The following is a 72,089-nucleotide window of genomic DNA, read 5'->3' on the forward strand; positions in this document are numbered from 1 at the left end:
CTTGATATTGATCTACTCTAAGCCCCACAGCACTTACCTACACATTTGAAATTTATTTTCATGTCTGTATCCCCCTCTAAATTATAAACTCCTGTTGTATCCTCCCAAGTTCTTAGTACAGTGCAGTAAATGCCCAATAAATGCCATTGATTGATTGACTGAATAACTATAAGAATAACAACAATAATTGTGATTTTTAAAAAATGTTTACTATGGGCCAAGTACTGGACAAAGTAGTATAATTAGTTGTCTGTTTAAAATAATATTGATGTGTTGCCATTTCTTCAGAACTCCTCCTGTTCTGTGATGAGGCTTAATTCAGTCCCAATTTTAATTTTTGTAATTTTAAATAACACTTATTCGCCTAAACGTACATATTTCTTTTTTATAATAGGTTTTGTATAAGCGCTTTGATTTGAATACTATTTTTTTTATAAAACATTAGTCTCATTGCATTCCCAATTCTCAAACATGACTCAAAAATCACTTCTCCCTGGTCTGTTATTCCCTTTCTCCTCCTCCTCCTTCTTTCTTTCCTCTCCCGACCAGATTCTTATCTCTTCACCTCATTAGGATATTTGAAAACAATTCACAGGTCTTTAGAGAAAATCTGCAGGTTTTCTAACACTGCCTAGAATGATAATGAACATGTCAAAAACAAAAGTACCCTAAAAGAAGCTCAGTGTTAGATACTTCCCCGGGGGATTTCCCCCCTGAGCAAAAACTAAATGCTATTGCTGGATTCGGCTTTTTAAATACGTAGATAGGCAAAGAGCAGCGTGGCCTAATGAGAAGCAGTGTGGCTTAATGGATAGAGCCCGGGCCTGGATGTCAAAGGGCCTGGGTTCTAATTCTGGATGCATCTCGTCATTTGTGTGACCATTGGCAAGTTACTTCACTTCTCTGAGCTTCAGTCACCTCCCCCTCATTCATTCATTCATTCAATAGTATTTATTGAGCGCTTCCTGTGTGCAGAGCACTGTACTAAGCGCTTGGGAAGTACAAGTTGGCACCATATACAGATGGTCCCTACCCAACAACAGGCTCACAGTCTAGAAGGGGGAGACAGACAACAAAACAAAATATGTGGACCGGTGTCACGTCATCAGTAGAATAATAATAATGATGGCATTTATTAAGCATTTACTATGTGCAAAGCACTGTTCTAAGCACTGGGGAGGTTACAAGGGGATCAGGTTGTCCCACGTGGGACTCACAGTCTTAATCCCCATTTTACAGATGAGGTAACTGAGGCACAGAGAAGTTAAGTGACTTGCCCAAAGTCACACAGCTGACAAGTGGCAGAGCTGGGATTTGAACCCATGACCTCTGACTCCCAAGCCCGTGCTCTTTCCACTGAGCCACGCTGCTTCTCTACTGGGGATGGGGATTAAGACCGTGAGCCCCATGTGGGATATGGACTGTGTCCAACTTGATTATCTTGTATCTACCCCAGCGCTTAGTACACTGCCCAGCCTGCACACTTCGCTACTCTAATGCCAACTTTCTCACTGTACCTCGATCTTGTCTCCCTCGCTGATGACCTCTAGCCCATGTCTTGCCTCTGGCCTGGAATGTCCTCCCCCTTCATATCTGACAGATAATTACTTTCCCCACCTTCAAAGGCTTACTGAAGGCACATCTCCAAGAGGCCTTCCCTAGCTAAGCCCTCCTTTCCTCTTCTCCCACTCCCTCCTGCATCACCTTGACTTGCTCCCTTTATTCATCCCTCCCCCCAGCCCACAGTACTTCTGTACTTATCTTTAATTTTATTTATTTATATTCATATCTATCTCCCCCTCTTGACTGTAAGCTCAGCGTGGGCAGGGAATGTGCCTGTTATATTCTTATATTGTACTCTCCCAAGCGCTTAGTACAGTGTTCTGCACTCAGTAATTGCTCAATAAATATGACTGACTGACTGACTGACTGCCTGGCACCTAGTGAGCAGAAAAACAGAAAAAACAAAAACCCAAACAAAAATGAATGAATGAACGAAGAAAGCCAGCAGGGCCTTAACTGAGCTTTGCCTTTTTTTTGATGGCATTTATTAAGCGCTTACTATGTGCAAAGCACTGTTCTAAGCACTGGGGAGGTTACAAAGTGATCAGGGTGTCCCATGAGGGGCTCACAGTCTTAATCCCCATTTTACAGATGAGGTAACTTAGGCCCAGAGAAGTTAAGTGACTTGCCTAAAGTCACACAGCTGACAATTGGCAGAGCCGAGATTTGAACCCATGACCTCTGACTTCAAAGCCCTTGCTCTTTCCATTGAGCCACGCTGCTTCTCTTAGTCGGGGAAGGCTTCGCTTTTGCGTCCTGCCCACTGTGTCTGTCGCCTAACTCCTCTTCCCCTTAGATTGTGAGACCATGAAGGGCCAGGGACCTTGTCTAATAATCAACCTGTGCATTTTTTTGGCCATCCTTTTCTATAGTGTTTTGCACAGTGCTTTGAACACAGTAGGAGCTTAATAAATACTATTAATACTACTCACCACCAACTTTTTGCCCACATTCTCTTTTTGGCTTGGAACTCCCTCCCCCTTCATATATGACAGAAATCACTCTCCCTACCTTCAAAGCCTTATTAAAACCACATCTCTTCCAAGAGGCCTTCCCCATCTAAGCCCTTATTTCCTCTTCTCTTGCTCCCTTCTGCATAACTCTTGCACTTAGATTTGCATCCTTTATTTCCCCCACCCTCAGCCCCACAGTACTTATGTACATACTCATCATTTATTATAATGTCTGTTTCCCTCTCTAGTGTGAGCCTTAAGTGTACCAACTGAAAATTTCCAGAGAGCAGTTAGGGTGTTCAATTTGAAAGTGAGACATAGAACTACTTTAGATGCCACATCTGATTTCTGGAATAATATCAGCAGCAGCACTTACGTTCTAAATTTAATAACAAATATCAAGATTGGATCGTCAAGAAAGTTCTGGAGTCAGGGTCAATGCCAGAGGACTGGGGTCTGGTCTAGCAGGTTAGAGCCAGGAGAGTGAGGAGGAAGGAGGATTGAAGTCAGCATTGAAGTGATGCTCAAGGCAATGCAATTTTGGTGGGTAATAATAATTATAATAATAGTAATAATGGTATTTGTTAAGCACTTACTATGTGCCAGGCACTGTACTAAGTGCTGGGGTGGTTAAGAACAAATTGGGTTAGATGCAGTTTCTGTCCCGCATAGGGCTCACAGTCTTAATCCCCATGTTACAGATGAGGTAACTGAGGCACAGAGAAGTTAAGGCCTGGGCACATACCAGGCAGTAATTAAAGTATGACCAAATTTAGATTTTTTTTTAATTCAACAGACTCAGCAGAAATGTTCTTTTGACACATGGAACTGAAAAGGATTTCTTTATACAAATCAGCTCTCCCTTCTATCTATCTTTACTCTTCTCCCACTAGTGAAGCAGACTGGCCTGGTGGATAGGGTATGAGGCTGGGAGTCAAAAGGACCTAGGTTCTAATCCCTGCTCCGCCACTTGTCCGCTGCATGACCTTGGGCAAGTCACTTAACTTCTCTGGGCCTCGGTTCCTTCATCTGTAGAATGGGGATTAAGACTGAGCCCCATATGGGCATGGGCTGTGTCCAATATGATTAGCTTGTAGCTACCCCAGCACTTAGTACAGTGCCTGGCACATAGTGAGCACTTAACAAATGCCATTTTTTATAAGAAAATCACACCCTAGACTCTACCACCAATCTGTTTCAATCTCGTCTCTCTTGCCAGTTGACCCCTTACTCCCACCCTCCCTTCTACCAGAAATTTCCATCTCCTGCATACCACCACTCTTCCCATCTTCAAAGCCCTTCTAAAAGCACATCTCTTCCAGGAAGCCTTCCCTGACTTGTCTCACATCTCCCCACCCTATTATCCTCCATTGTGCCCCATGTGGGATATGGATTGTGTCCAACGTGGTTAGCAGTATGGCACAGTGGATAAAGCACAGGCCTGGGAGTCAGAAGGTCTAGAGTTCTAATCCTGACTCTGCCACTTGTCTGCTGTGTGACCTTAGGCAAGTCACTTCACTTATCTCTGCCTCAGTTGCCTCATCTGTAAAATGGGGAATAAGACTGTGAGCCCTATGTGGGACAGGGACTGTATCTAAACCAATTTGCTTATATCTACCCCAGTGCTTAGTACAGTGTCTGGCACATAGTAAGTGCTTAGCAAATACCATAATAATTATTATTATTGTTATTATTATTATCATTATTAGCTTGTACCTACTGCAGCACTTAGTAAGTGCCTGGTACATAGCAAGCACTTAACAAATACCATTAAAAAAATATTCTCACATGCTCACCAGACTAAATAAACTGAATTTCCACCATCCTGGCCAAGTCTCTACCACTAAAACCCGATAGTGAATTGAGATACAGAAATGGGTAATTAATCACCCAACAACACCTTTGTGCATATCTACATCCTTGATTGCTTCCTCAACCTATATCCCCCTCTATAATGTAACCTCCTTGAAGGCAGGGATCAGATCTTCAACCTCAAGCGCACTTGCCCAAGAACTTAACAAAGTGCTCCGTACACAGTAAGTGCTCAATAATTACCAATGGCGGATTGCTATTTCATAAAGAAAACTCTGCGTTATTAAAAATTGGATTTCTTTTGGTGTCAATTATTTGGGCCAGGTGGAATTTACCTCAATTTCACCCAACTGCCTTTCCTCTGTGGAGACTAGGCCTAGAGGTAGTGAAGGCTCAGGAATTTGGGAGAAAGTCCTTTGCCCCAGGGCAGGGGCTATAAGGAGATAGCCTCCATGGAGTGACCTTGGTCTCCCTAGAGGTGAATTTGGTCTTCCTAGAGGAGCATGGCATAGTGGATAGAGCTTGGGCCTGGAAGTCAGAAGGTCATGGGTTCTAATCCCGACTCTGCCATATGCCATATGTCTGCTGTGTGGTCCTGGGGAAGTATCTTGAGAAGCAGTGTGGCTCAGAGGAAAGAGCATGGGCTTTGGAGTCAGAGGTCATGGGTTCAAATCCCAGCTCTGCCACTTGTCAGCTGTGTGACTTTGGGCAAGTCACTTAACTTCTCTGTGCCTCAGTTACCTCATCTGTAAAATGGGGATTAAGACTGTGACTCCCACGTGGGACAACCTGATCCCCTTGTAACCTCCCCAGTGCTTAGAACAGTGCTTTGCACATAGTAAGCACTTAATAAATGCCATTATTATTATTATTATTTCTCTGGGCCTCATTTGCCTCATCTGTAAAATGGGGATTAAGAATGTGAGCCCCACATAGGACAGGGACTGTGTCCAACCTGATTAACTTGTATCTACCCCAATGCTTAGAACAGTGCTTGGCACACAGTAAGCGCTTAACAAGTACCATTATTATTTTTTTTAATTAAAATTTGACCTCTCTAGAGGTCTTCTTAGAAGCCTTCCCTGACTGAGCCCTTCCCTCCTCTTCTCCCACTCCCTTTTGCACCACTCTTATTTGCTCCTTTATTCATCATCTTAATAAAGCGCTTAATAAATGCCATTTTTATGATTATTATTATCCTCTCCCTTTCCCACGGCACATCCATCTATATCTGTAATTTATTTATATATTTATTTTAATGTAATGTCTCCCCCTCTAGACTGTGAGCTCATTGTGGGCAGGGAATGTGTTTGATGTTATAGTGTACTCTCCCAAGTGCTTAGGGATTGTCTTTGTCCAGAAACGCTCTGGGCATGTTACTCCTCTCCCCAAAAATCTCCTGTGGCTACCAATCAATCTGCGCATAGGCAGAAACTCCTCACCCTGGGCTTCAAGGCTCTCCATCACCTCACCTCCCTTCTCTCCTTCTACAGCCCAGCCTGCACCCTCCGCTCCTCGGCCACTAATCTTCTCACTGTGCCTCGTTCTCGCCTGTCCCGCCGTCGACCCCCGGCTCACGTCATCCCCCTGGCCTGGAATGCCCTCCCTCCGCACATCCGCCAAGCTAGTTCTCTTCCTCCCTTCAAGGCCCTACTGAGAGCTCATCTCCTCCAGGAGGCCTTCCCAGACTGAGCCCCCTCCTTCCTCTCCCCCTCGTCCCCCTCTCCATCCCCCCGTCTTACCTCGTTCCCTTCCCCACAGCACCTGTATATATGTATATGTTTGTACATATTTATTACTCTATTTATTTTACGTGTACATATCTATTCTATTTATTTTATTTTGTTAATATGTTTGGTTTTGTTCTCTGTCTCCCCCTTCTAGACTGTGAGCCCACTGTTGGGTAGGGACTGTCTCTACGTGTTGCCAACTTGTACTTCCCAAGTGCTTAGTACAGTGCTCTGCACACAGTAAGCACTCAATAAATATGATTGATTGACAGTGCTTTGTACACAGTAAGTGCCCAATAAAAACGATTAATGAAGCAGCGTGGCTTAGTGGAAAAAGCCCGGGCTTGGGAGTCAGAGGTTGTGTGTTGTAATCGGGACTCTGCCACTTGTCAGGTGTGTGACTTTGGGCAAGTCACTTCACTTCTCGGGGCCTCAGTTTCCTCATCTGTAAAATGGGGATTAAGATTGAGCCCCACGTGGGACAACCTGCCTTGTGTAATAATAATAATAATGGCATTTGTTAAGCGCTTACTATGTGCAAAGCACTGTTCTAAGCGCTGGGGAGGTTACAAGGTGATCAGGTTGTCCCACGTGGGGCTCACAGTCTTCACCCCCCTTTTACAGATGAGGTAACTGAGACACAGAGGGCGTGAAATGACTTGCCCAAGGTCACACAGCTGACAAGCGGCGGAATCGGGATTAGAACCCAGGACCTCTAACTCCAAAGCCCGGGCTCTTTTCACTGAGCCACGCTGCTTCTCTGCTAGGTATCTATCCCAGAGTTTAGAACAGTGCTCAGCACATAATAAGCGCTTAATAAATACCATCATTATTAATAATAGTGATAATAATAATGCTCTCCCTTCCCCTAAGGCGGCGCGCGAGCCACAGCCCTCAAAGGCCACCCCTGACTCACCCCCTCCAACCTCCCCATTCTGGCCTTTTTTGGTGCCCGTTGGGTGGAGTACGCGTGCGCAGTCAAGGCCACGCCCCTCCCCCATAACCACGCCCGTTTCCTCTTCTCCCCGCCCCCTTCCCATCTTCCCCGCCCTTCCAGCGCTGGTCGGCCGCAGTGGGCGCCGGAGTGGGTGTCGGAGCTGTCTCCCCGCCGGACGAACGGACAATCGACCGACCACAGGTCTGCGCCGCCATGGAGCTGGGGTGGGAGGGGCTGATTTACAGCTTCTCTCGCGTCCCCATGTTCCCCTTTTTCGACATGGCCCATTATCTGATGTGTGTGATGTCGCTGAAGAAACAGCCCGGTGAGTCTCGCCCCGGATCCCCTCCCTAGAGCGTACCCCGACTTCTCGGGCCCGGGCCGGACGGGGACCTCCGTAGTTCGCGCCTCCCCCACTCCTGCCCAAGTTTCCCTTTTCCCTTGCTTTGGCCGACTGGAAAGATCCGTGCCTGGGGGCTTAGCAATCAGAGTTATTTTTACCTCTTATAATAATAGCGATGATGGTATTTGTTAAGCGTTTCTTATGGGCCAAGCACCGTTAATAATACTATACTATGTGCCAAACACTGTTCCAAGCGCTGGCGTAGGTACGAGGTTGTCCCACGGGGCCTCACAGTCTGAATCCCCGTTTTATAGATGAGGGAATTGAGGCCCAGAGAAGTGAAATGGCCTGGCCAAGGTCATATAACAGATAAGTGGCGGAGGCGGGATTAGAACCCACGTCCTCTGACTCGCAAGCCACTGCTCTTGCCAATAAGCCACGCTGCTTCTCTTCTATTCCCCCAAAGCAGACTCCAACTTTTCTCCTGCATTTTCTGGTCCTCAGAACTGCACCATTTAGGAGTTGGTGGTTGTGAAGTAGAGATGGATCTGAAAGCTGGCTCTGTTGCAGTATAAAGAGAACAGTCGATCAGTAGTGTTTATTGAACGCCTTCTGTGGGCCTACTAACCACTTGGGAGGGTGTAGGTCCAGACCCCTCAGGGAGTTTGCAATCTGACAGGTATAGGGCTTAAATATTTTTGTGCCCATTTATCTGTAACTAATAATAATTATGGTATTTGTTGAGCATTTACTATATGCCAAGAGAGGGAATAAGTAAGAAGTGGCCTCTGGTTGGATTTTTTTTCAAGGAAACTCCAATGCAGTTAATCGTTCAAACCGGTTATTAAGGTAAACCTACTGTATGTCTCAAGTTACTTTTAATGCTTAATCATATACAGGAAATTATTTTAACTGACCCCACAGAGTGGTTGCCTGCATTTAGTGTATTCTCTGCTACTGTCTGCTTCAAGTTCCAAGTAAATAGCAAACAATCTTTCTGAGTCAGTGATTTCTTTACATTTGATACCTTTGCCCAAGCATGCACTTGATTCCCTTGCCACATTATAAATCGACTAAAGGAGACTCTTGCTTGCACTCATGACACTAAACTTTTAGTCAATCGTATTTTCTGAGTGCAGAGCACTTTGGAGAGTACAACATAACAGGCACATTCCCTGCCCCCCTATGAATTTACAATCTAGAGGGAAATAGCGATTTACCAGCTTGAACAATGCTTAAGCTGGTAAATTTGGAATATACCGTAAAAGTCAGTAATCATAGCCTTATCTTAGTTTTGGGTTCCTAGCAAAATTTTTATCTATGGCCCAACCTGTTTTTATTAGACATGTTTGCAGACACTTGGCTAGCACCCCTACCTTTGGGGCTTTTTTTTTTTTAAAGGGTATTTGTTAAGTGCTCACTATGCATCAAACACTGTTCTAAGCGCTGGGGCAGGTACAAGTTAATTAGGTCGGATACAGTCCCAGTCCCGCATGGGGCTCACAGTCTAAGTAGGAGGGAGAACAGGTGTCCTCATTTTATACTTACGGCAACTGAGGCACAGGGAAGTTAAATGAGTTGTCCAAGGTCACACAGCATGCATTTGGCAGAAGTGGGATTAGAACCCAGGCCCTTCTGACTCCCAGGCCTGTGCTCTCTCCATTAGGTCATGCTGCTTCTCTCAGCCTCATTGGGTGCTGCCTGTGGATGCTGAGGTTCCTCCTCCCCTCCCCTCTGCTGCTATTGCTATGAATGCCACTTTTGGGTACTAATTCTGGAGAACGTTTGTCAATCAGCAGTATTTGTTGAGCACTTACCGTGTGCAGAAAACTACCAAGTGCTTGGGAGAGCACGGTAGTGGAGCAAATGTAGACAGTTGTGCATATTATGGCCCAGATCTGCATCAGTTAGTAGTCTGTGTGCAAGTCGTGTTTATATTTTTAGAGTCAAGCACGTACTTATAGATCCTGTCTTTTCCTTGGGCTCCTTATCTTATGGAATGTATCTGGATGTTCTCATTCCTGAGGGCCGATATCCCTCTGCCACTGGAGTCCTCTCTCTTGAGTGAGTCAGCAGTTTTGAACAGGTTGGCAGAGGGCCCGAGAAAATAAGGCCATCAATTCCTTCACAGCTCTCTCCCTACCCATCTCCACTACATAAGCAGGGAATGTGTCTGCTAATTCTGATGCAGTGTACCTTCCCAAGTGCTTAGTCCAGTGCTCTGCACACAGCAAGGGCTCAATAAATACTGTTGATTGATAGACAGGTCGTCTGACTACTGGCGCTCCAGGTTGTCGTTGCATGCAATCCTCCCGGTTCTTGAAGTTACTTCCCTGATATTTTGGGGCACTTCAGAACCAATCCATGGTATTTACTGAACGCTTACTGTGTGCAGAGAACTGTACCAAGTGCTTGGGAGAGTACAATCCAACAGAGTTGGTAGACACCTTCCTTGCCCATGGCGAGCCTACAGTCTAGAGGATGAGCTAGAAGGGGTATTGACTCTTTTGGACCTCTGGAAGAGGTGGAAGCAGTGTATACACCATTATAATCAAACGTATTTATTGAGCGCTTACTTTTTAGACTGTGAGCCCACTGTTGGGTAGGGACTATCTCTATATGTTGCCAACTTGTACTTCCCAAGCGCTTAGTACAGTGCTCTGCACACAGTAAGCACTCAATAAATATGATTGCTTATGTGCAAAGCACTGTATTAAGCATTTGGGAGAGTACAGTACCACAGTGTAATGATACATTAAGCCGTCAGTCCTCTGATGGTTTGGGGAAGTTGGTGCTCCTCCCAAAGTGCCTGATTTATTATTAGTGGTGAAACATTGGTCCCAGGAAGATTAGAGCTTATCAAATATTTGAATAGCACAGGGCAAATGGCTCTGAATTGAACAGCTACCTGGATCTGGTAAGGCCCCCAAAGAAAAATACCAGTCATTTTAGAAAATTCCCTAGACTCTTGGCTAATCAATTTGCCTCTCATTTCTTCCATGATGCATGTTTTCTCAACAAGTTTTAGCTAGAGCATGATTTGAGAATCAGGGAACGCTCGTCCAGTAACATGAAGTATCCGAAGAAGTGGTTTGTGCATGTATAAGTGGCATTGGAATCAGTCAGAGAAGCAGCATGGTGTAGTGGAAAGAGAACGGGCCTGGGAGTCAGAAGGTCATGGGTTCTAATCCAGCCTTTGCCACCTGTCTGCTGTATGCCCTTGGGCAAGTCACTTCACTTCTCTGGTCCTCAGTTTCCTTATCTGTAAAATGGGGAGCGAGACTGTGAGCCCCACGTGGGACAGAGACTGTGTCCAACCCAATTTGCTTGTATTCACCCCAGTGCTTAGTACATACAGTACAGTGCCTAGCACATAAGCACTTTACAAATACCATAATTATTATTATTCAATCAATTATATTTATTGAGCACTTGCCGTGCGCAGAGCATTGTACTAAGTACTTGGGAGAGTACCGGATAACAGTTGGTAGGCATGTTTACTGTCCACAATGAGCTTACTGTCTAGAAGGGGAGACAGACATTAAAAATAAATTACAGATGGACTTAAGTGCTGTGGGGCAGAGGGTGATGCAGAAGGGAGGAGTAAGGGAAATGAGGGTTTAGTTAGGGAAGACCTCTTGGTAGAGATGGAATTTTAATAAAGCTTTGAAGGTGGGGAGAGTGGTCATCTGTCACATAAGAAGGGGAAGGGAGTTCCTGGCCAGAGGCAGGCTGTTTGCCAGGGGTCGGTAGCGAGATAGACAAGATCAAGGTACACTGAGTAGGTTGGCGTTAGGGGAGTGAAGTGAGCAGGCTGGGTTGTTGTAGGAAGTCAGTTAGGTAAGATAGGAAGGAGGGGGCGAGGTGACTCGAGCACTTTAAAGCCGAAGGCAAGAAGTTTCTTTTTGATGTGGTGGTGGATGGGCAACCTCTGGAGGTTCTCCAGGAGTGGGGAAACATTGACCAAACTGTTTTTTGAAATCATGATCTGGGTAGTAGAGTGAAGTATGGACTGGGGTGGAGAGAGACAGGACGCAGGAAAGACATCAAGGACGCTGATGCAGTAGTCAAGGCGGGATAGAATGAGTGCTTGGATCAGTGTAGTAGCAGTTTGGATGAAGAGGAAAGGCAGATGTTGTGAAGGCAGAACTGACAGGATTTGGTGACAGATTGTGGGTTGAATGAGAGAGGTGAGTCGTGGATAATGCCTCGAATCAGGTGAAATAATGACTCGATTCAAGCGAGTGCAACAGTGTGAGTTTTCCTAATGCGAGGTTTTGAAAGAAAGCAATCCCTGCAGTATGGGCTGTAAAAAGGCAGTCCTCAAAGGAAAAACAGATAACAAAAGATCCTTCAAATATATAAGAAGCTGGCTAGGGAATTGGTGAGGTTAATTGACAGTTGTGGGGCAAAAGATGGACTTGGGGCTTAAAAGGAAACAGCTGAGAGGTTTCAGGAATCAATCATTTGTATTTATTGAGCTCTTACTGTGTGCAGAGCACTGTACTGCACTGTACTATGTGCTTGGGAGAGTGCAGTATAACAGAGTTGGTAGACACATTCCCTGCCCGCAATGAGATTTCAGTCTTCAGGGGGAAGCAGGCATTAATATAAATAAATTACTGATGCGTACGTAATTGCTGTAGGGCTGAGGGAGGGGGGAATAAAGGGTGCAAATCCAAGTGTAAAGGTGATGGCAGAAGGGAGTGGGAGAAGAGGAAATGAGGGCCTCATCTGGGAAGACTTCTTGGAGGAGTTGTGCCTTCACTAAAACTTTGAATTTTAAAATTTGGTCTTTCCTGAAGGAGGTATTTGTGAAATCTCTATATCCCAAGTGTTTTTTTGTGGCAGGCAGGCCAGAGGACTTGGATCAAATTGTGGTGACCACAGAGGATGTTTTAGAGCCAACTGATATTAATCACTGGAATCCACCTGAGAGTTTGGAAGGAACTTGAAGGGGAAGATGTGGAATCCCATCGTTATGAAATGCTTTGTTTTGTGTGTTTTTATTTGTTTTTATGGTGTGTGTGTGTGAAGCACTTAGTATGTCGCCAGGCACTGTTCTGAGCGGTGGGGTAGATACAAGCTAATCAGGTTGGACACAGTCCCGGTCCCACATGGTCACAGAGCAGACAAGTAGCAGATCCAGGATTAGAACTCCCAGGCCTGCACTGGTGCTCCTATTTCAGAGTCTACCTGCAGAGCCTTGAGCTTTGAGAGGAAAACATCAGGAAAAGAAAAGAAAAATGTCACTGGTAGAGTAGATCTGGTCCGGGGGCACAAGGGTTTTATGGGGCATCACTGCGAAGGGAGGGGGGAGGAGCACACTGAACACCCCCCAATATGGCCTCCCCATCTATGCAACCTGCCACCTCCACTGCAACTCCCACCCTTTTGTAGACTTCGATCATGTCTCCTCTCAGCTTGCATCTTGACTGTAAGCTCGCGGTGGGCAGGGACTGTCTGTTTATTGGTATTTTGTGCTCTCCCAGCGTCATCCGTTTCCCAGTGTATCCAGCTTCTGATTTGGTCCCCATTCCCAATACTGAAGTAATGGTGCATTCCTTGAGCCATCAGTTTGCAGCTGAATTCCTGGCCCTGCTCGTAAGAGATCAAGTTCATATAACCTGGAGATAACCACCCATTTGATCCTCATGTTTCGACTTTCCCAACACGCCTTCCTCCCTCTCGACTCCAGTTTTTCCTCTGTCCTAGATGTGGGGGGATGATGTTGCCCATCCTTGCCACAGAAGTGCTACATCCACAACTACAACTCTGAGTCTCAGCCTGAACCTGAAATGAAGCAGCTTAGCCTAGTGGATAGAGCATGGGCCTGGGAGGCAGAGGCCCTGGGTTGTAATTCCAGCTCTGTCACTTGTCTGCTGTGTGACCTTGGGCAAGTCATCTAACTTCTCTGTGCCTCAGTGACCTGATCTGTAAAATGGAGATTAAATCCTTCTCTCTCCCCCCCACCTTTTTTAAGTAGTAGTATTTGTTAAGTGTGTACTCCAGTTTCCACAGACTCTTAAGTGCCCATACCTTCAGTCAGACTGAGGAAATGTAATGGTTTGACAGTGGTATCTTGATGGAAGATTATGTTTTCCTTCCCTTGAGGGCCTGGGGAGACAGAAAGGAAGCTTTACCTGTCATCCATTCATTCATTTATTCAGTTGTATTTATTGAGCGCTTACTGTGTGCAGAACACTGTACTAAGCTCTTGGAAAGTACAATTCGGCAACAGATAGAGACGATCCCTACCCAACAACGGGATCCATCTTTGCTGAGTTTCACTTGGGGTTAATATGGATCCACCACCAACCTCCCTTTTCCCCACATCCAGTAGTGCCAGTTTTGAATTTCATTTTCCAAATGATCCAAAGGATCAAGGATCTTATTTCCATGGCAGTCACCCAATTTTGGATTTCCTGATGACAGATTTCATCAACCATCCCAGAGAATAATCCACATTGGTCTAATTCCATGAGGTTCTGCTGCCCCCAGTTAATAATAATAATGATGGTGGCATTTATTAAGCACTTACTATGTGCAAAGCACTGTTCTAACTGCTGGGAGTTACAAGGTGATCAGGTTGTCCCACGGGGGCTCACAGTCTTTATCCCCATTTTACAGATGAGGTAACTGAGGCACAGAGAAGTTAAGTGACTTGCTCAAAGTCACACAGCTGACAATTGGCAGAGTCGGGATTGAACCCTTGACCTCTGACTCCAAAGCCTGTGCTCTTTCCACTGAGCCACGCTGCTTCTCTAGATTCCCAAATAGCTTCCTCATCTGTAAATTGGGCATTAAATACCTGTTTTCCTTCCCACTTAGACTGAGAGCCCCATGTGGGACACGGATTGTCCAGTCTGCATATGCTGAATCTACCCCAGGTAGCCTGATTTGCTTAGTACGGGAAACAGCATGGTGTAGTGGATAGAGCCCAGGCCTGGGAGTCAGAAGGCCATGGGCTCTTATCCCTGCTCTGCCACTTGTCTGCTGTGTGGCCTTGGTTCAATTCAAACTGGTTACATCTCTCTGCCTGTTACCTCATCTGTAAAATGGGGATTAAGACTGTGAACCCCATGTGGGACAGGGACTGTGTCCAACCTGATTAACTTGAATCTACCCCAGTGCTTAGAACAGTACTTGGCACATAGTAAGTGCTTAACAAATACCATTATTATTATTAATAGTGGTAGTATATAGTAAGTGCTTAACATATACCATATTAAGGGGGCATCAGTCAGTGCCCCAAGGCTATCATTATTGCTCTTTTCATAAAATCATACCTTGTTAAATTTACCTTCTTAATCCTTCTCACTAAGCTTCTAGCCTCCTACATTTTATTCATTTACTAAATGCCGCATTGCAACACTATCATTACTCCAATACATTAATTATGGTGAGTGCAGAGTGTCATCAAATCCTCAATCAATCAACCGTATTTATTGAGCGCTTACTGTGTGCAGAGCACTGTACTAAGCGCTTGGGAAGTACAAGTTGGCAACATATAGAGACAGTCCCTACCCAACAGTGGGCTCACAGTCTAAAGCCTCGCATTTCCCTTCTCCTAGGAAACTGTAGGGAAATATCTCAGACATGTGTAAGAGCACACACAACACAGAAAACTTATCTCCGAGGCACAGAGAAGCACCATGGTCTAGTGGATAGAGCACAGGCCTGGGAGTCAGAAAGACCTGGTTTCTAATCCCAGCTCTGCTCCTTGTCTGCTGTGAGGCCTTGGGCAAGGCAGTTCACTTCTTTGTGCCTCAGTTAACTCCTGTGTAAAATGGGGATTAAGACTGTGAGCCCCATGTGGGACCGGGACTGTGTCCAACCTGATTTGCTTATATCCACCCAAGTGCTTAGCACAGTGCCTGGCATATAGTAAGTGTGTAACAAATACCACAATTGTTATGATTATTATTATCATTATTAATAATATTGCATAGGTACAAAGGTAAAATACGAAAGGATTTTTCTCCAGACCAAGGGTAAACAGACATCTTGACTTATGTCTAAACACCTATGATCATATATAGCTCTTTATATACTACATGCAATAAAGATACCTCAGTTAATTTGGGGAGTGTGAACTCTGAATGTTTTTTTACTCTGGCTGGTAAGAAAAAGTCACACTCTTCTATTCCAGATTGCATTTATTCCATCTCAGTCGTGACTGGTTTCAATGTAAGATAACCGAATTTACATTCAAACTGGTTAGAAATGATGTATTCATTTACTCTAATAACAGATTTAAGTACCAATTGAGGAATATGTCTTGTGCTAAGTAATTAAATGTCTCCCTTTGGTGCAGCTGTGTTCTTATTACAGACTCCCCAAGTACACACTTTCTCAGCCAACTTCTTTTTCCAAATTAACCCTGAATAAACCAACAGGAAGTCAGAGATCAGTTAACCTTGTGAAGGCCTGCTTGCACTAAAAGATCATACTGGTTTCCTAGTGGAGCAGGTAATCATGTGGAAGGAGAGGGTGCCACTCTCCACCCAAATCATGTCTTAAAATCAACGAATCTGCTTTTGTATTGCTTGTTTCCGGCACGATATTTTAATAGCCTCCAGTGTCTCCTGACAAATGGGCTGACAGTCGACTTCATCCAATTTGGCCCTCTTGGAAACTGGCTCCTGGCTTGGGTGGTGATCCTAGGTTCCCACAGAGGGCTGATTTTGGTTGGCCATGGCCCTTCTGTTTTCAGAGTTATCAGAGTACATGCAGTAGGCTCCCTTCATCTTCCGCAGATCTTTCCATCCCGAGAACAAGGGGTTCTACGTGTAGTGGTCGAACTTGGCTTGTTGCGGATAGCCAAACTTGCTTGGTAACAATTGGTTGACCCTCACGGGTTCTATCCCAGTAGCAGACCTTGAAGCAGACAGAAACTTTCTCTGTTACAGTTGGCATTACCTCCACCAAGTTGGTGCACTGCTTCGTTAGCAGTTGATTCCCCGTTTCTATCTCACATTGCTCCCCCCAGCTGGCATTTCCCTGCTTTCAGCATAACCAAAACCCAATCTTGTGACTCCCCCAACCCCCCGTGCATTCCCAAATCCCTTTTGTGTGCCGAGACAAGTGTGTTAAGTACTTTTAGAATCTGTGAAGGCAGTGGTCTCCGTGGACTGGTGGATCTTAGTGTTTGAAGGGGGTCCACCACATACTCCAGAATGAGTCCCATTTAGGGTCTGGTAATGGTCAGATTTATGCCGCAAGGATTTAATACCGGCCATAGACTACCCATTTTTTATTTTATTTTATTTTGTGGTATTTGTTTAGCAAATACTATGTGCCAGGCACTGAACTAAGCCCTGGGGTAGATACAAATTAATCTGGCTGGACACAGTCCATGTCCCGCATGTGACTCACAGTCTTAATCCCCATTTTACAGATGAGGGGATGCTCCCGGGAATTGTCGTCAGGCTTGGACTTGGGTACCAGGGTGCGAGGGTTTGTCTTATGCTGGATTTGAAACTGGGGCTAGATCAGGTTGGACCAGGAAAATCTAGCATGTGGAAATCCTGCTGGGATGATCCAAAAAACAAAATAAGTTATAATTGCCAAGCAAAATTGGGCAATCAGTTTAGCTGAGTAAGCCAAACACCGTTTTGTTTAATATTCCAAACATTTGGCTTCTTGGAGCCATTACTTCAAGAACCTCAATTTGCTTTCCTCAGTGTAGTATGTGTGTATATTTACAGTTTTATTTATATACATATATATATGAATGAAGTTCTATAGTGTCACTACGAATCACTGGGGATAGTGGTAACAGTTGGAGTAGAAGTGGTTGTTACTAAAGGACCCAGATTTTTCTGATTTTCAGGGCACTGCACAATTCCATTATCTTCTCCCTATCTCTACTTCCCAGAAATATCATTTAGCTCATATGTTAATAACTGAACAAACTGTACATCATCAATGGTATTTATTGAGCAAATTTGACTTGTAGCAGATTGCCTTCCACTTGCTAGCCACTGCCCAAGTTAGGAATGGAATGGGTATGCCTCTGCTTGACTCTCCCTCCCATCACCCCTCCTTCCCTTCCCCACAGCACCTGTATATATGTATATATGTTTGTACGTATTTATTACTCTATTTATTTTACTTGTACATATTTATTCTATTTATTTTATTTGGTTTATATGTTTTGTTGTCTGTCTCCCCCTTCTAGACTGTGAGCCCACTCTTGGGTAGGGACCGTCTCTATGTGTTGCAGACTTGTACTTCCCAAGCGCTTAGTACAGTGCTCTGCACACAGTAAGCACTCAATAAATACAATTGAATGAATGAATGTACGAAGTGCTTGCCCACAATGAGCTCACAGTCTAGACTGTATAGAATTTGTCTGTTTTTTCTTTTAAACTTCCAAATCCAAATGTATGTCTGAATATTTTCAGTTAGTAGTATACATTTGGTTAATCACAACTCAAGATCTAATTGTCCTTCTAGTATGCCCTGACAAATTTCCCCAGCACTTCAGGAATAAAAAGAAGATAATAGTAAAAAATGTATTTGGTTAAAAAAAAAATCCAGTCGTATATATTGAGTGCTTACTCTGTGCAGAGCACTATATTAAGCACTTGGTAGAGTACAATACAACAATATAACAGACATGTGCCCTGCCTAAAGTGATTCATTCCTAAAGTATGATGAACTTTTCTTTATATTTTTCTTTAGAAGGTATGATTTTAAACAACTCTGGTTGAAGCAGACTTGCTGATTCCTGTTCATCGTAAGCAGAACAGACATGGGATCGAGGACATGGGAGTGGTTTTTAGTTAAATTGAAAGCTTTGAAAGTAATGAACTTTATTGGATTTTTAATTTCAACTCTGATGTATTCACAATCATACACTTCTTGGTAAGGAATATCCAGTGGATGATTGTGAATCCATAATAATGATAGCATTTGTTATGCTCATACTATGTGCCAAGCATGGAACTGAGTGCTGGAATAGATATAAGATAATCAGGTTGGATGCAGTCCCCGTCCCACATGGTGCTCACAGGCAAAGTGTGTGTGGAGGAGAACAGGTATTCCATACCCATTTTATAGATGAGGAAACTGAGACACAGAGAAGTGAGGTGACTTGTACAGGGTCACACAACAGAGCTTGGATTAAAATCCAGGCCCTCCAACTCCTAGGCCTGTGAACTTTCCACTAGACCACACATCCCAGTTGAAATAAAAAACAATGAGATTTATTATTTTCAAAGCTTTCAACTTAACCAAGACCCAATCCCATGTCCCCAGAAACATCTGGAAGTCAAAAAGAGAGGTAGCTAAAAAGAGGGACCGGTGAGCCAAAAAGCAGGGCATCAGGCACTTTGAGCTCATATTAGTAAGGCATTTTGAGAGGAGCATTGACCACTGAGGATCCTTTAGTAGATTGCAACAGTGTATGCAATGGATGAGAAGCAGCATGGCCTAGTGGCTAGAGCACAGGCCTGGGAGTCAGAAGGTCATGGATTCTAATTCCAGCTCTGCCTCTTGTCACCTGTGTGACCTTGGGCAAGTCACTTCACTTCTCTGCCTTAGTTCCCTCATCTGTAAAATGGGGATTAAGACTGTGAGCCCTATGTGGGACAGGAACCGTGTCCAACCCGATTATCTTGTATCTACGCCAGCGCTTAGAATGGTGCCTGGCACGTAGTAAGCTCTTAACAAATACCATAAACAATAATAATAATAATGATATGCATAATGTAAGTGGCAGTGCACTGCTGCAGTCAGACCCTTTTTGGCTGGAAAGAATTAATTCTACGAAGTATCCAACTTGTCAGGATGTAGATTTGGCTACTGAAAGAACTGGTCTTCATTTGTATTGCTCTGTAGTCAGCCAATCATATTTATTGAGCACTTATTGTGTGTAGAGCACTGTACTAAGCACTTAGGAGAGTACAATGCAATAATAGACACATTCCCTGCCCTCAGCGAGCTTACAGTCTGAGGGGGGGGGGGGGGTGTTGTCTTCATGGAGATGAGAGTTCAGTCATACTTTAGAGGGCAGGAGGAGCAAAGATTAGTGAAGAGAGAGCAGGAAGGTTATTCCCATGTGTGGAGGGTGAGGTGAGCAATGGATTAGCAAAGACGGGGATTGTAGTTGTGAAATTTTGTAAGACAATTGTCCGGACTGTACCTGCCCTGTCTGGACTGCCCTGTCCAGACAGGGCAGTGGAAGATGAGATGATTGAGGGTCTTAGGTCCAGTGATCAAGATTTGATCTTGATCAGGAATGCTACTGCAGATTTTGAGGGTGTGAGTGATGTCAGAGAAGCACTGAGATATGAGTTGTTTGGTTGGCTGTGTGCAAATTGAATTACACAGTCCATTGGTTTCCAACTTTGGCACCAAAGACCACTTAAGAGAAAAAGATGTGGGGATTGCCTGCTTTAATATTCAAGGGTCTGGTTAGGGATGCGCTTCTAATATCCATTAATTTTTTTTTCCCCTAGCTGGTACTTCTCATCTCTGAATTTACTCACTCTTCCTGAAACCTATTAACATTTTCTACCTGTGACAATAAATTCCACATGCTTGCCATTATGTGAAACATGTTTCCTTTTGTTTGTTTTTGGCATAGAAACCAGCTTTTCATGTTCCTGCTGGTTTCGGTGCTGCTCTGAGAGATATGACCTTTTTTTTTTATCACTGGAGTGCCTCTATAAAGGAGACATCTTGCTGTTGGAAAAATGGCTCATTAAGCCTTTAGAAATACTATGGAGATATATTTGGAGATAATTCTTAGAGACTCTACTAAAGGATTGATGCAAGGTTATATTGGCTAATGATATAAACTGCCTGTTCATATTGTTAGAAAAACTGTCTGATTCTTTTGCTCTTCTCTTCCTTTTAATGAAATCTGATATAAGTGTATGCTTGCCTCACTGTATGGTATCTGAGTGTAATGATACCTCTTATTATACACTTCACACTTGCCATTAAGCAACTCTGATAAGTTCACCCAGATCATTATCTCCTTTGTCAACCATGTCAAGTACACAATTAACCTTAATTAACTGCAGCTTTAATGCTGGAAACAGGAATAATCAGCAGTATTCATTTTAAACTGTTATCCTCTGATCTGAAAACACTGATAGCTATTGCAATCCTGAGTGTAATCTGTGCAACCTATATTAAGATCACTGCCTTGAATAGCTGTGTTTGGTGTTCAGATTTTTGGTCCTGCAAACTGATTTAGATTGGTGTATGCATGTGTAGAGAGAGAGAGAGCCCTTCTTCAGATGCAAAGATGACTCCACTGACAGAATTTTATCAGTGTGGACAAGACCTATACAGGAAGTCCTCAACGTGTGACTGGTGAGTCGCCCCGAGCGACACTTCCAACATCCCTGAATTTACCCTGATTCAGGTGAATGGCACTGGGCCTGAGTTGACGAAGCCAGGCTCATAAGGTAAGTATTCTGTAACCGTCATCCCCGCATCATCACCCTGTCTCCCCATCCTCTCATCCACACCCCCGTCTGCACAGTGTTGCTTCTCTGTGCCCTGTGGGGTCCCCCCTGCTCCCACACCCTCCAGGGTCACTAAGGTCGAGGTACAGGGCCGGGATTGGGCAGCAAATGGGTGGCAGGATCACTGAGAGGTGCAGGGATTGGCACAGAGATACCTGTCTTTCCCTCCTCCTCGTCCTCCCCTTTCTTCCTCACTATTGCTCGTGGGGGCAAGAACAGCAGCTGCATTTGTAGTGGTTGCCTCGTAACCTCCGTCACTCCTTCCTCCTCTACCATTGCCAGTAAAGCATTGTTTATCCCTCCCGCCCATCCTGGTCCGACTACACAGGGTCGGGGCCAGAGACAGTGGCAGGAGCTGCCAAATAGACCCGAGTGTCCCCTAAAGCCAACAGTGAGATCTCCCGAGAAGATTCCAGGAGCCCCTCCAAACCATTTCATAGCCACATGGAAACCGTACCCAAGCAGACCCTCTCTTGAGATCACTTTTTGGTAAAATAAATAAAGGGCTTAAAATTTTTCAGTGTGTTGGAGGTCATTTGTAGGTAGAGGTACTGCACATTGGACATGTTGGTATTGTGTTACGTTTTCTTGTGTGACTTACATGTTTTTATGTACCATGATTGCTGTTGACAAAATAAAATACATTAATGCAGCTATATTACCTATTATAGAGTATACAATTCTGGGTAATTTGGTGAAAAGGGGTATCCGGTCTCGGTTCAGGAATCAGTCCCCCTTTATGTGGGGATTAGCATTTTCCCTGTTGGAAAATTGGTTGACGGATAATGTTTCTTCTTGATGCACTTTCAGGAACCAATTGTGTCATAAGTCTGACTTCCTGCATATGCCTGGCAATATAAGTTGTTTGCTTGTAAAAATTGCCCCTTCCATTTGCTACCCACAGTGGGGTTTCTGTTTTAGCCTTTAGCCTCTGTGTCTCTCTCTCTCTCTCTCTTTCTCTCTCTCTCTCTCTCTCTCTCTCTTTCTTTGAAATCTCCGTTCTAAGAGCGCCATCCCATCACTAGTTACTATAAAAGGAGAGCGGAAGAATCGAGGGGCCGGTAGTTTGTGCAGCACTTCGCATGCTCTCTCATCCCTGTCAGTTGTCTTCCTGCTGGGGCACTGAGTGCAACGAGAGAGTAGGCGGACAGGAGCGCAGTCCATTGCCAAGTGGTACACAAAGGTTTTAGTACATAGGACCCATTCGCAGCCAAAGTGACCCCAACATAGTGCCTAGGGACCAGCCCGGCAGGCTTGGTAGTTGCTGAGGTCTTCGTCACTTTAGTCAGCCTGCTAATTTTCAGGATTTGTGCTGGGCCTGGCTACCTTGCAGAAAGCCCTAGGTGGTTTCTCAGTGAGAAACCTTGACCATTGTCACAGCCCCAGGAGGAATTCTTATGTCCTCAGGACATCTCTACCTGGGTGTCCCACCAACGCCTCAGGCTTACCTCATCTGAAAATGGGGATTGAGACTGTGAGCCCTACATGGGACAGGGACTGTTTCCAACCCAATTTGCTTGTATCCACCCCAGCGCTTATCTCCAGTGGCTACCAATCAACCTATGCATCAGGCAGAAACTCCTCACCCTGGGCTTCAAGGCTCTCCATCACCTCGCCCCCTCCTACTTCACCTCCCTTCTCTCCTTCTACAGCCCAGCCCGCACCCTCTGCTCCTCTGCCGCTAATCTCCTCACCGTGCCTCGTTCTCGCCTGTCCCGCCGTCGACCCCCGGCCCACGTCATCCCCCTGGCCTGGAATGCCCTCCTTCCGCACATCCGCCAAGCTAGCTCTCTTCCTCCCTTCAAGGCCCTACTGAGAGCTCACCTCCTCCAGGAGGCCTTTCCAAACTGAGTCCCCTCCTTCCTCTCCCCCTCCTCCCCCTCTCCTTCCCCCCCGCCTTACCTCCTTCCCTTCCCCACAGCATCTGTATATATGTATATATGTTTGCACGTATTTATTACTCTGTTTATTTTACTTGTACATATTCTATTTATTTTTTTGTTAATATGTTTTGTTTTGTTCTCTGTCTCCCCCTTCTAGACTGTGAGCCCACTGTTGGGTAGGGACCGTCTCTGTATGTTGCCAACTTGTACTTCCCAAGCGCTTAGTACAGTGCTCTGCACACAGTAAGTGCTCAATAAATACGATTGATTGATTGGCCCATAGTAAACACTTAAATACCACAGTTATTATTATTATGATTATTTAACATGTCCGAACAGAACTCCTCATCTTCCAACTCAAAACCTGTCCTGCCCCTGGTTTTCCCCTCACTATAGGCAACACCTCTATCTTCCCTGTCTCCCAAGCCTTTAACCTTGGCATTATCCTCAGCTCATTTCTCTTATTCAGTCTGTTGTATCTTCACATCACTAAAATCTGCCCTTTCCTCTCCATCAAACTGTGCTGATCCAAGCACTTATCCTATCCTGTCGTGATTACTGCACCACACTCCTTGCTGATCTACCCACCTCCTGTCTTCCCCCTTTCCAGCCTATACTTCACTCTGTTGCCCCGATGGTTTTTCTAAAAAATGTTCAGTCCTTGTCTCCCCTCTCCTTCAGAGCCTCCAGTGGTTGCCCATCTGCCTCAACATCAAACAGGAACTCCTTACCAATGACTTTAAAGCACTCAATCACTTTGTCCCCTCCTACCTTACCTCGCCGATTTTCTACTCCAACCCAGCCTGTGCCCTTTGCCCCTCTAATGCCCACCTACTCACCGTAGCTCAATCTCATCCATCTCGTTGCCGATCCCTCGCCCATGTCCAGCGCTCAGTACAGTGTTCTGCACACAGTAAGCACTCAGTAAATATGACTGATTGATTGGTCCTCCCTTTGTCCTGGAACTCCTTCCCCCTTCTTACATGGCAGACAATCACTCTCTCCACCTTCAAAGCCTTACTAAAATCCCATCTCCAAGAGGCCTTCCTCGACCCAGACCTCATTTCCCCATCTCCCTCTCCCTTCTGGGTCTCCTATGAACTTGGATCTGTACTCATTAAGCATATGATAATCCTCAGCACTTATGTGCATACCCATAATTTAGTTTCATGTCTGTCTCCCCTTCTAAACTATGTTGTGGGCAGGGAGTGCGTCTACAAACTCTGTTGTACTCTCCCAAGCGCTTTACACAGTGCTCTGCACATAGTAAACGTTCAATAAATTCCACTGATTGGATTCCCCAATTTTAGAGCCAAGACTAGCAGTTAGACCTCCCGATGTCCTGAGCCCTGCTCTTTTTCCACTGGACCAGTCCCTGAGCTGGACTTGTTTATTCGGAATATGCAGTTCTATTTTAAATTCCTTTAGGGCAAGGACCACGTCTTTTCTTTTTTTGTGTTGCCAGAGTACAGTGGAGTTGAAAAGACAAGGCCTTTGCCCTAGAAGATTTGACATTCTAATTCCATATTCTCAATATATACATCCTGTTCTATAACTGGGGTGAAGGGGAGTTCTTGGTAGGGCTCTGCATTAAGGAAAACTTGTACTGCACACCTCATGCATCCATCACTGCTCTCACGTACACAACATTTTGGACATTGCTTTGTGCGGTACCCAGACCGATGTGTGCTGTCAGAAAATTTGCACCTCTGAATAGTCTTATAAAATTGTGGCTAAAATAATTTACCTGATTCTGATTTTACTAGGCTATGATTAATGGGCTTTTTAGCCCATTTGGAAACATTAACTCCAAATGGTGTTTGGAGCACATTAACTCCACAGTGCTCTGCACATAGTAAGTGCTCAATAAATATGATTGATGATTAACTCGTGTCTGAATCTGGAGGATTTTGATTGCTGGTATTAGTTTCTGGTAACGTGTGTGCAGTAGTAGACCTTGTTAAAGGGGAAAAGGTGGGAAGGGTGAGAGAGCACGGATGAGGGAGAGAGGAGGCGTGTTACTTAGCCTGGCAGTCAGAAGGTTGAGAGCGTGTAAAATTGATTAGCTGTTTCCTTTCCCCGTCCTATTTCCAATAGCTTGGGCATTACTATACAACCAGCTGGTTTTTAAGTATTTCAGATATGGAAAAGTTTTCCGAGATCCAGTTCAACCAGTAAGTACTTTAAAATCAGAACAAGTTAGAGGAAGGATATTGCCAGTGCAGATAAAGCCCAAACCAGCTGCATCTATAGAGCTAAGGGAAGGAAATTATGCTATATTGTTGAAAGATCAATTTTATTGGTAACTGGAAATAGGTTTCTTTTTACCAACTTATGTGATGTTACTTTGATATTTAGTCCAGAGGGGAATCATTTTTATGGGCAGTGGGCCCATCTGCCCTGCAATTGAGCAGGGTCTCACAAATTTTGCTCCCTGTCTCGTGTCCTGAAAAGAGGACTGGTAGAACCCACAAAAATCCTCCTTTCAGCCATTTGTAGTGATTGGGAACTTAAGGTCCCATGACACATTGGGGGGATTCAACAGGTAGGTCTCCTGCCCTGTGCCCTTCCCATCATCCCTCTTGGCCCCCCTCTTTTCCTGTTCCCGGAATGGTTTTTATGTCCTGCACCCTGAACTTGCCTTCTCCCACATTCTCCTTCATCACTCTCCTCAAGACTTTTGTTTCTTCTTCTCTTTAAAAAAAAAAAAAACCCAAAAAATACTTAGTGTCATTTCCCCAGCCTCTCCCGCTGGGCCACCACAGGCCCTGTAACTGGCCCAGCTCTTTTCTGTTTTTTTTTTTCTTAAACTATTTTTAATATAGTGCCACTGAAATTCTCAGCTTTCATTAGCATCTGAGCTTGTTTCATCCTACTCCACATAACGGCATTCCCTATTTGCATGAACTTCACTAGCTCATATCCTTATGTGGCATCATTTCTTTCACCTTTGCTTCTATTTCATTCATTCATTCATATTTATTAGGGTGCATACTGTGTGCAGAGCACTGTACTAAGTGCTTGGAAAGTACTATTCTATTTCTAGTACAAAGCTTGAGTTATGTTTATGTGAGGTTTCCCCCTCCCACACCACTCCCCCCACAAAAAATGGAAATTGACAAATATAATGGTTATTTTCAACAAAGAGTTGAAGGGTAATTCTGGACATATACAACAGTCAGCTAAATTTAAAAATATAAAAAAGACTGGAGCAAATGACATGATTTTCATCCATACTCCAATTTGGTTCATGCCTCAGTCTGTTGTTATTCCTATTGTCATTCTACACACTTAAAATGTATATTTAACATTAAAACAGCTCAGTCAGGTTAAATATTTGGTTATTGTATTTGATGTTTGGATTAAAAAATACACTGACATTATAAACCATATTTTTTTGACTTCATCATTTCAGGAATAGTGGAAGTGTCACAGAAGAGTCCTGTGGCATGCTGGCTTAGTGCTATGCTTCACTGCTTCGGTGGAGGAATTTTATCTTCTCTGCTGCTTGCAGAACCTCCAGTAGAATTCCTTGTGAACCACACTAACATCTACCTGGCATCTTCAATCTGGTAAGGGGCTAGTCTAGCGGCATATAAATCATTTAAATAAAATTATAGTCTGTGAATTTAGCTGTGTAAGTTGACATCAGATATCTGAGGGCTAAAAGTAATCTTTCATGCATAACAATATTAGGAGTCGGAAAAACTGAGCAATAGATCTGCATTTATTTTCAGTCATTCAGTTGTATTTATTGACCACTTACGATGTGCAGAGCACTGTACTGAGCACTTGGGAGAGTACAATATAACAATAAACGACACATTCCCTGCCCACAGTGAGCTTACAGTCAGAGTTTGGAACTGAAGATAGATTCACCATTACTTGGGGTTTTTTTGCCTTTGTGTTTTAAAGAAACTCCTTACCAATGGCTTGGAAAGCACTCAATCACTTTGCCTCTTGCTACCTTACCTCACCGATTTCCTACTCCAACCCAACCTGATGAATTCTTTTAATTTCTAAAGACTACAAGTACAGACATATCCTATGATAAAACTGTACTACATTCCTTTGAAACAATGGATGTATTGTTAATGACTGTATCTTGGGATACAGTTTCCCATAAGTTGGAATCCTTTCCAGAGCCTTTGGAAAAATATGAAACTCCTTTAAATGCAATTGTCTGTAGCATTAAATAACTAAACTTGTATTCTCTATTAAAATAATTAAAAGCATTAACTAAATAAGGATTTGATTAGTTTTATTAGCCTTTGCAGGAGGTTGCAGAAATCGAAACTTGCTCTGCTATGGTAGTTTTTTTTTTCACCTTTAGTGAAAAAATTGTCCAATTTAGGTTGAACAATAAGCTCCTTTTCTTCAAAAAGCACCTTGTAGTAGACTTAGTCCACTCTTTTAAACTCCTCTCTCTATCAAGGTCTACCTAACCTAATCAGTTGTTTAAAGTTCTGCTTTCTTGACCACTGATGCAAGCCTTTTTAATGCCCGAATAGTAGCTGGTTGTGGAACCCTGCCAACCTCCTTCACCACTGGGGAATGAGGTTTCTCGGCTTCTTTGAAAGTATCACAGAATTGAAGTGAGGTAGAAGAGCAGAGATTTTTAGCTGGATTGAGCAGTCTTTTTTACTGGGCCACAGTTCTCTGCTGCTTTCAGAGAGAGCAGAGAAACCGGCTTTCAGTTTGTGTTGTATTGGATTCTCCCAAGCACTTATTAAAGTGCTGTGCACATAATAAGCACTTAATAAATACCAGTGATGATTATGAAGCGGGTGGGAGGTGGCGGGAGGAAACGTGGCAGGTAAGGAATTTCCTGCACTGATTGGACTTAACATTGGATGGAGCTTATGGATCTCTGGTTTTGACGCATTTTGTTTAGAACCAGGAGTGCCCATCTACCCCAAGTTCTTCCATAACGCTGCTTTTTTACTACACGTGTTGGGTCAAGCGGTAATAGGGAGCTAGGGAACATTTTTCCAACTAAGTGTACCCGTCTGGATAGAGCTGAATTGCTGTGTCTAAAGAAACCACTGTGTGCCCGCCCCAGCCAAGGTGTGCATGTAACTATCAAACTGCACATAGTTTGAACTGTAATGCTAGTTTTCCTTAAAGTGAGGTTAATCAGGAATGCAATCCCTGTGCTGTAAGGAAACCAAGTATACATTAGTACCAAATGCTTAAACTGGCCAGTAGAGCAAAAATGATTCTTTTGAATGAAAGCTTTAAAGTAATAATTGTGATATTTACTGTGGTATTTAAGGGCTTACTATGTGCCAGGCACTGTTCTAAGCTCTGGGGCAGATACAGGATAATTGGTTTGGATTTGGTCCCTGTCCCACATGGGGCTCACAGTCTTAATCCCCATTTTACTGATGAGGTGACTGAGTTGCAGAAAAGTGAAGTGACTTGCCTAGGGTCACGCAGCAGACAAGTGGCAGACCTGTGATTAGAACCTAGGTTCTCTAACTCCCAGGCCCATACTCTATCCCAGGCCATGCTGTTTCTCTATATTTGTAATACAGAAATTATGTCATTTTGTTTTTTGTGGTGCCTCTAGCAAGAAATAAGAATTCACCAAAGTATAGGCTTGCTTTTATCAATCAATGGTATTAAGCGCTTACCGTGTGCAGAGCACTGTGCTAAGTGTTTGGGAGACTATATATATATATATATATATATATATATGTCTATATTTGTAATTTACTTATTTATCTATTCATTTATATTAATGTCTGTCTCCCCTTCTAGACTGTGAGCTCATTGTGGGCAGGGAATGTGTTTGATGTTATAGTGTACTTTCCCAAGTGCTTAGTACAGTGCTTTGCACACAGTAAGTGCTCAGTAAATATGATTAGTAATACAACAGAATTGGTAGACTCGTTCCTTGACCACAACAAATTTATGACATGCTTTAGTTTTTCTTGATGCATTGGAGTTTTTGTTTTATTTTTCAAATATAACAAACTTGTGAACTTTTTTTCCCTAGAGTTTGGAAAAGATATTGGATATATTTTTGCCCTGGGCAGAATTTTCTATTTAACAGACGCCTTGGATTTTCTTTTTAATGTATTGTTGAACTACGCTGCCATCTTATTTAGGTTTGAAACCAGTGAATTGCCAAATAATTACACACCCTGCCATATTACCTCTCCAAAAGAAATATAATGGATTTTTAAAAACAGTTCTTTCATTGCTTACACTAAGAATTGGAAAGAGAGTGAGTGAAGGCTAGTTTATAGGAACAGGATCTGAGGAACACGTTACACTTTCCCTTTAGCAAATTTTAACCTAAATTGATGATCAGAAAGAGTTCAGAGAAATTCATACATTCTTAAATGAAACAGTAATATATTGCTTTGGAGAAAAATCTGCCTCTTATTATGAAAGAAAACCTATTTCAGATTAACATGGGTAAACTGAATACATGAAAAGCATGATCCTGAAATTTAGGAAAATCTTTCATTTTCCAACTGTTAAAATTTATCTTTCTAGCTCTCACTAATATGCGCTCTTTAGTAAAGTTATTAGGTAGCATATTTTGTTTTTAAAAATCTATTTTGAAAGTTTTTTTCTTCTCCCAAATACCATAGACTTTACTAAATTTTCTTTTTTTCCTAAAGCAAGCATGATCATTTGATGTCTGCTCCTTTCTGAAATAAATTTTGAAGAATACCTTCCTTAATTTATTGGGAAATTGCCTTTTGACATTATTACTACAGTTATTTTTATTAATAGTACTACATGGAATTAGTCTTACCCAAGTCAAGTTGAAAATGTTAAAATTTTCCTGTAACTACTTAAACCTAAACTATAGTATTTCGATTCCTTAAAGGCTTTTAATTCTGAGTTTTAAGTTGATGAGTTTTGTCTCCTTCATAATTCCTATGTGGTATTTTAATTTTAGGCATTTCCTTTTAAGTGGTGCCTCCCAAAGTAAGTAGCTCATGATATGGCCAGGCTAAAAATCTCCTCTTAAGGTTTTCAGAGATAAGTCCAATAATTTCACTTTTTAATCTCAATTTTTAAATCTGGAGAGTAGCACCATCTACTGGTAGTGAAAAACAATAGTCTATGACAATTCAGCATGGGATTATTTGCAGAGCATGAAGACAGTGGATACATTAATAGGAATTTATATGTTTTAACATCCTTTCCCTGGGGCAAAATTGAGATTTTGTAATTCTATATACAATAAATATTTTCCTTCTACTGGGCTTCTCCCTGTCCAAATAATAATATAAATCACAACAAGCCACAGGTTTGAGTGCTGCTCCAAACTACTCTGAGATGAGACAGAATGAGAGAAATATACAGGGTGGTGACCTTGTAATTCTACATCATTCTTCTACCAAGAGTGACAATATTTTAAGTAAGAAAACCTCTTGCCAGTTCTCTATTATTACTCTTATTATAATTATTTTATATGAGCTCAGCTCTGTATTGTGAAATGCATGAAAATTCAAATATTCAGGGTGGTTTTGGCAGTGGGTGTGTCAGGCACACACATTACAGCGATTTTGTAATTTTTTTTACAGCTTGATATAATTCTTCTGTACTTGTTTAGTTCACACTTGAAATGATCAATCAGTGATATTTGAGTACTTTTTGTGTGCAAAGCACTCCACTAAGCTCTTGGAAGAGTAGAGTACAATAGATTTGGTAGATAGGATCCCTGCCCTCAAGGAGCTTATGTCTAGTTGGGGTAGACAACTAGACGGCCATTAAAATAAATTTCAGATAGGGGAAGCAGCAGAGTGTAAGGATATGTGCATAAATGCTGTGACACTGGGGATGAGGTCAAGCTTAATTAGTAGCTGCCAGTTACTAAAGCCTTGGAGAAGCTGTATGGCATAGTGGAGAGAGAGAGAGCACAGGCCTGGGAGTTAGAAGGTCATGGGTTCTAATCCTGGCTTTGCCACTTGTCTGCTGTGCGACCTTGGGCAAGCCATTTCACTTCTCTGGGCCTTAGTTACCTCATCTGGAAAATGGGGATTGAGACTATGAGCCCCATGTGGGACAGGGACTGTGTCCAACTCCATTTGCTTGTATCCACCCCAGCACTTTAGTACAGTGCCTGGCACAGAGTAAGCGCTTAACAAATACCATCATTATTATTACTTATGTTAGACTTCTTTGTGGTCCTATTGGTTCTACGCATGTGTAGTTTTGCAATTCCCATCGTGGCCGGTTAAGTGGAATTTTAACAATAAGTGAAAAACCGAAATGGAAAAACAAATTCCAAGGATCACTTTGAGTCCACATTTCGGTCCCGTCATTTCTGGTCAATTCTATTTTCACCTTTAATCCTTGCTCATTTCTCAGCCATATTCCTGATCCAACACACCCCTCTTGGCCAGGGCTTCACTTCTATACTCAACCATCCACACTGTGACCTTTGCGTGGCTCAAGCCAAGCGGAATGGCTTTAAAATTTACAGGAAATTAAATGACCAATTTTATTCCTCCCCCATCCCTTTCCAGCAATCATATTTATTGAGAGCTAACTGCGTGCAGAGCACTGTACTAAGCACTTGGGAGAGGACAATATAACACTACCCGACCTTTCCTCATCATTTATGTGAAGTCTTTTGTACACACCAACCGTAGGCCCTGGTAGTGGTAGTAATAATAAATGTGCTATTTGCAAATTGCTTACTGTGTGCCAAACGCGGTGCTAGGAAGTGGAGTAAATACAATCAGATCGGACACGGTCCCCTGTCCCATATGGGGCTCACAATCTGAGGAGGAGAGAATAACAGGTATTTCACCCCCATTTTACAGATGAGGAAACTGAGGCACAGAGAATTTAAGTGAATTGCCCAAGGTCACACAGCAGGAAAGGGGCAAAGTCAGGATTTGAACCCACATCTCCTGACTCCTAGTTCTGGACTCTTTTTCACTAGTCTCTGCTAATATTTGTCCATGGGTAAGCTTACCTGTAAAGTCCTTGTTAATGGCTCAAAATAAAATTTAGGTCAGGCAAATAGGGGTTTGGACTTTGGATTGCCCTTAGATTTATGGTATTTGGTATTTGCCTCACCGCATTTATGAACATAGCTATAAATCATTCATTTATATTAATGTCTCTCTCCCCCTCTAGACTGTAAACTCATGGTGGACAAGGAACGTGTCTACCAACTCAGTGGTATTGTAATAATAATAATAATGATGGCATTTGTTAAGCGCTTATTATGTGCAAAGCACTGTTCTAAGCGCTGGGGAGGATACAAGGTTACAAGGTGATCAGATTGTCCCATGTGGGGCTCACAGTCTTCATCGCCATTTTACAGATGCGGTAACTGAGGCACAGAGAAGTTGAGTGAGTTGCCCAAAGTCACACAGCTAATTGGCGGAGCTGGGATTTGAACCCATGACCTCTGACTCCCAAGCCCATGCTCTTTCCATTGAGCCATGCCTAACCTCTTAGTACAGTGCTCTACCCACAGTTAAGCACTCAATAAATGCCATTGATTGAAACTTCTAGTTTTCTCTCTGAATTCCAGTCTTTCTGTGAGTAAATTGTTGCTTGTAATTTGTGTGTTGTGGTAATTCCCTCTCAAAATGTTTGATGAAAATAGCTTCTTATGCCTGCAAGACTCATCCCAGGCCATGAACATAGAATCTTGGTCAGCTTTTGTAATTCTCCAATTGCCCTGGCTATTCTTGGGGAAAATCACTCACCCTGATGACCTCACCATGAACTTTCAATTCCCTTGCTCCCAACTGCCATTCCCATTCCTCACCTTCCCCTTCCCCTCTCCCACCCAGCTTTTTACCTCCCTCTCCCCCACCAAGACCACTCCCCCTCACCCCCTACCAAGGATCCCTCTGTACCAGCGCCAATCCTCCACTCCTCCCTCCCAGCCCCCTTCCCTGCCCCCACCACATCCCAGTTCTCCTTTCCCATCGCCACCCCTCTTCCCACTCTCCCCGCCTAGGCCCCCGCCAACTCATCCCAATCCAAACCCTCCCCACCCCTCCCTCGACTGCTACTGCCAAGTGTGGCCTCTGGAATCTCCGCTCCGTTTTAAGTAAGATCCCTTTCATCCTGGACCTATTCCTTTCCAGCTCTCTACTCCTCCTCACCCTAACTGAAACATGGTTGTCTCCGGACGACACGGTCTCTTCTGCTGCTCTCTCCATTGGAGGCCTCTTCTTCTCCCACTCCCCCAGACTCACTGGAAAAGGAGGAGGTGTTGGTTTCCTTCTCGCCCCCCAATGTTGCTTTTGCACTATCCCTCCTCCCCCTTCCCTTTCCTTCCCTTCCTTTGAAGCCCACATTATTCGCCTTTACCACCCCCTCCAGATTCTTGTAGCCGTCATCTACTGCCCCCCCGGCCCCACCTCCAACTTCTTTAACGACTTTGACCCCATCCTCACCTTCCTTCTCTCCTTTTCCATGCCCACTCTGATCCTCGGAGACTTCAACATCCACATGGATATCCCTGATGACTCCTCTGCTGCCTGCCTTCTATCTCTCCTTGATGCTGCCAACCTCTTGCTCCACCCCACCTCACCCACTCACCAACTTGGTCATACCCTCGACCTCATCATCTCCTACCGCTGCACTGTGTCCACCCTCACCAACTCTGAAATCCCTCTCTCTGATCATAATCTTCTCACCTGCCTCCTCACTCACACTCCTTTCCCCTGTAAATCCGTATTACTCCCTCACAGAGATCTCCGCTCTCTTGACCCCATCCATCTTTCTGAGCGCCTCACACCCCACCTCGCCTCCCTCTCCTCTCTACCCAGTCTTGATGATCAGATTACTGCGCTTAACTCTACCCTTTCTACTCAGCTAGACTCACTCGCTCCCCTTTCCCTTTGCCGCTCTCGTACCACTAACCCACAGCCCTGGATCACTGCCACTGTCCGCCTAATTCGCTCTTATGCTTGAGCTGCTGAACGCTGCTGGCGAAAGTCTAAACACCATGCCAACCTCGTTCACTTCAAGTTTATCCTTTCCTGCCTTAACTCAGCCCTCTCCTCTGCCAGACAAAACTGTTTCTCTTCCCTTACTGACACCCATGCCCATCATCCCCGTCAGCTCTTCTGTACATTCAACTCCCTTCTCAGGCCCCCGGTTCCTCCCCCTCCTCCTTCCCTCACCCCCAACGATCTGGCCTCCTACTTCATTAATAAAATTAGATCCATCAGGTCTGACCTCCCCAAAGTCACTCCCCCCCCCCTTCTCCAACCCCCCGGCTCTCAACACACTCTGCTACTCTCCCATCCTTCCCAGCAGTATCTTCAGAGGAGCTCTCCTTCCTCCTCTCAAGTGCTATTCCGGCCACCTGTGCTTCTGACCCCATTCCCTCTCATCTCATGAAATCTCTCGCTCCGTCCCTTCTCCCCTCCTTAACTTCCATCTTCAACCGCTCACTCTCCACTGGTTCCTTCCCCTCTGCCTTCAAACATGCCCATGTCTCTCCCATCCTAAAAAAAACCCTCTCTTGACCCCACCTCACCTTCTAGTTATCGCCCCATCTCCCTCCTACCATTCCTTTCCAAACTCCTTGAAAGAGTCGTCTACACGCACTGCCTCGAATTCCTCAACACCAACTCTCTCCTCGACCCCCTCCAGTCTGGCTTCCATCCCCTACATTCCACGGAAACTGCCCTCTCAAAGGTCACCAATGACCTCCTGCTTGCCAAATCCAATGGCTCATACTTTATCCTAATCCTCCTCAACCTCTCAGCTGCCTTCAACACTGTGGACCACCCCCTTCTCCTCAACACGCTATCCAACCTTGGCTTCACAGACTCCATCCTCTCCTGGTTCTCCTCTTATCTTTCCGGTCGTTCATTCTCAGTCTCTTTTGCAGGCTCCTCCTCCCCCTCCCATCCCCTTACTGTGGGGGTTCCCCAAGGTTCAGTGCTCGGTTCCCTTCTGTTCTCGATCTACATTCACTCCCTTGGTGACCTCATTCGCTCCCACGGCTTCAACTGTCATCTCTACGCTGATGACACCCAGATCTACATCTCTGCCCCTGCTCTCTCCCCCTCCCTCCAGGCTCGCGTCTCCTCTTGCCTTCAGGACATCTCCTTCTGGATGTCTGCCCGCCACGTAAAACTCAACATGTCCAAGACTGAACTCCTTGTCTTCCCTCCCAAACCCTGCCCTCTCCCTGACTTTCCCATCACTGTGGACGGCACTACCATCCTTCCCGTCTCACAAGCCCGCAACCTTGGTGTCATCCTCTACTCCGCTCTCTCATTCACCCCTCACATCCAAGCCATCACCAAAACCTGCCGGTCTCAGCTCCGCAACATTGCCAAGATCCACCCTTTCCTCTCCATCCAAACCGCTACCCTGCTCGTTCAAGCTCTCATCCTATCCCGTCTGGACTACTGCATCATCCTTCTCTCTGATCTCCCATCCTTGTGTCTCTCCCCACTTCAATCCATACCTCACGGCGCTGCCTGGATCGTCTTTGTCCAGAAAAGTTCTGGGCATGTTACTCCCCTCCTCAAAAATCTCCAGTGGCTACCAATCAATCTGCACATCAGGCAGAAACTCGTCACCCTCGGCTTCAAGGCAGTCTATCACCTCGCCCCCTCCTACCTCACCTCCCTTCTCTCCTTCTACAGCCCAGCCCGCACCCTCCGTTCCTCTGCCGCTAATCTCCTCACTGTACCTCGTTCTCGCCTGTCCCGCCGTCGACCCCCGGCCCACGTCATCCCCCTGGCCCGGAATGCCCTCCCTCCCAACATCCGCCAAGCTAGCTCTCTTCCTCCCTTTGAGGCCCTACTAAGAGCTCACCTCCTCCAGGAGGCCTTCCCAGACTGAGCCCCCTCCTTCCTCTCCCCCTCGTCCCCCTCACCATCCCCCCCCATCTTACCTCCTTCCCTTCCCCACAGCACCTGTCTATATGTATGTATGTTTGTACATATTTATTACTCTATTTATTTATTTATTTATTTTACTTGTACATATCTATTCTATTTATTTTATTTTGTTAATATGTTTGGTTTTGTTCTTTGTCTCCCCCTTCTAGACTGTGAGCCCACTGTTGGGTAGGGACTGTCTCTATATGTTGCCAACTTGTACTTCCCAAGTGCTTAGTACAGTGCTCTGCACACAGTAAGCGCTCAATAAATACGATTGATTGATTGATCTTGATACTCATCTGAGTTGTTATAGGAAGGTCGTCTGAATCCAACAATAGCACTATCTCATTATTTTTGAGGCTCTAGCTTTTGACCAAACTGGTGGACTCTCCACAAAAATGTGCTTTGCAACTAAAGCTTTGGACAAGTGTTAGATTTCATTTTTCCTCTTCCTTCAGCTTGTATTTCCATTCACAAATATCTATTTTAAATTTCAGGTATCTTATATTTTATTGCCCACATGACCTATTCTACCAGTGCTTTTCTTTCCCGCCTCTACAAATATTGGCTGCAGGGATGAAGGAAGTGACAAGAACATGGAAAATACTAGGTGGAATTGCGCATGCTAATAGTCACTACAAAAATGATTGGTTGATCATGATAGCAATCGGATGGGCCCGAGGTAATACTTAACATAATTTAAAAAACATGATTTATTATGGTTTTTTTTAATTTCTTTGTGCCAAGCGCTGGACTAGATCAGGCAAAAGATCAGATATGGTTCCTATCCCACATAGGGCTCCCAAATCTAGGTGGGGGTGAAATCTGATATTATGTAAAAAAAAAAGGCACAGCTGTATTTTCATGTATAAAGTGCCCAAGAGATTCTTTATCAAAAGTACTCACATTCATGGATGCAGTTTCTCCATTGGCACTGTCATCTTCAGTCTGAAGGGTGGCTTTATAATTCTACTGTGGAGTCCTAAAGGAAACTGTTGTTCGTTGGGCTAGTGTGCCAGATAACGGAGAGAAGTGTAGCTTTTCAGGGTACTATTTCCATAATTCCTGATTTTTCATTTCACGATTTGCTCGATCCTCGGATAAATTTCGGCTTGCATGTAATCAAGTCCCTGGATCCCACATGGGGCTCACAGTCCGAGAGTGGATATTGAATCTTCATTTTACATATGAGGAAATTGAAGTACAGAGAAGTTGTGACTTTTCCAAGGTCACACAGCATGCAAGTAGCTGAGTTGGGATTAGAACCCAGGTCCTCTGCCTCCCAGGCCCGGGCTCTCTCCATGGCAAGGGGTTGGCCGAGGACCCCAGGCAAAAGTGAGGTGTAGAAGTAGTTTTGCTGCTCAACTTCATGGTAGTGTGGAATTAATAGAAGTCTGTATCCCTGCAAATGTCATATTTTATTTCCTCTACATTTAATGCACCACCATTATACTTTGAAGAAATGAGTCTTATCTCTTTGATTTCTTTGACATACCTTCTGAGATTAAGGGAGAAAATGTTTTAAAATCGTCATCATGTAATTATGTTTTTCCCTGAAAAGGTATCTGAGTAATAATTCCTTTTACTCAAATTTTAGGTGCTGGTGGGGGCCTAATCTCAAATTTTGAGCAGTTGCTAAGAGGAGTCTGGAGACCTGAATCAAATGAGTTTCTGCAGATGTCCTAGTAAGTTGATGGAAATCATACTGAAACTTTATTATCTTTGGATCTTAAATTCAGAGTATCTGTTCAGTAGATCTGAATTAGGCTCCCTTTTCAAAGACACAGTTTTGGGATATTGAGCATTCAGGGAAGCTGAAAATAGGACATTAAGGCTAAGCAAGACTCATCTTTTATGAGTGCACCTATTTTGTTCTGGAAGTCTATGACTCCAATTTTAGCTTTAAAATCCACCTTCATTTTTAAGAAGATAAACTGGAAGAATGGCTTTGTGTTTGAAAGTCCACTAAATAAAGTCTCATGTGGAAAGAGATACTGATCATATCATTTGATTCAAAAAATAATAGCAACTAAATTCAATATCAGCTGTAATGATGGGTAGCAAAGTACTTAGGGAGTGCAGACCCAAGTGGATAGGTGACACAGAAGGAAGGGAGAATAAGGTGGGGAGATGAGAGGTTAGTAAGGGAGAGCTTCCTCAATCTGTTTATTGAGCGCTTACTATGTGCAGAGCACTGTATTGAGACTTGGGAGAGTACAATACAACAGAATGAGGTTGGGGGATACATGATTTTAGAAGGATTTTGAAGATGGGGAGCATGGTGGTCATTTTGAAGGGGGAGGGAAGGTATAAGGATGGGATCAGCAGTGAGATAGGGTGGGATTTAAGTTCAGTGAGTAGGTTGGTGTTGGAGGAGTGGAGTGTGTGGGCTGGACTGTAGTAGGAAATCAGCAGGGTTAGGTAGAAGGGGCCAAGCTGACTGTCATAAAGCCGATGGGAAGGCGTTATCCCTCCCCATTTTTTTTATGGTATTTGTTGAGCACTTACTATTTGCCAGGCACTATTCCAACCGCTGGTGTAGATACAAGGTCATCAGGTTTGTCACAGTCCATGTCCCACAAGAGGCATACATTCTTAATCTCCATTTTACAAATGAGGGAACTGAAGCACAGAGAAGTGAAGTGACTTGCACAAGGTCATGCAGTAGGTGGAACCATGATTAGAACCCAGGTTCTTCTCACTCCCATTCCCATGCTCTATCCACTAGGCCGTGCTGCTCCCCATTAGTCTTTAAGCCCTGTGTGGGACAGGGACTGTACCTCATCAGAGTGCATTTGATATCTACCCCCAGGGCTTAGCACTGTGCTTGGCACATAGTAAACGCTTAACACGTTTACTGTTAGTAGTAGTAGTACATTGTTAGTAGTAGTAATAATACGTGTTGGTCCAATATGCATTTGTTTGCTCTTGTTTTTAATCACTTGGATCGGTTACCTGTTATGTTTGGCAGTTTTGTATTAATTTGTCTCATTAAACCATAAGCTTGAGGGCGGGGACCATGTCTATTATTTTTATTGTATGTTCCCAGGACTAGTGCTCTGCATATAGGTCCTCAGTAATTCATTCATTTATTCAGTTGTATTTATTGAATGCTTATTGTGTGCAGAGCGCTTGGGAGAGTAAATTGCAACAATAAACAGACACATTCCCTGCCCTCATATAAGTGCTTTTGATGATGATGATGATGATTTAAAAACATATTAAGGAGGTGGGGATCCTAAGTTGTATAAAATAATACTGGCTTAACATTGTGGGTGGAGAGGGGTTAAGTCAGATGAGATGGTGGAGGTAGAAAGGCATCATGAGGGGAAATAATCCTTACGGTTAGGAAAGATAGCTGACCTTTTTTGAAAGACTTAGCAAACTCCAAAAAAATTTTCCCGAAGAAACCAAATGCAAGTTTAGTTCTTTCTTTGGTAAAATCAACTACCAAATTGTTTAGTTGACCTACATTTTAACGTGGTGTTCATTCCCATGTAGGTGGATAAAGTTCAAACTTATCCAAAGCAGCTTCTCTTGTCGCTCCACCGCTGATCTCCTCACCGTACCTCGCTCTCGCCTGTCCCGCCATCGACCCCCGGCCCACGTCATCCCCCGGGCCTGGATTGCCCTCCCTCTGCCCATCCGCCAAGCTAGCTCTCTTCCTCCCTTCAAGGCCCTGCTGAGAGCTCACCTCCTCCAGGAGGCCTTCCCAGACTGAGCCCCTTCTTTCCTCTCCCCCTCGTCCCCCTCTCCATCCCCCGTCTTACCTCCTTCCCTTCCCCACAGCACCTGTATATATGTATATATGGTTGTACATATTTATTACTCTATTTATTTATTTATTTATTTATTTTACTTGTACATTTCTATCCTACTTATTTTATTTTGTTGGTATGTTTGGTTCTGTTCTCTGTCTCCCCCTTTTAGACTGTGAGCCCACTGTTGGGTAGGGACTGTCTCTATGTGATGCCAATTTGTACTTCCCAAGCGCTTAGTACAGTGCTCTGCACATAGTAAGCGCTCAATAAATACGATTGATTGATTGATTGATTGATTGTCTCTTGATGGAGGGAAAGAAGCTCCTAGCTCTGCTTAGAAAATGCCTTTGAACCTCATACAATAGAGTCTGATTGACTGCATTCCAGTGTTCTCACTGGGCAGATAATGAAATCAACTTGCCAGAATCCCTTAAAGAATCTTTGATTGTTTTATTCTCCTGGCTAAAGGAGGCCAATATGTAAGGTGGGGCCTGTCTGGAAGGAAGAGGCTCTGGTTATGCAGATTCTCCATGATTGCTAACTCCCATTTAGTATTTCAGGGTCAATCCTGTGAACTTTATAGCTGAATATTGGTGCAATCCCAAGGATCCACTAATTGGAGGTTTCAATCTTTAGGTGACTCCCTTGCTCCTTGTGGTTTTAATCAATCTCTTCCATCCTTATGTTCCCTGTAGACTGTAAACTCATTGTGGGCTTACCGTTTCTGCCAACTCTGTTGTACTGTACTCTCCCAAGCGCTTAGTATAGTACTCTTTGTCTAGTAAGTGTTCAATAAATACCATTAATTGGCAATCATATTTCCTTGCTCTTATAAGCACAGATAAATCAGAATGTACTTTAGTAGTGCTATCATTATTTGCCATTAAGAGCACTTGGCAATTAATGTCACAAGAATGCTTAGTAATTTGGGGTAGGTAGAGTCTGAGTATTTTGGCAACAATTCCAAACCGTGATTTTTAAAGTATTGAAAAGTCTAGAAGGTATTAGTTTTTTATTGACTTAAGACATGTTTTATTTTCAGTCCTGTCAAAGTAACTCTGTTGGGGGCAGTTCTCTTCACATTACAACATACCAAGTACCTGCCAATAGAAAAACATAATCTTATGTTTTTCTATACCAGCTTTCTGGTATTTACAAAGGTAAGATTCATATACATTTTCTTGCATTAATTTTTTACAAATGCCACAGTTAATTTCTCTCCTAGTAGAATGCTTTAGAGCCAAGTTGCTTCGTTGAAAGCATCATCTCCCTCTGAGCATCTTTGGATAAATGTAAAACCTTGATAAAAATGAAAGGGGCCTTCCGCAAGAACCTCATTAGAGTGAAAGAAAAGCTGGTCAAGTTGAGAATGTTGCGTATGGGGGAAAAGCATCCTAACATAGAGAGTGCTTATGTTGCCCTAGAATGAGTGAATGTAAATCAGTTGGAGGGAGAGACTCTTTTTTCAGAAATTTTGCTTTGTTGATCAACACAACCAGAGCTGAATGATACAATTTTAGGGAAGATATTTTTTTTTTTTAAGTGTGAAACAAGACTTCCAGGAGCTTCTTCCACTGAGAGCCAGTGCCCCCCCTAGACTTTAAGCTGCTTGTGGGCAGAGAGTGTGTCGACCAACTCTGTTATGGTTAACTTCTACCAAGTGCTTAGTCCAGTGCTCTGCACACAGTAAGCGCTCAGTAAATACCATTGATTGGTTGATCTTGTGTTGAATCCTAATATCCTAGTCCAGAGGTTTTTCAACTGGGGTGCCCCTGTATGTGAAAGTACCTTTAGGGTACTTTTATGGTTGTAGGAGCTCTGGCCAATCTGACAGCCAGGGGCAGGAGCAGCAGTTCCTGGAGGTGCTTGGTACTGGACTTCCTGTAGTTAGCCCCGCTGCAAGAGGTGATCCTTTAGGTATGTAAGCACAAATTCTGGGAAGTCGTCAGTGACAGTAGCCGGAGTTTCTCTTCTCACACACTCTGGCTATTACTGTTCCATTATTAGATCCGGCTCTAGTGAGCATTTCTCTTAGTATGGAAGGGAGTGGAGAGGACCTTTTGCCTTTTGTCTTCTATTTCTTTCATTATATTTTCCACCTCCCTGGCTACCTGTCCCTTTCGACAGTACTCTTTTTAAGTATTTTGTATGTGATATTTACTGGGATCATTTATGAGACGTATTACTGGCAGCGAAACAATTCAGGTAACTTACTGTGGAATTTAAAGTAGATCTCACGACAGCGATCTGTGAACTGTGTTCTCTGTTTTCCTCTACCTTCTGCTAACTCTTGAAAACTCAAGGTGAATTTGGATGTGTTTGAACAAACCAAGGAAAGATTTTGTTTTGATATAGAATTAGTTGATTCTATTTTGAATTGAAATAGTTATTTTGCACCCAGGACTACACTAGAGTGTGGACCGTCTTTATTTTGAAAATAGTTGAAATTATGCATGGTTCTGGGTGTTGGTGATGTACTTTCCCAAGCACTTAGTACAGTAAGTGGTCAAAAAATCCGATTGAACAAATGGATAAACGGTGCATTTGTAGTTATTTTATGATGATTTCAAGGTTTGACCTTGTACTTTGTAGGTAACCATGATGCTTGTGGGCTGTGCTGACTCTCCCATTGCTTGTTTGGAGACTCTACTGAGTCGAGTGTTGTTCAGCATCCAGCAGGCTTCACCCGAAGTAAAAGATGCTGTTGGATCACGCCCGTGTGATTCCACCTCTTGCCCAACAAATGCTCCTTGTGAAGGTGCGGTTTGCAAGAAGTCAACTAAGAAGATGGAGTAAAATTCTCCTGAGTTAGTTCCATACGGCCAAAGTTATTTTTTTTCTTGTGCACCTATAAAATTGGTGTAATAGTTACTGTGATCACTTAAGTAGCTTTATTTTTTATGAAACTAGTAGTTTTAAAGTGTTAGAGGAAATAAGCCTAGAAGGAACTCATAAAACAATGAAATTCAGTTACTTTTAATTTCTTTGTGTTTCATATATCTTTCTACTTGAATATTTTGACTCGACTTGCACTGTTCTTTACCTGCTGTAATTTCAAGGTACAGGAGGCACTTGACACTATTTGCCAAGTTCTAGTAAGCAATACATGTTGTGCAACTTTATGCTAAAACATTTGTATAAAAACCTGATTACCAGTTTATATATTAGGGTATACTATGTGTTTTTTTTACTAACATTGTATTAGTACAATGTGTTTTTGAAATCCATTTAGTTTTTGTGGGAACTGTATATAATATTGAAATCCCAACTCAAAACTGCCTGCCTTCCTCCATGTTGTTTTACAAATGAATATATTTTTTAAAACCCAAGATGGGGTTTTCCTTTTTTGGCTCAATTATTAATCATATGTTTTCCATCCCCAATTTTTTATTTTCTTTCCCCCACAAAGTACATTTGTAACAGCTGTAGGAGAGATTACTGACTTTTCCCAGTACTGTGCATTATTGGTTCATCACACTGGACTGAAATTAGCTTCTCACTTTGGGAGAGAGGGTAAGGGTGCATCATTTAGGGGGGTAAAAAAAAATCCCTTTTATAGGTTTTTTTTGCAATTTGAAGAATTGAGCATTTTCTCAAACCATCTTTTGCCTTCATTTCCATCTTTGAAACCTATTTGCATGTATCTAATTTTGTTTTAAGTGAACACACTGTACAAGCAAACATATATTTAAATTAAGCCAATTATCTCTATGGCAAAACTCAACCTGCCCGCTCTAATGTGAACTGCACCTTAAGTAACTGTTGGTCGTTGGCCCGTGTTCAAATAATCAAACCAAACAATAAAAACATGAATTTATATTTGGACATGGAATAAGAGTGGTGGTTTTTTTTTTTTTTTTGGCCAAACAGTTAATGACACAAAGGCAAAGTAAAATAACTTGTCTTGTTCTAAGTTGTACTTTTGAGGTACGATAATGAGCTCCCTTGCATGATATACCAGGGAGCTGGAACCTGCCATCACCAAAGAATTAAGTACCCAGGTATCTTGGGATGGTTCAGAATTACTTATTTCCCCATCCAAGTAGCTAGTTAACAGGTATCCAAAACCCTAATTAACTGATATAGACATCAGCAGATTCTATTCTTCAAACATTTTTTTGTACCTGTTAATTGGTAAATTTATTTTCAAAATTCTGATGAACAAGGCTTTGTATATTTTAGACTTGACTATTAAAATTACACTTGATGTTCTTATGATTAATTTCAAATATTTCCTTCCCAGAAAACACTGAACTGTGAACTACCGAGCCAAGTAATCCAATTGTTGTCTAACAAATTAACATGTGACACAGTATAAATAATTTGTTATTTATAGATTATTATAGTTGAAGCAGTGTGCTGTTTTACCTTTGTACTACATGTGGACTTATTAAATAACACTGGTTGAAACATAACATTTATTAAATATCAAAAATATACTGTATTGTTCTTTTGCTTTCTCTGTACTTTAATATAGCAATGCTTTTTGCACATCATCAATTACTTGTCAAAATGCAGATGGCTTTCCATCAAATATCTTCTTCCCCTTAATCTTGAAACATATATGAATTAAATATGTTGAATTACAACTGAGCATATGTTGAAATAATCTGAGTGAACATTAGCCGAAGAAAACATCACACAGAGAAGCTGAAAAAGATTAAACCATGTTACTTATACACTTTGTAAGGGTAGCAGGCCAAAACATATTGGTGGTGATAATTATAATGGTATTAAGCATTTAATGCATGGTACACACTGCTAAATGCTATGGTAGATACAGTATAATCAGAGTAGAGTCTGACCTGCCCCACAGGGGACTCACAATATGGTGGAGAGAGGAGGAATCTGAGGTCCAGAGAGGTTAAGTGACTAACCCTTGCTCACACAGGTGGTTAGAAGAACTGGGGTGAGACCCCAAGTTTCCTGTCACCCAGGTGATACTGTTTTCCTCTAGGCTATGCTGGCTCATTTTGTAATGAGAAGAACTGAGAATGGTGAGAGATTTTGAAAAATGTTGATCACAGCTGCAAATCAAAACATTCATTCATATTTATTGAGCACTTACTGTGTGCGGAGCACTGTACTAAGCACTTGGAAAGTACAATTCAGCAATAAAGAGAAACAATCCCTGCCCACAATGGGCTACCAGTATAGAAAAGGTAGGTCACATGTTTGGCTTCTAAATCCATCTTCCTATGAGTAGGTATAACAGTGCTGTCAGCTCTTAACGAATACTACAATTATTATTTTTATGTGCTTACTATGTGCCAAGCACTGTACTAAGCCCTGAGGTAGATACAGGATAAGCAAATTGGACACAGTCCCTGCTCCACATGGGGTGCACAGTCTAAGTAGGAGGGAGAACAAGAACACAGGCTTGGGAGTCAGAGGTCGTGGGTTCTAATCCCAGCTCTGCCACTTGTCTGCTGAGTGACCTTAGGTAAATCACTTCACTTGTCTGTGCCTGTTACCTCATCTGCAAAATGGGGATTGAGACTGTGAGCCCCATGTGGGACAGGGACTGTATCCAACTTGATTACCTTGTACCTACCCCAGTGCTTGGCACATAGTAAGCACATAACACCATTATTATTATTGTTATTATTATTCAGATGAAGAAACTGAGGCGCAGAGAACTTACATGACTTGCTCAAGATCACAAAACAGGCAAGTGATGAATTGTGTGGCCTAGTGAAAAGAGCCCAGTCCTGGGTTCTAATTCCAGATCTGCCACTTGTCTTCTGCGACCTTGGGCAAGTCATGTAATTTATCTCTGCCTCAGTTCCCTCATCTGCCAAATGGGGATTCATTATTCATTCATTCATTCAGTTGTATTTATTGAGCACTTACTATGTGCAGAGCAGTACTAAGCGCTTGGGAAAGTACAACAGTAAACAGTGACATTCCCTGCCCACAATGAGCTTACAGTCTAGAGGAGGGGACCTATTCATTCACTTAAACTGGGAGCCCCACGTGGGACCTGATTATCTTGTGCATACCCCAGCACTTAGTATGGTGCATGACACATAGTAAGTGCTTAAAAATTCCACAAGTTATATTTTTATTATCCTCTAGACTCTATGTTTGTTGTGGGCAGGGAAAATTCATTCATTCATTCATTCAATCATATTTATTGAGTACTTACTGTGTGCAGAGCACTGTACTAAGCACTTGGGAAGTACAAGTTGGCAACATATAGAGACGGTCCCTACCCAACAGCGGGCTCACAGTCTAGAAGGGGGAGAAAGACAACAAACAAAGCATATTAACAAGATAAAATAAATAGAATAAATATGTACAAATAAAATAGAGTAATAAATACATACAAACATATATACATATTTACAGGTGCTGTGGGGAGGGGAAGGAGGTAAGGCATGGCATGGGGGATGGGAAGGGGGAGAGGAAGGAGGGGGCTCAGTCTGGGAGGGCCAGACTGCCAGCTCTTGTACTCTCCCAGGTGCTTAGCACAGTGCTCTGTACACAGTGAGTGCTTAATAAATGATTGATTGATTGATTAACCTAGGTCCTCTGACTCCAAGACCTATGCTCTTTCCACTAGGTGAAAGCACACACCTGGGCAAATGACCTTACTCCAGAGCGGCTTTGTTCTTCAAGCCCCTAATAAAATTTCAAAATGGCAGACCTGGCCAAATGAGCTGTGGAAAAAGCTAATCTCATAATAAGAACTTAAGCGTGATGTGTCAACTAATGATCGACCACCAAATAGCATAGCAAGAAGAAACAGAACACATTGGAAAAGTGTGGAGCCCTAGAAGTTACTGTAAAACTAGGGGGTGGATAAAAAGGAAAACATGCCAAGTATTTCACTTAACATATTTATTTAAATTAACACAACAAATAGTGGTAAACTGAAAATAATAGTGGGTGATGGAATTTTAAACAATGAAATAGCTAACTTGTCTATTGACTGCAGAGTTATTGAGGGAATAGGGAACTTGGAAAGCATTTAGTATAGTGTTTTACAGATTTGAACTTTTTCAAATTTTGGGCCAAGTGACTTGGAATAAAACCAAATCTTGGGCTGCAGTCTTACAAAGGGTTAGATGCCTCAAGGATAGATGTATTTATTGTCTTATTTGACATCTTGATGAGCTGGGAGAGCTTGATTCATTAATTCATTCAATTGTATTTATTGAGCACTTAGTGTGCAGAGCACTGTACTAAGTGCTTGGAAAGTACAATTCAACAATAGAGACAGTCCCTGCCCACACCGGGCTTACAGTCTAGAAGGGGGGAAACAGACATCAAAACAAGTAAACAGGTATCAATATAAATAGATAGAATTATAGATATATACACATCAAAACAAGTAAACAGGCATCAATATAAATAAACAGAATTATAGATACATATATACACAAGTGCTGTGGGGCAGGGAGAAGGGGGTAGAGCAAAGGGTGTGAGCTGAGGCAAAGGGGTACTTAGTCTGGGAAGGCTTCTTGGAGGAGGTGAGCCTTCACTAGTGCTTTGAAGGGGAGGTGTGATTGGTAGATTTGAAGAGGGAGGGCATTCCAGGCCAGACGGAGGACGTGGGCCAGGGGTCGACAGTGGGATAGGTGAGAACGAGGCACAGTGAGAAGGTTAGGACCAGAGGAGTGGAGTGTGCAGGCTGGGATGTAGAAGGAGAGAAGGGAAGTAAGGTAAGAAGGGGCAAGGTGATAGAGAGCTTTGAAGCCAATAGTGAGGAAATTTGATGAAATTCGTGGAGGGCAAGCTGTTGCAGATAATAATAATAATGGCATTTATTAAGTGCTTACTATGTGCAAAGCACTGTTCTAAGCACTGGGGAAATTACAAGGTGATCAGGTTGTCCCACAGGGGGCTCACAGTCTTAATCCCCATTTTCCAGATGAGGTAACTGAGGCCCAGAGAAGTGAAGTGACTTGCCCAAAGTCACACAGCTGACAAGTGGCGGAGCCGGGATGTGAACCCATGACCAGATGTCATTAATGACAGAAATAATACAAAGGGATGACAGTTCAGAAAATTCTTCTGCTTCAAAGAATGTAGCCAAACACAGAGCTCAACAAGTGTTGGTTTAGTTCACAAATCAAATAGAAATACTGCTTGGTGGTAGTAATGGTGAGTCATGGATGGCAACTGCTTTTTTTCCCCTTCCTATTTTCTTTTCCTTCTGCTTTCCTGGAGTTACAGCAACACAGCACCCTCTGAGAGCTTTGGATGGCAGGGAGAGGGGAAAGGGGCTTGAAGGGAAGGGAAAAGAAAGAAAATGGATGGCAGCAAAAGTATAAAAATCCCCTCTGATAGCAAAAGAAGCAGCGTGGCTCAGTGGAAAGAGGCTGGGCTTTGGGGTCAGAGGTCATGGGTTCAAATCCTGCCTCCACCATTTGTCAGCTGTGTGTCTTTGGGCAAGTCACTTAACTTCTCTGTGCCTCAGTTACCTCATCTGTAAAATGGGGATTAAGACTGTGAGCCCTCCATGGGACAACTTCATCACCTTGTAACCCCTCCAGCACTTAGAACAGTGCTTTGCACGTAGTAAGCACTTGATAAATGCCATTATTATTATTATTATTATTATTATTAATAAAAGAAACACCACAAGGAAAAGCCAGTCTCCCCAGTGAAGAAGCAGGAAAACCATTGTCCTCTAAATGCCAATAAGAGATTAGCCTACTTTTCTAATTCAAAGGTGCCTGTCACTTGAGTTTTAACTGCCCCTTTCTAAGTAACCTTTGGATATAGAACCTCAGTCCAATAAGCACTTCATTTCTCAAAGGAGAAAGGTTTAAAAGAAAAGTTTTGTGATATTTCCTTAGAGGAAAGGAAAACTGTTCTTGGACAACACCTGTCCAACAGGTTCCTGAGGCTAATCAGGAGTCCTACCTAAACATATGATTTCACACACACACAAACAAAAAACCCACCAACCTCACCCGCAGGGCCTCAAATAAATGGTTTTCATTTGATCTGTTTAAACTCTGACAAAAGCTGCTGATGCAAAGCCTCCAGATGTTGCACTGGAAAAAGGCTGAAAACATTTCCATCACGAGGATGGATGTGAGACTTTTCTTTTCCCCAAATGGATGCTTATTTTTCCCCATGCGCTGAACAAGAGGTGTGCAGTTAGTCTTAAGAAAGCTCAATAATCAGGAATTTCAGGGGGGAAGCATTCTTCAGTACCTGGAATAAGAGAGGGAGACTGTAAGCTTGTTTTTGGCAGTAAATGTGTCTGTTTGTTATATTGTAATCACCCAAGTGCTTAGTACAATGCTCTGCACACAGTAAGCCCTCAATAAATACGATCAAATGAATGAATGAGACTCTGGAAGATGCCTGAAAGGACTTTCCCAAAGCCTGCATACATATTCAAATCCAAGGAACTTATTTGTTATACTGAACAGATTGACCACTTTGGCTTGTTTCACAGTTGGAGCCCACAGATATTTATGTTTATAAAAAATTTCTTTAAAAAGGCTTGCAGAAAATTCATACTGCTAATCCACCCATATTACAGTCAGACCCAGGAAACACACAGACTCACTCACTGTGAAAGAGAGGGGCACAAAAATGATTGTGTTGGCCACTTAGATGTTCAAACAAAAGGATTTATATTAAACAACCTTGTTTGGAAATGAAAATAAGCCTGGATAAAAGTTAATACTGTAAATGAGGAGAAAATAATTCCAGATATAGAAACTTGCTAAAAACACAAAACCCATCCAAATCCAAACTAACTGCTTAGCAGCTGAAGACTCATCTGGAATAGATTAAAAAGTGAGGCTGAGCCCAGCTTCTTCTGACATTAAAGGTTCTCCAACCTTAGACATTGCTGCTAATGAGTTCACCCAGGCACTAGTTTGTTCTGAACAGGTTTCATTATACTTCAGCCTCAGAATATGCAATAGATAGAAAATTGGTATTCCACAAACATGTTTTTCTTGGGCCAGCTGATAAATATTTGAAGATTATCACATGACTGACAAAAGTCACATGACTGGCTCAAGTCAGGGGAGAGTTTGTCGTCAGAGGGGGAGAGAGTCACATCACCAACTGTGGAGCATCTTGTCTAGAAGGGTGAGTCTGACCAATTTCTTGATATGGGACTTTTTTTTCCCCAAATGGATGCTTATTTTTCCCCATGTGTTGAACAAGAGGTGTGCAGTTAGTCATAGAAGCAGTATGGCTCAGTGGAAAGAGCATGGGCTTGGGAGTCAGAGGTCATGGGTTCGAATCCCAGCTCCGCCACTTGTCAGCTGTGTGACCTTGGGCAAGCTACTTAACTTGTCTGTGCCCGTTACCTCATCTGTAAAATGGGGATTAAGACTGCGAGCCCCACGTGGGACAACCTGATCACTTTGTATCCCAACAGTACTTTGCACATAGTAAGTGCTTAACAAATACCATCATTATTATTATTATGGGTGAGAAGTGCAGTGCTCTGCACACAGTAAGCACATAATAAATATGATTGAATGAGTTGTAAGTTAAATCCAGATAAGGAGTGATGCTGGCAGAGGTAAATATCTACATCACCCCAAGAAGACAATTTATGGGTAACAGGTGAAAGTGAGTTTGGTTTCAATGATAAACACCTGATATTCAACCAATCCTCAGCCTTACAGCATTTCCAAATCCTTACACTCTGTCATTTCCTCTCTCTGTAACTTATTTTAATGTCTGTCTCTCCATCTAGACTATAAACTTATGGATGGGGATTGTTTTTACCAATCCTTGTGGTCTCCCAAGTACTCAGTAGAATGCTCTGCACATGGTAAACTCTCAGAAAATACCATGGATTGCATAATTGCCATAGTTCTTTCTATTGCTCTGACTTGCAGTTCTCACCTAGGTAGCTGAGAATAGAGGTCTCTTACTATTAGTCTAGGGCCTGAAGTTTATGTACGGCTAATTGGGAGGAAGAGTGTTTCTGTGTGTATTTATGGTCTAGAAATTTTAAATTGATTCCCACTCATGTTTCAACAGAGGTTAAGCTTGCAAACTCTGGTGCCAGGGCCCTATTATTAGGTTTGTTGGTGTTAGGTCAGCAAATGAAGATTACTAGTTGGAGTCTTTTTCAAGTAATTTAAATATACATTACCTTTGTTCACATTGTCAGAGATTCTTCAATATGTTCACTTTAGAAAGAAAATGAGAATGGTCAAATTAAAATATCAAATGAGTTGTTTTCTTCTCTTAAGAGTAAATTTTCTATTCCAAGCTTGAGCTCCTTTTGGGCAAGGATTGTGTCTACCAACTCTGTCGTATCGTGCTCTCCCAAGTACTTAGTACAGAGCTCAGCACACAGTAAGCACTCAATATCATTGATCGATTGAAGCAGTTCTCCACGTAGCCAAAACTTCTGCTGACTTCAATTAATGCTTTTGCTGGAAAATTGGGTCTAGGAAAACAGGATGTCAGTGACATGCTGATTTACTTACACTTATTTATGAAACCTAAGAATTGTAGTAGTTTCACCACTATTAATATTGAGAATTACAACAAGAGAAGTAGGGATACCCTAAGTGTTCTCCTAGGATTTGGGAATATGTAGCCATAAAAGCATGAGCTGCTGCCCATCCCATGACTTTCATAATCCCTGATTGGGAGAATGAGGGTAGCTAAATTGAGTCACCCCCTTCTCTAACACCAGCAATTTTGAGTTTTGAGCTTCTGGGAAAAATAGGACATCTTGTTTTTTCTGAGGAGTCCAAACTGTCAGTGAATCCAGTTAAGCTGGGGGTAGTAGAAATGTGTGATATCCATTTGTGAAATTAGAAATTTTCAAAAATAAGGACCACATGTTGGTCTTTAAAACTGCATTTTTAAATCACTTTTTCTTGCTTGGGCTTACTTTTCACTTTTTATTTCTGTGAACTCTACAAGGAATGAAAAACTTTAACATTTTGTTTGACTTTAACCACTTTCCAGTGTATTTTGTTGATTTCTTCTTGCATAAGGATTCCAGGGATTGCTGTATTTTTTTGAAGATAGCCAAAAATCTTAATTGTTTAGGGCTTTAAAAAATGAAATTCCATGTACTGTCTGGAGACGCCACTGGAACAGATGTTGAGAGACTTCTATACTCTTGCCTGGGTGAGAGTGCCCATGTATTCCCTGGGCATTAACAGCTAAACTCCTCGAACACATTCATAGCTCTGTAGAGTGTTGGCTTCCACTTGACCCTTCAATTCTGTTGATTGTTTAATGCTCAAGGGTTATTGTGAAGCTGAAGCATGATTATTACACTCTGAGGTTACTGCCAGCTATGTGCCGGCAGGTTTTTGGATACAGATCCAAGCAAACCGTAATCGGTCGATGATATAATCAGACTTGGAAGATTCTGGTTTTGGAATGGCTAACCTAATTCAGAAAGGGCAAGAAGGGCAGGTGGACTGAGGTATGTTTTGGCTTATCTTTATAAAAAAAAAAAAAAGGGCCGGCCGCTATATTGCATCACGGATCCTTAGTATTCAGAACTAAGTATTCAGGAATTTGATTGGGGCGGGAAGAAGAGATTTCTCATCCTTTTTTCACCTAACTCTCTAAAATTAGATACTCAATGTAAAAGATGAAAAAGTATTAAATCGGAAATTCCGTGACATCCTGGCCAAGATATGGATTTAGAACAGGCATTGGCAAGACCTTTTTCTTGTCATTTTCAGGGGCATTGTGTGAGAGGGAAGAGGGAGGGGTTGGTCTCATATCTGGAATAACAGGTTTTGGCTGCCACCTGGAGATGGCCACTTCTTTAATTTCTGGTCCACTTGTCATTCTGACAATATCCACACCACTGGGCCATCTCCACTGCTCCCCAACAGAGGTGTGGGTGTACAGGGAAGAGTCACAATGGGCCTAGGAGGGTGGTGAGGGTGAAGTAGTGGCCCGAGGAGCCCTAAGAAAAGCCATAGCCTCTGGTACTCAATCAACAAATGATATTTGAGTGCTTGCTGTGTGCAGAGCACTGTACTAAGAACTTGGGAGAGCATAATACAATTGAGGTGGAAGACAGGATCCCTGCCCACAAGGAGCTTGGGGACTAAAAGGGGAGACAGGTATTTAAAATAAACTACAGATTAGGGGTATAAGGCAGGATATAAGGATACGTACGTAAGTGGTGGGGCGGAAGAGGGTGAAAATCAAAGCGTTCAAGGGATAAGGACCTAAGTGATGCCGAAGGGAGGGCGAATAAGGGAAGTGAAGGAGATTCAATTTTAGTAGGGGTTTGAAGATAGGGAGAATGTTGATCTGTTGGATGTGAAGGGGGAAGGCATTCCAGGCCAGAGGGAGGATGTGGGCAAGGGGTCGGCAGCAGTATGGGCGAGATCTAGATACAATGAGTAGGTTGGCATTAGAGGAGCGAAGTGGGTGGGTTGGGTTGTAGTAGGAAACCAGTGAGGTGAGAGTCAATTGAGTACCTTAAAGCTGATGGGAAGGAGTTTCTGTTTGATATAGAAGTGGATGGGCAGCCACTTAATTTTTTTATTTTTATGTTTTTAGGAAAATGATCTGGGCAGCAGGGAGAGATATGGACTGTAGAGGGAGGAAGATAGGAGGCAGGGAGGTCAACGAGGAGGCTGATGCAGTAATCATGGTGGGATATGAGTGCCTGGATCAATATAGTGGCAGTTTGGATGGAGAGGGAAAGGTGGAATCTAGAGATATTTGTTAAGGTGGAACCGACAAGATTGGGTGACCGATGGAATGTGAGGGGTGAATGAGAGAGGTTAAGGATAATGCCATGGTTATGGGCTTGTGAGACAGGTAGAGTGGTGGTGTTATCTACAGTGATGGGAAAATTGGGTAGAATAGGGCTTGGATGGGAAAATGAGATCTGTTTTGGGCATGATAACTTTGAGGTGGTGAGACGTGCAAGTAGAGATGTTCTGAAGGCAAAAGGAAATAATGGGACTGCAGAGGAGAGAGGTCGTGGCCAGAGAGGTAGACTTGGGAATCATCCATTTAGAGATGGTAGTTGAAGCCATGGGAACAAATGAGTTCTCTATCAGTCAATCAATCAATCGTATTTATTGAGCGCTTACTGTGTGCAGAGCACTGTACTAAGCGCTTGGGAAGTACAAGTTGGCAACATATAGAGACAGTCCCTACCCATCAGTGGGCTCACAGTCTAAGGGAGTGGGTGTAGATGGAGAGGAGAAGGGGACTGAGAACTGAGCTTTGAGAGACTCCCACAGGCAGGATTAGAAACCAGGTCCTTCACATGCCCAGGTCCATGCTCTATCCACTATGCCACACTGAAGCACCTCTAAACACCCTGGGGCCCTAGGTCAGTCTGAACTCAAAAAGTGGTTACCACATGCCTAGTGGATAGAGCACAGGCCTGGGAGTCAGAAGGACCTGGATTCTAATCCTGGCTCTACCACTTGGCTGCTGTGTGACCTGGGCAAGTCACTTCACTTCTCTGGGCTTCAGTTACCTCATCTGGAAAATGGGGATTAAGAGTGTGAGCCCTATATGGGACAGGGACTTTGTTCAACCTGATTATCTTGTATCTACTCTAGCGCTTAGTACAGTGCCTGGCATATAGTAAGCACTTAAAACATACCACGATTATTATTATTTATTAGGATCATAAACTCTGAAGTTTATCTCTCTCTTTTGGGCCTTCTGTTAATTTAGATTTATAGTCTTCTGGTGGGAACAACAACACTGCTAAATTTTGAATTCCTCTCAACTCTATGTCTGCATCTATTTCCACTCCTTAGGAAGTTCCATTTGTTTGGAGGAAATATAATGGGAAGGGGGAGGTTGAAGCAAATCTGGACAGGGTTAAAAGGGGTTCTCATCAAGGAAGATATTTAATAAGCCCACACAGTGTAGGTAGCACTGTACTAGGCACTTGGAAAATACCAAGAAAAATTGAAGACTGTCCTGCCTGCAAGGATCTCTTGAGCAGCGTGGCTTAGTGGATAGAACATGGGTCTGGGAGTCAGAAGGACCTGGGTTTTAATCCTGGCTCCACCACTTGTCTGCTGTGTGACCTTGCACAAGTCATGACTTCCCTGTGCCTCAGTTAACTCATCTGTAAAATGGGGATTAAGATCGTGAGTCCCATGTGGGACATGGACTGTATCCAAATTGATTAGCTACCCCACTGCTTAGAACAGTGCTTGGCATATAATAAGCACTTCACAAATACCTTAAAAAAAAAAAACAGCTAGGGGGAAGGCAGTCATTGCGACAATGAACAAACATTAAAGATGCTCAGGAATAAACAAGGACTGTTCATTAACATTTCTTAGACCAGCACCTGGATTCTTTAGCGTTCTCTCTTCCCTTTTGCTTAGTTCAGGAGACAGAAAAATCATTAGCATTCTAAAGTTCATGAATGTTCAACTCTTCCCCTTGCCCTCTGCTCCTGAAGGGGATGGGGACTTCAGTGCTGTGGTGGTGTGGGTGGGCTTTATTTCAAAGAACCACTGAACACCTTAGAGAGAAGGAAAGGGACTTGTTCAAGAAGGTCACAGAGTGAGTCAGGAGAATTAGAAGCCAAATCTTTTTTCTCTCAGTCTCTTCTGGACCGTAGGGCACATTTTAAAATGAATCTCAAAAAGCAACATTTCATGAAATTAGATGGCAAGAATCTCCTCTTGCATGAGATGGCTGAATCTTTCTGTCACCATATATAATGGCACCACAATTGCATCACCAAAAAAGCTAACGCTGAAGCACCATGGCTTAGTGGATAGATCACGGGCCTGGGAGTCAGAAGGATCTGGATTCTAATTCTGCGTCTGCTTTGTGACCTTGGGCAAGTCACAACTTCTCTTTGCCTCACTTACCTCATCTGTACATTGGGGATTAAGATTGTGAGTCCCATGTGGGTCAGGGACTGTGCCCAACCCGATTTACTTGTATCCACTCCTGTGCTTAGAACAATGCCTGGCACATTGTAAGCATTCAACAAATACCACAATTATTATTGTTATTATTATTATTATTATTAGTATTAGTATTATTATTACCTCCACAAAAAATGATGGTAGTTTGGAAAGTGTAGAATAGTAGTATTTATTAAGTGCTTATTGAGGGAAAGCACTGCACTAAGTGCTGAAGATGGCCTGTGGCTGGTTTTTCTTTTACATAGAGTCCATGGAACACAGCTTAATAATCACTGTCCTGGACCATGTTGCTTCTCAAAATAGTGATGGGTACACGCAATATACCCATTGTGCCACTAACAGATGTATGAGAGGATGCTGAGCTAGAAGTCATTACAGTAGTTCAGTGTCTCCAGCTGGATCTCCAGTGTGTCCATATGGGCTTGTAAATACACATCGTAAAACAGTAAATAATGAATTAATGCTAAGGTAACAGCTCAAAAGAAGTCATGTTGATTGGAAAATAACCATTTAAAAACCAGATCTAACACACATTTCACATAACAGACTATAATGGCTTCATATACATTCATGAGCTTTTCCCTTTTACACTTTCTTTTTTTAATCACGTTCATAAAAAACAAAAGGAAAGAACTTAGATACACAAAAAAACTCAGATTAACTTTCAGGGACCAAATTGAAAACACCAGCTAAAGCTTGTAAATTGCTTAGAAACCTTAAGAGGAAAAGTCAAAGAGATGAAAAGTATTACCCAGAGTAACATTGCTGTTTAGGGGGAAGACTTTACGCTTGGTATGGAAACCTGTCTGGAGGAGAACAGTTGAGAGGTTCATTACTGCATAAATTTGAGACTGTAGCATATAAAATGCTTCCACCCTCTACTATATATACTATGGTCTGCTAAGGTCAATTATGGGTGAGGCCCTGACAGACTGAACTACGGTAGAAAGTTGAGGACTTAATCATGGGACACACATCCTTTACTAATTAAGAAGTTAGCATTTGTTCCACAAGTAAGAGAAGCAGTGTAGCTAAGTGGAAAGAGCATGATTCTGGGAGTCAGAAGGTCCTGATGTTCTAATCTCAGACCTGTAACCTTGGGCAAGTTGCTTCACTTCTCTGTTACATCATCTGTAAAAGGATTAAGACTGTAAGCCTCAAGCACAGGACTGTGGAGAAGCATGGCCTAGTGGAAAAGAGCCTGGGCCTGGAAGTCAGAGGACCTGGATTCTAATTCTGCCTCTGCCACCTTCCTGCTGTGTGGGCAAGTCACAGTTCTGTTCTCCCTCCTACTTAAACAGTGAGCCCCTTTGGGGACAGGGACTGCATCCGACCTAATTCAATTCTGTCTATTCCAGCACTTAGAATAGTTTAACACACAGTAAGTACTTAAATACCATTAAAAACCCCAAAACCTGATTATTGTGCATTGACCCCAGCATTCAGTTTAGTGCCTGGCACCAAGGAAGTGCTTAACAAATATCATTGGGGAAAAAAAGAAAAAGTAAGTATGTGTTTCAGTTGTGGGTCTGTTCCACATTGATCTGTCTTTGTATTTAACTCTGCCTCCTTACATCTTAGTTTTCTTGAAGACTTGGCTTTAGGAGAGCAACCACTATCCTGATTTCTACCCGCAAGATGATCTGTCTCCCAACAGTCCACTGATATATTCCTTTGATTAAAACTACTTCAATCAATTAGTGGCATTTATTGAGCACTTGCAGTGTGCAGAGCATGATCCTAAGCACCAAAATACTATTCATTCATTCATTCAATCATATTTATTGAGCGCTTACTGTGTGCAGAGCACTGTACTAAGTGCTTGGGAAGTACAAGTTGGCAACATATAGAGATGGTCCCTACCCAACAACGGACTCACAGTCTAGAAGGGGGAGACAGACAACAAAACAAAACATGTGGTCAGGTGTCAAGTCATCAGAATAAATAGAAGTAAAGCTAGTTGCACATCATTGACAAAATAAATAGAATAGTAAATATGTACACTACAAGTTAAGTGGTGACTTAGAATGTGTAACATCAGCCTAGGTCACATCAGTTAGCACTCTTATCACGTAGCTCTGATTGGACTCCTGTTTAGCAGTTTTTCTTCAGAGAAGAAAGCGTTGGACAGACTTCACATTTACTATCTATTTACTATCCCCCCCCCCCCCACCCCGACCTTTCATTGGTCCATTGACAGTGTTTTGAAGAAAGGAAATGCTCTCACTGATACTTTTCTCATTCTAACAGTCAAAGATGAACACAACATCAGCTCTGAGTAATTGACTAGAATCACATGAACTTGAGCTACCCAATCTGAATTCAGATTCTTACAGATTTCTGGAGCATTAAATTTGTGTCTGATAGGATAAAGACAGAGATCAGAATGGTTCATCAGTAATTGTATGTGCCTTATTTAAAACAAAAATTCATTCCATGCCTGGAAACTTGCTCATTTTGATCTGACAATTGAGTAGCGTCTTTCATTTTCTGTGAAGCACCAGGATGACCTTTGGTGTAACTGACATTTTCTTAGAGATGAATTAGGAAAACAATATAAGACTAACCATAATGAACTATCATAGAGCATTACTCATTACAAATAGCCATGGTTCAACAAAAAGATTAGTGGATTGGTACAATTTTTGATCTGTCAGTCAATTAATACTATTTATTGAGGATTGGACCAAGCACCTGGGGAAGTTTGATAAAGTTCAGAGAAGCAGCATGGTCTAGTGAAAAGATCAGGGGCCTGGGAGTCAGAGGACCCGGGTTCTAATCCCGTCTCTGCCAGTTACTCGCTGTGTGACTTTAGGCAAGTCACAACTTCTCCGCTTCAGTTCTCCTGTTCTCCTTCAGACTGTGAGCCCCATGTGGGACAGGGACTGTGTTCAGTCTAACTTGTATCTACCCCAGCATTTAGAAAAGTGTTTGGCACATAGCGCTTAATAAATACCATAAAAAATTAGAAGACATGATCCTCGCCCTCTGGCAGCTTACAATCAAGTGGGGAAGATGGAGACAAAATAAATCAGAGATAGAAGAAGAGAAAAATGAATATATAGAGTCAGTGTTTAAATAGTAGGGTAAGTTGATATGTGCAGAAGTTCTATGGGTGGGTATGAATCAATCAATTGTATTTATTGAGTGCTTACTGTGTTAAGAGCACCGTACTAAACACTTGGGAGAATACAGTAGAGCAGAGTTGGTAGACACATTCACTGCCCACCACAAGCTTAAAGTCTAGACAGGGAAACAGACATTAATATAAATGAATACAATTATGGCTATGCACATATGTGCTGTGGCGTTGAGGCAGGAGTGAAAAAAGGGAACAAGTGCAAGGGTGACAGAGAAGGGAATGGGAGAAGTGGAGATAAGGGCCTAGGGCTTGGAGGGGATGTGTCTTCAATAAGGCTTTGAAGGTGTGGAGAGTAATTGTCAGAACTGTGTCCAACCTGATTACCTTGTATCTACCCCAGGGCTTAGAACAGTGCCTGGCAAATAGTAAGTGCTTAACAAATACCATAGAAACAAGCAGACAGACAAAAACTGGGTAACAGGAGCCAAGATGTTGGGAAGCTGGGAGCTTAAAATTAGAATACGGGACAAAAAGGCAAATCAGTACTTCAAGGGGGACTTCAAAAGTCCCTATATCACTCAATCGATCAATTGTATTTACTGAGTGTGTGCAGAGCACTGAACTTTCTTCCTTCTCCCTTCTTTCCTTCCTTCCTCTTCAGCCCAGACTTGTGGAGATTTGCAGGAGCAGGTTTTTCTTCCTCACCTGCAGTCCTAGTGAAAGACTATATGTGAATCTCTTTCCCCTGAGAGGCAGGGCAGAAAGGAGATCTCCAGTTCCCATTATGATTCCCCAATTCAGTGGGGGAAAGAGATTTATATACAGTCTCCTTTCACTCAAGAGTCTAGGACTGTAGGTGAGGAAGAAAAATTTAGGTCTTATTTTCCTATTCTGGAATGAGGTCTAGAACCAAATACTCTTTGTTCTGTAGGACCTGACACATAGAGGGAAGCAGCATAGCATTGTGGATAGGACATGGGCCTGGGAGTTAAGAGGATCTGGGTTCTAATCCCAGCTCCACCACTTGTCTGTTGTGTGACCTTGGGAAAATCATTTCACTTCTCTGGGCCTCAGGTACCTCATGTGGCAAATGGGGATTAAGATTGTGAGTCCCATGTGGGACAGGGACTCTGTCCAACCTGACTAGCTCATCCTAGCACTTAGTACAGTGCCTGGCACATAGTAAGCACTTCAAAAATACCATAAAAAAGTGGAGTGTAGAGAGCTCTCCTGGAGCCTATTCCAGCATCAGAAATACAACCTGTGCTTCCCTTCTCACCCTTGCAGACCAAGGTTTCATGTTGAGGTGCGATAAACATTTTAAAAAAACCCCACTGGGACACAAGGTTTCATTAGATTATTAAGTCCTTGAGGGCAGGGATCAGATCAACAAACTCTCCCAAGCACTTATTGCAGTGCTCTGTACACAATAAGCACTAAATGAATACCATCAATTCGTTTGAGCCCTAGATGACATCCTCAGAAATAGAGAAATGTATGACTTGCCTGGGGAAAGATTTCAAGATTTAAAGTAGCAGCTTTATACATTTTTCAGTAAAACTATTAAATAATAATAATTGTGGTGCTTAAGTGCCTACTATGTGCCAGGCACTGTACTAAGTGCTGGGGTAGACACAAGCAAATCAGGTTGGACACAGTCCCTATCGCACATGGGGTTCACAGTCTCAATCTCCATTTTACAGAAGAGGTAACTGAGGCCCAGAGAAACAAAGTGACTTGCCCAAGATCACACAGCAGACAAGTGGCAGAGCTGGGAGTAGAACTCATGACCTTCTGGCTCTCAGGCCTGTGCACTATCCACTAAGCCATACTGCTTCTCATCAGACCAACGATCCCAAAATCAGCATGTTCTGTTCTGAAATGACAGGGTGCAGTAGTAAACATGATGTTAGGATTTTAATGACATTGTAAAGCATTAGAGTTGTGAGACATATGGATGGGGGAACCAAAAAAATAAAAAAAAAACCCTGCTCAGCTGTAATTTTCTACTTGGTGACAGAGAGGAGCAATGGCAAGCCAGTGTGGGTCTGGTGAGCACTTACACTTGAGCAGAGACACTTCCAGCGGGGAGCAAAAGGAAAGAGTAGGCATTGCTCTGTTTCATCTGTAGGGAATGGAAAGGCACATTATTCTAACCATACGGATCAGAAGGAAAGGAAAACAGGACATGCAGAGGCACTCTGGCCCATAAAATAGGCTTCAGAAAGCTCATCGTGGGCAGGGAATGTGCCTACCAAGTCTGTTATATTGTACTCTCCCAAGCACTTAGTACAGTGCTCTGCACACAGTAAGTGCTTAATAAATACCATTGATTGAATGATTCTGAGGGGTGAGAGGGTGGAGGAGCAGAAGAGTTCAGGGGAACCAGTCTCAAGAAGGATAGGCAAAGATAGGGGTTTGGGGGAAAGGAAGGAAAATGGACAAGGGCGCTGTTGAACTGTAGCAGAAAAAAATATAAGTTGCAGAAATATATTTTTGTCCCTTTAAATCTGTGAGAATAAGTGGATGATAACACTTTAAAAGAGAGTGGTGACTATAAATAGTATGGGCGTGACTGTCTCACTTTTTTTTCTTTATGCTCTAACATTCCCTGGGCTCCATATTATTTGGTTTAATGAGGTTTTGGGAATTTTTTTTTTTTTAGTTGGGGAGATGTTTTCACTGGATAGGTGTTGCTTATGGCCGGCAGAAAGCACATATAAAATGGATGCTGTAGGCATGAGATTCAGAGAGGGGAGGAACGACAGAAGTTGAGTCCAGCAGCTGGCACTGTTGTTACTTGGTTCAACCTAAACGAAGTCTTCCATGGATGTTCTAAGTGCTCTGTGGTACTTAACCACAGTTGGTTTGTTTGCTCAGAGAAAGCATCATCTTTCTCACAGAAGGATGGTCGTTAGTTTGGTTTCCCCATCCTCTGACCTCTAGATTCAGTCCCTTCTCAGAGATTCGCACATTCCCTTCTCCTTCCTCTCTAATTGTGTGTCTTCTTGGCTCACCAGGATTAGTTCTCTCAACTTTTCTCTGATTGTAGTTTTCTGCATAGTCTCATTTTGAAATGAGCAAAATTCTCCTCCTTTTCTTCCTCCCCACCCCACCCCAACACCACACAACAGTTGGTGAAAATACCGAAAATACATTCAAACCCCCTTTTTGAGGGGTGAAAATTTGTACCAGAAACAAATAACAAAAAATTATACTTGCAAAATTTTTCATCTCAGCAAATTATATGTCTGGATCCAAGTAATCAGAACCCTTCTGCCAGGTAACTTTCTGCAAAATAAGGTCCATACTTTTACTGGTCAGACTGTGCTTACATGGGTGTGTATGCACAAGTGTAAGGGTCCATGGGTGTCAGTGTGCAAGGTCACAGTATAGGTGTAGCCTTCTTAACACATAATTCATTGCAAAATAGGAAAATATCAAGAAATGTCTTATTATAAACAACATATTTTTGTCTGAGCAACCCGATGCTACAGCAGATCTCTTCAAGAAAAGCAAGTCTGTTGCTCACGCTTGTTTTTTTTCTCATTGGCATATGCCTTTTCCCTAGCACTCTGAGCTCTCGGACTCCACATGATTTGTCAGATTTTTGGCATGGGGCTTGGTGAATCAGAAATATGTTCAACACAAAATAAGTAACCTGTCTTCTCTTTTTCTTGTCAGACTCCACCCTGCAAACTCCATTTGCATGTTCTTCTGTGGCTTAAAAGTAGCTATTTGGTAAAATGGATGCTTAACGTATCACACTGATACTGGTGCACTTGTCTTTTTTTTTTCCTTAGCAGTTGTGAGCCCAACATTTCATGATCTTTTTGACTGTTAAATATGATTCATGTTCATAGCATGGGGTCTGAGATGCTATTGACTAATACCTACCCAATTTCAGCTCTGGAACCAGATCTTGGCCTGAAAGGCCTTGCTATTTACTGAGGTACTCTAAAATCACTTAGGTAGTTAAATGATATTGATTTTAATTAACAAATGCTACAATTAACTAGGTACTAAAACCAGAGGGCACACAGGTTTTGTGGAGAGAAAACAAGTGAGGCCAGAGTGTATGTGGATCTTAGTTGCCTGGAAGAGTTATTGCAGCCTGAAGAGGCACCTAACTACTTGAGGAACTCTAAGAATCTATCTGACATTGTATTAAATGACATATTTCCAATCATTAGGAAGGTAGAGGCAAAAAGAAGGAAGCCATTGATTTAGAATTCTTAGAGAAGAACACACCTGCCATCAGCTTTAAGGTATTCATTCATTCAATCATATTTATTGAGCATTTCCTGTGTGCAGAGCACTGTACTAAGTGCTTGAGAAAGTACAGTACAACAGTAAACAGTGACATTCCCTGCTCACAACAGGCTCACAGTCATCCTACTATTTTTGACAGTGACCAAGTTTGCACTGGGCAAATTGATTTTTGAGAGGATTTTTCTGGAGAGCCTATTTTTGACTAGAAGATACATGCTAGTAAACTAATATTTGACACAAGGCTCATGTTAGCAGGCAAAGCTAACGTCTTGGGAGCCTCGTGTTACTAATACTCTTCAGAGGCTGCCACAGAAGAGACAGGCTGCTGTCAACATACGTTTCTGACAAATGGCACTTCAGGCTTTTTCATTAACATCCGTCTCCCCCTCTAGACTGTAAGCTCGTTGTGGGCAGGGAATGTCTGCCACTTCTGTTGTATTGTACTTGCCCAAGCGCTTAGTATGATGCTCTGCACACAGTAAATGCTCAATAAATACCATTGATTGCTTGATTGACTGATAGATTTCACCTCCTACATCCCCCTCCCCAGCCTCATCTCTTTATCCACTGACAACTTGGAGAGTTTAAGGGCAGTATCCAGAACCAAGCTGGTTGTCAGCAGGGTAGGGAAATAGGAAAACCATTTTCCTTACCATACAGATTAGGAGAAATCAGGGAAGATAAGAGTTGGGATAGATTTTTTTTTTTTTAGAGGCTGCTATTGTTTCTTTCCTGTTCTGAATAGACAGGTTTACAGTGAAAGCTATTTTGTTCAACAAAACAAGACAACCCCACCCTCTAGACTATAAACTCATTATGGGCAGGGAATGTGTCTGTTTACTGTTATATTATACTCTCCCAAGTGTTTTTACTGTAGTGCTCTGCACACAGTAAATGCTCAATAAATACGATTGACTGACTCTAGCCCCAAAAGCATCTCCAACCTCCTATGGAGTCTAGTCCAAAAAATCTAAATATAAGTATTTTAAATTCCAAATCTTTGCAAATTATTGTTTGATAGTCATAATATCCTTCAGGTCAGAAGAGAGGCTACTGATGGTGAGATTTTATGAGTGTGTGCAGGTGTGGCTGATAATAATAATAATGCTGGTATTTAAGCGCTTACTATGTGCAAAGCACCATTCTAAGCGCTGGGGAGGATACAAGGTAATCACGTTGTCCCACGTGGGGCTCAGTCTTAAATCCCCATTTTACAGATGAGGTAACTGAGGCACAGAGAAGTCAAGTGACTTGCCCAAAGTCACACAGCTGACAAGTGGCAGGGCCAGGATTTGAACCCACAACCTCTGACTCCCAAGCCCATGCTCTTTCCATTGAGCCACGCTGCTTCTCTAAGACCCAGGTGCGACTGAAAATCCCTTCCCTATCATGGACATGGAAAGATTGCCCTGTGTACAGTGTTGCATTTTTTACCCACAGTGCCTTGGACTGCTTAGATCTCTCCCTCCTTGGTATCACTATCTTCCCGAAGCTTCAAGACAGTTCCCCCGTTTCTGTTTGCTACATCTGGTTTCTGTGGCTTCCTTAGACTGCAGACTGTAATCTATCAATCAGTTGTATTTGAGTGTACTGTGTGCTGAACACTGTATTAAGTGCTTGGGAGAGTACAATATAACAGAGTTAGTAGACACATTCCCTGTATCATGTGCTATTTTATTGTAATATCATCATCATCAATAGTTTGTATTGAGTGCTTACTATGCGCAGAGAACTGTACTAAGCGCATGGGAGAGGACATTACAACAGAGTTGGTAAACACATTCCCTGCCCACCATGAGTTTACAATCTAGGGGATGAGACAGACATTAATATGAGCAATTAATTTATAGATATGTATATAAGTACTGTGGGGCTGTCTTGCCCACTGGAAGTGTAATATGAGAAATATTTCTTTGATGCTGGTGGTTGGATTAGGTTTCAGGACTTCGTTATGATCCTGGTTTGTCACTTGATGTTAGGCCTTGCGTGAAAATTGTGTTGGTTGAACTACTCTTAGAAGTTTGTGTCTATGGCAGCTGTGTCTCATACTCATTCAGAAGGTTGGAAGTAACGATTGCCCAACGTACTTTCAGTTTGGTCTCACTCTGCATGCCTTGTTGGAACCACCCTTCATCGTTAAGGAGGCTGTGTACACTCTGTCTCAGAGTGTACACAACTGAGGAGCAACACCAGTGACAAAGATTTGAATGCCGTCCCTGAATTTACACATTGGGTAATGATGCAGGGCGAGACAAGGAAGAGAAAACTGAATCAAGATGACTAGTGTGTACTGTGAGAGACTCATGGAACTGCAAATAAGAGCATAATAGAATCAGCACTCCAAGCACCAGTAGCCATTCGGTGGAGGATGTTCAGGGCTGAGGGAAAACATAGAATACCAGTGGCAAGAGTAATTACTTTTAGTGGGGGGGGGAAAAAGCTCCAACAAGTCCAAAAGAGAAGTTACATGAAATAGAGGTAGCTATTTAGTCTGCCTTTCTAATTCAAAACGTTCCTGTCACTTTTCCACAAAAAGAGTACATTCTGAATGTGGAAGGTACAAAACCTAAATGTTGTGAGATTTCCATAATTTCCTCTTCTGTATAATGGGGATTAAATACTTCTTCTCCCTCCCCCTTCTACTGTGAGCCCCATGTGAGGAGGAGGCAGTGTCGGATCTGAATGTCTTCTCTCTACCCTCAGAGCTTAGCTCAGTGATAAAGTGAATAACAAATACCACAGTTATTATTTAGGGAGGAGAGGGGAGAGTACACTTAGGCGGCATTTGTCAATCAGATAACGGGGCCAAGCAGAAAGTAGCCATAAAGAAGCCCTGGTCTGTATTACCTGAAACAAGTAGCTTTTAGCCCATACAGATGAACTATGATAAACCCCTTTTGGTTTTTTGTGAGAACAAGCCTGCTTACATTTGGGGTGTGAAGAAGCAATGTGGGTTTGAGATTTTCTTTTTCAATTGAGTGTTGTTTTTGCCCCTTACAGGCCTAGCCAGGGCTGAGTGTAAGCTGTAAAATCAACCAGCTCCATGCCATTGAGAAGCAGCATGGCCTAGTGGATAGAGCCTGGGCCTGGGAATCAGAAAGACCTGGGTTTTAATCCTGGCTCTGCCACTTGTCTGTTGGCTGACATTGGGCAAGTCATTTCACTTCCTGTGCCTCAGTTCTCTCATCTGTAAAATGGAGATTGACTGTGAGCCTTCTGTGGGACACAGACTGTGTCCAAACACACTGACTTGTGTCTACCCTAGCACTTAGTACAGTGCCTGGCACATAGTAAATGCTTAACAAATACCACAATTATTATTATTACTCTATATTGCTAAAATTTTTCAGTGGTTTGGGATGTAATCAGAGCTGTTGACTTTTCTGAGGAGGAAGCGATTTCTGCCTAATGACTGTGATTGGACCCAAATCTTGAAGAGATTATCAGCCCCAGTCACCTAGCCTGCCAGTATAGGGGTGCAATGGGGCCCACTCCAGGCACTCCACGTCTACACAATGCACCAATTTGCTGGACAATTGGAGAACCAGGTGAAACCAACTTCATCTCATACTGAAAAAAAAAATCAGGTTTTGAGTCTCATCACAAAAATCAACCTCTGCCTGAATTATTCCAAGAAACCATTAGGACAATCTTGGATTCATCAGTAATTGTGCCTTACACCATGGAAATGAGATAGTATTGAGACTTCATTATTTTTGTATTTTGATACAGGTTTCTAAGAGCTCTAAATTGTGAGTCACAATTATCATTCTAGGATCTCATTTTAAAAGAGCTATTTTTGGAGAAGTTTGCAGTCTAATTTTTTTTTTCGTTAGCACATAGCATTTGGTTGAAGATGTGGGACAGACAGTTAAGTCTGCTTTTGATGACTTTTGTGAGTGCACAGGCATATTTTGTGATCCTTATATTCCATTCATTTCTCCCATCTTTTTTTAATTTTCAATATCTTTCTATCAGGCTTCAAAAACACTCTAGGAGTCTTCTGCTGGAGAAAATGATATCTGTGAATTACCCATAAATGGTTTAATCCAATTCTCTTTAGCTGAGAGCATAACATCTTTATCACTTATCTCTAAAATACTGAGCTCAAGCATTTAGGAATGATCAGAATTTGATGAATAGGTTTTATAATTGCCATTAGCCAAATGCACCTTGAGAATGTAGGAATCAGAATAAGATGGTATGGCAGAAGAAGAATAGATCTGACTCAAATGTCTGAAATATTAAAATGACACATTTGGGTTTCTTTTCGCTGATCTCGAAGTCTCCCACCTTCCTACCCCCAATATGTTCTGTAACCTCTCATTAAAATCATTTCCCATGACTAGCGTGTTGATCATATCTGGCCTTAACCTCCGACCATCTGGATCAAATATAGGCTTCACATGGTTGCCTTCGACGTTCTCCACCAGTGGACTTGACCCTACTCAGCTTGTGTTAAATCCAAGCCCAGCTCAATGGAGCAAAGTTCCCCTTCTTGCAGTCCCTCTCACTCACTTCTCCTGTTCACATCTCTGAACCTATGCCTAGTCAAACCTTTATGCATAGAACAGCCTCTCTGTTCCTGTCGGCCCTATCATCTCTTTCTCCTCTTTTAATTGGCAACACAAAGGCCACCTCCTGTGGGAAACTTTCCCCAATTAACCCCACCACCTCTCCAACCTCCCAGCACACCTCCCTGGCCCACTCCTCCAGTTGAACTCATTCTTGAAAACGTTACCTCTCTTTGGATAGATTTATGTTGGCTGCCTATTTGTCTATCCTTAATAGACTGTGTCTGTTCCTTAACGCATGCCTCCAAGTGCCTAGTGGTGCTAGCACTACATACTGACTGACTAATTCAATCTAAATTTTGATTAGGTTGACAAGAGATTCCCCAATGGGCAATGAGGTCATACGTTGAACAGCTGCCATTCCTTTCAATCCCCCTGCCTTGGAATTCTCTAGGAAAATCCGTTTGCCGGATCTGACTACGACCACTGACAACGTATTTGCGACTGCCTGGATAGGTGGCAGTCCTTTCTTGGAAGATGGTGAAAAAGGGACTTTTCAAATTCTGATGAAGTACAGCAACGAGAAAGTCTGGAAAACCATACTTGAACTAAATATCATTCCCCTGGGCACAGAGTGCAAAATGACACCTTCATTTCATCTTGCACTGAGCTCTTTTCATCAATCTGCTTCAGGCTGGATGGCAATTTCCAAAGAACAACCTAGCTCTGTTTCCCTGGAGGCACCTCTAGTGGTAATAGCAGCATGGCCTAGTGGATAGAGCATGGGCCTGGGTTCTACTCCCGGCACTGCCAATTGTCTGCCATGTGACTTTGGGAAGTCACAACTTCTCTGAGCCTGTTACCTCATCTGTAAAATGGGGATTAAGATTGTGAGCCCCATGTGGTGCATGGTCTTTGTCCAACCTGATTAACTTATATCTATCCCAAAGCTTAGTACAGTGCCTGGCACATGATAAGCACTTAGTAAATATCATTTTAAAAAAATGTAGGAGTAATAGTATTTATTGAGCACACATTGGATATACTAAGCCCTTGGAAAGTACAAAATGAGCAAAGAATTTACACTCCAATGGGGTGGAAGGGCGGGGGGAGGTACATGAAAATATTTCCCAATAGAGCAATCGAAGGAAGTAATTGAATGTTGAGTAGCATAAATACAAAAATGCTCAGAATGAGTATAAAAAAGTGCATAAGTGCTACCTGTACTGTACTTAAACTTTATATGCCAATCCATCAGTCAATCATCAATGGTATTTATTGAGCACTTGGATGCAGAGCACTGTACTAAGCACTTGGGAGTGTACAATAGAGTAGTTAAGATTCATAAGAAGACAAGAAACCCTATGTACTAATAACCTTTCCAACAGAGGTGGTCACCTCTGTTGGAAAGGGGCAACAACATCGTTGCCTTTTAGACTGTGGGAAAATTTAGGGTCGTGTGGTAATTGGCTACCAGAAATAATTTCTGATTGCATGAGAGTGGGGGGTATTTACACGCTCTGACCAAATTCTTCCAGTTGTTTTCTTGGCCTGAAATGGTGAGGTACTGATGTGGAAAGTGTGTTTCACTCTAGAGAAGGCTGCAGTGCCAATGGAGTTATAACACTCTTTCAATTATATTCAATAAGATCAGTGGAGGCTGTGTCATTTATCTAGAAGGATGGGTCCCACTAGCCCTGATCCCTCTCCCATGCTTGGCACATGGTAAGCACTTAGCAAATACCATGTAGAAAAATATAGGAGTAATAGTATTTACTGAGCACCCACTGGGTATAATGCACTGTAGTAAGCCCTTGGAAAGTACAAAATAAGCAAGGAATTTACACTCCAATGGGGGGTGGGGGTGGAGGGAAGATTCATGAAAATATTTCCCAATACAGCAATCAATGGAAGTAAGTGAATGTTGAATAGCCTAAATTCAAAAATGCTCAGGATGTGTATAAAAAAGTGCATAAGTGCTACTTGTACTGTACTTACACTTTCAAGTAATTCCACAATCGCTTTCCAACTGTCCTCACCCCTCCACTTTTACCTTGACTTCTCCTCTCCAGCTTCCTGCTCCTATTGCAACCCTTCTGCCCCCCCCCCCCCCCCCCAATTCCTCTCTGGTCTCCACCTACCCCAAAATCCTGCTATCTCTTCTTCACTTTTCCTTCTCCTCTACTTTCCCCTCAGTCCTTTGGTCTCCTCATTCTTCAGACAGCATTTGGGAGCTGATTTCACCAAACTTGAAAAGGAAACAATGCTTTGCTATGTGGTCCAGCACCCTTCCCTAGGATTCCCCTCCTTCAAGTAGCGATGCTCAATGGTGTGTTGGTGAGAGGGGGAAGCGGGAGCCAGGAGATCCAAGAGCATTTGCCCAGAGACTCTTGTGTCTCTAGCCCTTTGGAAGGGGTGGGACTATATAACAAGTACATGGCCCGATCAATGTGTGTTCCTTTCCTCTCCTGCTTGCACAGTGTTACCAACAACCGTCTTCTAACGACAACATACCAGGGTTCCTGTACGAGAAATCCCATCACCCTGGTATAATTACCAATGAGATGCCACCTCAAGAGGTCCAAAACAACCCAGTGTAAAGGTTCAGCCCACACAGTGAGCTCTGGCTTGTAGAGCAAAGATCATTGCCTCCCCCTAACCCCAAGAGCCCCCTGTTGCCAGTCAGTCAATCAAATATATTGGGCGCTTACTGTGTACAGAACACTGTACTAAGCACTTGGGGGAGAGTACAGTATATCAAGAACCAGACACATTTCCTGCCCACAGCTAGCTTACAGTCTAAAGGGGGAGCAGACACCAATATAAGTAAATACATTACTGATAGGTACGTAAGTGCTTTGGAGCTGCGGGGGTGGTGGTGAATAAAGGGAAAAAGGGCAAAACAGATGGGAGTGGGAGAAGAGGAGAGGAGGGCTTGGTCAGGGAAGACCTCTTGCAGGTGGTGTAAGCCTTTAAGGCTTTAAAGGTGGGGAGAATATTTGTCTGTCAGATGTGAGGAGGAAGAGCAGGCCAGGCCAGAGGCAGGATGTGGGTGAGAGGTTTGCGGTGAGATAGATGAGATCGAGGTACAGTGAGATGGTTAGCACTGGAGGAGCGAAGTGTGCAGGCTGGGTTGTAGTAAGAGAGTAGTGAGGTGAGGTAGTGGGGGCAAGGTGGTAGACTCTTTTTAAAAACAATGATGAGGAGTTTCTGTTTGATGAGGAGGTGGATGGGCGACCACTGGAGGTTCTTGAGAGGGGAAACGTGCCTTGAATGTTTTTGTAGAAAAATGATCCGGGCAGCAGAGTGAATTATGGACTGGATCCCTGATCTCTAGGCGCTTATACAGTATATCTAAGCATATGATATGACAAATGAAAGGGAATTTTTTAAAGTGGGGATTTTACTGTCTTGGTAGAATTGTTTTAGCTCCTTTCATAAGGAGTGCACTAGAAATATGAGGTAGGATGGATCTCATTTTGATTTTAGAAATGCAAGCAAGGTGACCTAAAGGTAGTTAAATAACATCCTTCCCCCCACAGGCCAGTGGTCACATAAAGGAAATGGCAACAGTGGAACACGTTGGATTCCAATTTTTCAGGACATATGTCCTCTTTATTTGTAGTCACTCCCAGTTCTACATCTGTTCGCTAATGGTTTTCATCTAACCATGGGGCTTTTAAAGTGGCATCCAAATATACTGAGGCTTTCAATAAACAGATGTAGAAGTGAGAGATGGCCATGCTATCTATTAATGGGAGTGCTTCACTTGATGTTGGGAATTAAAGAGAACAAGTCATCCGCATTTTCTTTTATTTGATTTTTCCTATGTGCCTCCTTTAGACTTCTCCTGGGGTGTGATTGCCGCACTGATTTTTTTTTTCTGGAGAAAGGTTGTCATAAATATTTAAAATATTTTTTAAATGTTATAATTTTTCAATTCCAGATTATCCCTAAATTTTCAAGTGTATGGTATTATACTCAGTCTATTAGAAAGACCTAGTTAAGGGACTATAACCCATGGTATCCAGTACTGAGTACTGTCAATGTTCTTTATTGGAAAAGCCAGGAAGAATGCAGTGGTGGGATTATAGTACTCTATGTGAGCGACAATACAAACAGAAAATAATACAAAAATCTAAGTGGACAAGAGTTGTAGTATGGAATCCTTTGGGTCAGAAATTTCAAGCAAGCAGATATATCCTAATGGGAGTTTTTAAGAGATCACCTGACCAGGATAAGGAATGTGAACAGCACAGGTGATCCAAATCTACCTACTCTATTCTCCCAAGCACCAGTAGGTGCTCAAATACATTGACTAATTTGATATTCAAAGAGATTGGGGGAAGCAGTAAAATTAAGACATCTTGTTACTATTGTTGGAATCAATTCTGTATTAGACGGACCACTGGACTGACCCAGTAATAGTATTTGTTACACTCTTATCATCATCATCATCAATCGTATTTATTGAGCGCTTACTGTGTGCAGAGCACTGTACTAAGCGCTTGGGAAGTACAAATTGGCAACATTATAGAGACAGTCCCTACCCAACAGTGGGCTCACAGTCTAAAAGGGGGAGACAGAGAACAAAACCAAACATACGAACAAAATAAAATAAATAGATCATCATCAATCGTATTTATTGAGCGCTCACTGTATGCAGAGCACTGTACTAGGCGCTTGGGAAGTCCAAGTTGGCAACATATAGAGACAGTCCCTACCCAACAGTGGGCTCACAGTCTAAAAGGGGGAGACAGAGAACAAAACCAAACATACGAACAAAATAAAATAAATAGAATAGATCATCATCTATTGATGATGGGGTTGATAGAAGCGGGGGCGTCTACATTGCAGAGAGCAGGGGAGCCTGCAGCTCCCTGAGATCCTCAATCAATCAATCAATCGTATTTATTGAGCGCTTACTGTGTGCAGAGCACTGTACCAAGCGCTTGGGAAGTACAAGTTGGCAACACATAGAGACAGTCCCTACCCAACAGTGGGCTCTCAGTCTATAAGTGGGCTCCCAATCCTCTCCGCACCTCCAGGAAGC

General features: G+C 42.8%; 1 protein-coding gene across 2 annotated transcripts; it reads left to right on the plus strand.

Annotated features, from left to right (window-relative positions):
• The first annotated feature begins 7,143 nt into the window (after window positions 1-7,143).
• Window positions 7,144-43,752, plus strand: TMEM38B (transmembrane protein 38B). 2 transcript variants are annotated; one of them, XM_038770047.1, is made up of 7 exons: window positions 7,241-7,320; window positions 20,572-20,765; window positions 26,124-26,280; window positions 36,054-36,238; window positions 37,154-37,241; window positions 40,360-40,477; window positions 41,910-43,752. In XM_038770047.1, the coding sequence occupies exons 3-7, from the start codon at window positions 26,174-26,176 to the stop codon at window positions 42,111-42,113; spliced, it is 702 nt and encodes a 233-aa protein (XP_038625975.1). In that variant the 5' UTR covers window positions 7,241-7,320; window positions 20,572-20,765; window positions 26,124-26,173; the 3' UTR covers window positions 42,114-43,752. The 2 variants fall into 2 exon arrangements, with proteins under 2 accessions (XP_038625974.1, XP_038625975.1); XM_038770046.1 differs by lacking the exon at window positions 20,572-20,765 and having other exon boundaries at window positions 7,144-7,320.
• The last annotated feature ends 28,337 nt before the right edge of the window (window positions 43,753-72,089 follow it).

This window comes from Tachyglossus aculeatus, chromosome X4, assembly GCF_015852505.1.
Source record: "Tachyglossus aculeatus isolate mTacAcu1 chromosome X4, mTacAcu1.pri, whole genome shotgun sequence".
Lineage (NCBI taxonomy): Eukaryota > Metazoa > Chordata > Mammalia > Monotremata > Tachyglossidae > Tachyglossus > Tachyglossus aculeatus.

Excerpts from the sequence above, each read along its gene's own strand:
- TMEM38B (XM_038770046.1), top strand. The coding sequence starts at position 7,209 with ATGGAGCTGGGGTGGGAGGGGCTGATTTACAGCTTCTCTCGCGTCCCC. Across the intron at positions 36,239-37,153 it reads AGCAATCGGATGGGCCCGAG|GTGCTGGTGGGGGCCTAATC; the intron begins GTAATACTTAAC and ends CTCAAATTTTAG. Across the intron at positions 40,478-41,909 it reads GCTTTCTGGTATTTACAAAG|GTAACCATGATGCTTGTGGG; the intron begins GTAAGATTCATA and ends TGTACTTTGTAG.